The sequence below is a fragment of the Lepidochelys olivacea genome (assembly GCF_965140295.1).
Source record: "Lepidochelys olivacea isolate rLepOli2 genome assembly, chromosome: 14".
Taxonomy (NCBI): domain Eukaryota; kingdom Metazoa; phylum Chordata; order Testudines; family Cheloniidae; genus Lepidochelys; species Lepidochelys olivacea.
Genome location: NC_140424.1, coordinates 23910845 through 23980455, shown reverse-complemented (window position 1 = coordinate 23980455; position 69611 = coordinate 23910845). Strand labels below are relative to the sequence as shown.

The following is a 69611-nucleotide window of genomic DNA, read 5'->3' as shown; positions in this document are numbered from 1 at the left end:
ACAGGGAGGAAACTCTGGTCTTTGTTGTTCTCTTTTATGATCAAGCAAATAAGTCACAACCAGTTATCTGTTTGACCAATGTTGACGCTGCTCTCCATTCATTGTCTCGGAGCAGTTCATGATCCTCTCGAACATTCCAATTCTTCTGAAATAATTGCTGAATAATTACTAGGAACAATTGTTGGTCTGTAGCTCATTTGAGAGCAACTCTGCTGCTGACTGGCTGCATCAGCTAAGACAAGTCACTGTTCCTTTCTCCGCCTTCGTTTCTCCTTCTGTCAAGTACGAATAACAATCCTCTCCCACCTGCCTCGCCATGGGTGGATGCTGGGGATCCACTGAAGAGTGTCACTCGGAGCAGTGCAGACTAGGGGGTGTCCTATCACACTGAGCCATAGCACATTATGACCTAATATTCAATCTCATTTGTATTTTATTGTTTTGAAATTGTGAAGAGCAGCAACTACTTAGCTCAGACTGAAGCATCTCATCTAATTTTCTAGAGCATAGTGTCTCCCCTTTGTGTACGATGAGACAGTTGAATGCACTGTGATGGACAGGAGATGCTCTTGTTTTGCAAACAAATATTTTTGCAAAGAATTTTCATCCTACTTGTTACGATTTCAAGAAACAAAGTGGTTTCGTCTGAATGGATTTTCTGACAGAAAACGGTTTCCATGCAAATGTTCACACCTGATTTCCTGGGCTTTATCCCTGCCTCCGGGGGGCGGGGGGTTGTTGTCTGTTAGTTAGAACAGGAGTCAGGACTGTTGTCTTCTCTTTCTGGCTCCGTCACCGCTTTCCTGTGTGACACCTTGGATAGGTCCAATGGGAACAGGGTCAATTCTCTAACTCCAGGCAGCAGGGAGCCTGGGTGAGATAAGGGATGTTAAGGCCGTCTGCGAAGGAGAAAGGGATGTTTCCAGGTGCTGAATGTCAAGAACTCTAAACTTTGCTAAAATGGCTAGTCTCGAGAAACAAGAACTAGTTGGGGCCAAACTTTAACCATTGTCTTTTTTAAAGCCCATTCAGGAATGTGAGTCCCAGAGAGCCATGGAGAGGGGGAGCAACTTGCCCAAAGTCCCACAGATCAAGAGGCAGCAATGGAAGCAGGAGTGACCCTCCCTCTCAAAGTCAGGGGGACCAGCCATTAGGGCCTGGTTGCAATTGCCAGCTGTGGGAGGGAGTGTGCGGCAGTGGTTAGTGAAGGGGTCCATCCATGGCTCTGACACTCAGTGTGACCCTGAGCTGGTAGCTGAGGCCCGTTTGCCTAGAGTAGGGTTGGAGTCCCATCGCTCCAGCCCAGCGGGGTTGGGAGGCTCCAGGAAGGTGTGTAAAGTGCTGGGATGTCAGGATCCTGGAGGCGCTGTCACCTCCACCCTAGGGCAGTGTTCTGCACCCCCTGCTGCTGGCTGAGTTTCTCCATCCCTTGGCAATAAGACAGACTCTTGTTTTCACAGCTGGTCGATCGCCCTCGTGTCATCACCCTGCCTGCTGGCTGGGCAGGGTAACTCCTGAGGTCACCACCCTCTCCAGCCTGCCTTGGGCTTGGAGAGTGAGGAGGAGGGCGAGGGACGTCTGCTGACCCTGAACATCCGCCATCCATCATCCCATCACTGAGAGCAAGTGAGTGGCATTCGGATTCCTCGGTGTCTTCCCGTCTGTGTGTGGAGAGGCAGAAAGAAGGGAAGAGAATATCTCCAAAGGGGGATTTCATTTGCAAACAGCCCCCAAGAGCTCCTCTCTCTTAGACCAGGCAGGGGCTTCTCCAGAGCCGTCTCCAGTGTGTTTGGAAAGGTTCCAGCAATGGGGCTCCCAGCCCTTCCCTTGTGGGACACTGGTCCCCAGACTGAGAGTCTCTGAGCTGGGCCAGACTCTGTGAGCTGCTGAGCCTGGAAATCAATGGGGAACGAGGAGGGCCCTGGTCTTCCTGTGCTTAGGGTCTCTGTGACTTTGACATGGGGAATGGTTTCCCAGGAGAAGTCCGGACTCCTGGCTTCTGTTCCTTCTCTAGCCTGGGCGGGAGAGTGGCCTGGGACGTCAGGAGGGGGCTGCTTGTCCAGAGTAACCGATGGTCTTTGGGACTTACGCCATTGCTGAAAAAGGATGAGACTTCCTGGCTATTGCAGCAGCAGGGATTATGAGGGGAAAGGTTGGGAGCAGATCATGCAATGAACTCCTGCCCGTGTGTGTAGATGGCACTCCCTGCACTCCTGTGGGGGCAGAGGGTGCGGCTGTGGTTGGAGCAAGGAGGAGGAGGGACGGAAAAGGCCCAGGAGTGAAAGGCTGCCTTGAGCCCAGACTCACCCCTGCTCCCCGCTCGATTCCAGGATGGCCAGGCTCCTGCGGATGTTGCGGAGGAAGGCTCTGCAGGTGGCCCCAGAGCCTGAGGGAAGCAGCTGCCGTCTTCCCAAGGGGCAGAGCAAGCCCTGCGTCCCCGCTGGCGGGGAAGCAGGTCCCGTCCAGGCCAGACGGCGGAAGTGCCCGGCCTTCTGGAAAAGGACCCCGGCTCCCGGCGCAGGCGCCGAGCTGGGAGAGGCCCCGACCAGGCCCCAGTGGAGCTGGCCCAGGCTGCGGTTTGGCAGACAACACCCAGCCCAGGAGGGGCGCCGGGCAGGGTGGCTCTGGGGCTGGTTGTGTGGGCAGCAGCGGCCCCAGGAGCCCAGCCCTCCTTCCCATCAGGAGGCGTCGCCCTGCCCGGTCTCTGAGGCCCTTCCAGCCCCCGCCGGCCAGGAGGGGGAAGGTCCCTGTCCCAGCACCGGCAGCTCAGCCTGGGACAGCGGCAGCACCTGGGCCTCTGGCAGCAGCCAGGCCGACGGGCGCCACTGCTTTGTTCCAGGTGAGGAGCCAGGCTGGGCTCCGGGAGGGCTGAGGACGGGATGTGAACACCCTGGGCCCAGACGCTCTCCCAGGGGTACGGGGGGGGTCCCCAGCCCAGATGTCTGGCCTGAGCCCCGCGAACCCCACGGACAGCAGCAGCCATCACACAGCTGCCCCTTCCGCACGGGGACCTGGGGGTGGGGGCGTGAAGAGCTGCTGCCACTCTGGTCCTTGCTGCTGCGGGCGGGGGGAACAGGCACCTCCCCTGGAGTCCTGGGCAGGGGAGGGGGGCTCTGCTCTGGGCTTCTGCAGCTGTTGGGGGCTGAAGGCATCCCTGAGAGGGGGGTTTGGGGCCTGATCTGCCCTGGGGGCCTGAGGTGGGAAGGGGGGTCTTGAATCCTGCTCTGCCCACCACACCCCTGTCCTTCCCTCCCTGGTGCAGGGACCCCCCTGGATTCGGAGCAGGAGGAAGGGGTGGACATGTCCAAAGATGAAGCTGCTCTCAAGGTCATCCGAGAGCAGCTCCAGTGCAGAGATAAGGTACAAATGTTCCCCACCTGGGCTGCAACCAAGATTGCCCTGTTCCTTCCCAGCATCCCCACCCCCTGCCGAGGGTCTTGTCCCTCCTGATCCAACACCCCTAATGGAGCCCTTTTACATCCATTATGTGGGACCCCCAAGATGGGGGTGTTTATCCCACAACAGCCGAGGTCGTCTCCCCCGACAGGCACTGTCCCAGTTCCTGATCCTGCTTGCGTAGGAGTGGTGGGGGATTTGGACAATCGGCGGGTCCCCACAATCCCCCATTGAGGCCTGAGCCCTGGAGCTGGTGTGGGTGGGGCAGGAAGGTCCCTCGCTAACAGGTTCTCTCTCGCTATACCCCACTCCCGGTGGGTACAGGATGAGGGGCAGCAGCTCCTGTTCCTTCAGGCCATCTACCCCGCATGTCTGGCTGCACGGGAGAGAGGGGAGGACACGCTGGAGCCGCGCTGCTGCAAGGCGGCTGTGGTGAAGAGGATCGTGGTGAGTGAGACACGCCATACGGCAGCTGGAGGGGGGGGGGCATTGTGGGGCTGGGGGGCAGCTGAGAGTGGGGGACAAGGAATCACATGGTCCCAGCTTGGTCGTCGGGATGGGGCTGAATGGGGGCAGTTTTGACAGGGAGGAGGAGAGAAGGGGATTGGGAGTGAGCTGGGCAGGAATCCGGGAAGAGGGCAAGTTGGATGGGCAGGAAGGAATCGGGGGAGCGGGAGGTGGTGGGGGATTCTTCTGGCCATGTGGGGCACTGGCTGTGTCATCTCCTCACTGGGAGGTGTCAGTCGGGCCTGAATCTCACATGCACCTTTGTCTCCTTTGCGTCTCACAGGAGCTCATCGAGGAGCTTCCCGATGACTCGTCACCCAGCGCCGTCCTCGCCCACTCCCTGGCTGCAGTGGGCAACCTCTGGTACCGAAACAGCCCCACCCCCCCACCCCGCCAGCTCCCCTCACCCCAGTGCTGCTCAGGCCCAAGGCTGGGAGTCACCGTCACTGTCCCTCCCAGGTCACCTCCCAAGAGTGGCGCCTCTGGCAGAGATGGTGGGGTGGGAAGGGTCACTCTCTCCTGGTGGGGCTCTTCTTTTCACTCCCATAACATGACAGGGGCCTTGGGGAGGGGCTCATTCCCGGGCTCAGATACAGGAGGGGCAGCAGGCTCCAGGGAACAGGAGCTATTCCTGTCCTGCCACTGTCTGTCTCGGACGCCTTGGCCTTGTCATTCCCAAGCTCAGTGCCTCTATCCCTGTGGGTTGGTGTCTGTGTTGGCGACAGTCCCACCCCCGTACTGCACAGTCTAATACCAGCTCCTCTCTCTTGCCAGCACCATGAAACCTGCCCTGGAGCCAGCCCTAGAGACCCACCTCTTGCGAGCTGCCCTTCACTCCTTCTTCACCCTGGGCACGGAGAAGGACACCACCGACATCCAGGTACCTCCTCCTCCTCCATCCTCTTACTTTTCCAGAGTGGTCCTTGGTCCCTGCTCCCTTGATTCACTGGAGCTCCAGATTTAGGGGTGGGGTAGGAGAGCTGGAAGAAACTGCAGGGTTGGATCCTTGCCTCCAGCAGGTTAGAGATTGCCCCTCCCTGGGGGATTTCTTTCTTTCTTTCTTTCTTTCTTTCTTTCTTTCTTTCTTTCTTTCTTTCTTTCTTTCTTTCTTTCTTTCATAAGCCCTGTTTTATCCAGAAGCCCAGCTTCCATCCATAGCAACTTGGCTGTTTCATACTCTTCTGCCTACAAGGCCCTCTGCAAAGACCTGCTAAGCTCATGGATCAAAGGTCCAGGGGTCATCAATTCTTGCGAATTGCCTGCAGTGGGATGTGAAGGAGAGAGGCCAGGAGATGTGTTTGGGAGTCTCCCCAGTGCTTCCCAGAGACCCCTCTTCCCATCCTGTGTCAGGTGTAGGCCCAGGTTTCCTAACTCTGACCCATGCTTTGCAGGCTCTGCACAAAGTCATCCCAGAGGTCCTGGATGCCATGCTGGGGAACCTGCTGGCAGAGTCCCCAGACACAGACAGACTCCACTTCATCTTGGAGGTGAGCCCCATTTCACCTGAACTCTTTGGAGGACTGGTAAGGAGAGACTGGAAGATCCATTTTCTACTGTGTCCTCCTAGCTGGGTCCCCAGTGGGCCGTCCTTGGTTGGGGAGGTCAGTGCAAGCAGTATCAGGTCCTTCCTTCTTGAGGGACAAAGGAAGGAGCTGGGACTTCAAGCCAGAGCTCTGCCTGGTTCTGCTGAGCACTAACCACACGGCTCCTGGCTGTCTTGGGGAGTGAGAGTCTGAAAACCCACCTTTCCCCCACCCCTCCAACACACACACCCCATGAGATTTGGGAGATGGTTCTCAGAGAAGAGGCACACGCTCCTTCCTAGAGAAACAGGAGGATCCCAGGGAATCAGCCCTTCCCTCTGATCTGCTCTGAAATTCCTGGGGGGATTGTGTTCTCAGTCACTCCCTACATCCCCGCAAGGATTTTCGAAGCAGGGAAGGGCCGAGGGTTCAGTCTCCTTTCTGGTGAACTGTTCAGGAATCAGGAGTTCTGGGAGGAGGGGACCAGCCCCGACCCCGAACATTGTCCCAATCTAGAGAGACGCTGACAAGTTGTGACCTGCAGGGTACAAGCTGCATCCTGGGTGAAATAATCCCCTTCTAAAGCTCTGCCACCAAGGCCTCAGATATTCCCCCCTGCGCAGAATGTCTCAGGCCCCTGGGGCTGGGGGCGTGGGGAGCTCATTTTCAAAGCAGGTGCACCTGGCCACTGAGTCTGACCTGCCTCCTTTCCCCACAGAATATCAACTTGTGGGTCGTGTCCAGGGTGTCGCAGGAGCGAGCCAGGGCCATCAGGAGCAGCACAGCCCTGCTGAGATACACAGTCACCCTCCCTGAGTTTGACGTAAGTGAGCTCCGACCCCAGCTTGCTGGCTCCAGCTGGTGGCGGGCTGGCTCCAGCGGGCTGCAGGATCTGCTGCTGCTGGGGCTGTGGGTTAGGAGGGTTCTTCATGGGGAGGCAGAGTCAGAGCAGGGACTGAGCTAGGCTTGAGTCAAGTTCTTCTTGTCCTGGTTCAGTGTTGCCCCTGGGCCTATAAGGGGCCCATGCTCCAGTCCCTGCTTGGCATCCCAAAGCAGCTCCGGGCTCCCTTGGCAGCAGAGCAAATGAAGGGTCGATCTCAAGCTCCTCTCCCACAACATCTCCTGCGGAGGAGCTAAGGGGAAGGAGCCCTCTGGCCCAGGGGAGCTGACAGGAAAATGCTGATGGAGTCCCCTCTCCTCTCCCTTCCATTAGATCTCTGCCGAGTTCCCCAGGATGGGTCACCATGTGGCCCAGCTGGCTCTGTTTGTCAGCGATCCAGACAAGGACATCAGCCGGCAGGCCAGGGAGGGGACTTACCGGCTCTACCAGCTGCTGCTCCAACAGAGGGGTAAGGAACCCAGCTGGGACACAGAACCCAATAGGGGACTGAGAGTGACCACAGGTGGATAATGGGACCCCAGACCATTTCTCTCAGACTGACCCAGGCTGAAGGACAAGTCTCTCTCTGCCTCTGTTCTTCTCCACTCCACTGTGGAGCCACCAATGGGATTGGAAGGACACAGAAACTGCAACCAGAATGAGGAGAAAAGTCTCTCTCTCTGTCTCTCTCTTCCAGGCCTGACCATACATGATGCAGAAGATCTCTGGTGCTATGACTGGCACCAGGACAGAAGGCTCTTAGGCTACAAGAATACAGCCAGAGTGGGGGAGGTAAGGGCACTGTGCCAGGGCATGACACAGCTCAGGGAGTGTGGCTGGCTGGGTTCCCTGCAGTGGATGCCTCCTGGAGACAGGAAAAGAGCCCACTCCTTATTTCCAGCTCAGAGTTCCTCATCCAGCAACCAGTGGGACAGGCTGGTGCTAAAGGTCCCACATTGGAACCTCGCTAGTTGCCGTGATTTGAGTGTCTTACATGGCTGCATTGCTCCGTGGCATAAGGAGGATCCCCGGGTGGGTGAGTTAATATAGGATTATGGCTTTGGGTGTCTCTCTGCTCCTTGTCCCCCTGGCTGATCCCCAAGTGTCTGAGAGGAGAGCCCTGAGTCAGTCAGTCAGGATTGCTTGATCAGACCCTTGTTTAATTCCCTGCACCCTGTAGAAGCAGAGAAAGGAGGTGGGCTTTGCCCAATTCCATTGCCGGTCAGGAAGCCGAATGCCCCAACCTGGGAACTGGGTAGGGGACATAGTGAGCTCCAGAGCTAATATGGACCACATGCGCGCCCCTCATGTCTCCAGACCCGGCCAGGGAATGGCAGAGTATCTGGACCTCAGCCACTGTTCCAAAGAAGCACATTATCACTGACCCAAGTTGCGGCTACTTGCTGCAGAAGTAGAAAATCAAAGACACCCCCCCGCCCCCGTCTCACAACTGTGGTGAGAATATCCAAACCTTCCAACACACCGTAACACAGTGCCCCCAGCCTGGAGTCAAAGGTTAAATGGGTGATTGCCACAACATCACAGAGGAGGCCCTGGAGCGGCTCCTGGATCGACAAGGGCATCGACAGAACGCTGCTCCACAGACGCCCCGTGAGAGAGACTGTGTGAGCTTGTCCCGCCTCCCACAAGCTGAATTGCTGTCGCAGAAGAAAAGTCTCCGAGGAGTGTCTGGGATGGGGACTGGGCCATGAGTCTACTTGTCCTTGTCAGGCTGCAGGTTGGATTCCCTGTGAAGAAACCAAGGAGATGCAGAGGCCATTCCCAGCAACGAGAGAAATCACTAAGCTGCGGGGAAGAGACCTTTGGTCTCTCAGCTCCAACTGCCTCCCTATCTCCCCCCATATACACTCCTCTAGCCGCTGAGATGCAGGAGATCTCTCTGCTGGAAGCAACACAGGGTCCCCTGTCGTCTCTGTGCCCTGCACAGCAGAGTGGGCCTGCTCACACACATTAGAGATCCATTTCCAGCCTATCCTGGCCCCTGCCATAAATTGCCCTTCCGAAAGAGCCACTGGAGGCTTTGGTCCCTCAGCATCTGCGACCTTTTAATAAAGGGGCTTCCCTGAGCCCTGGGACCCTGAAAGCCTCCTGGGGAATGAACTGCCTTGGCCACAGCAGCTCTCTTCCCCGCCCTTTGGGGCACTAGATGCCATTGTACCGCCAGGACTTGGAGGCTGGCTCTGGGCAATCTGCTCGAGTCCCGTGTCCTCTTGTTTTTAGGTCTTTGGAAAATTCTTCTCCATTGGTCAGAAGAGATCCTTCCTGCAGACAGCAGTGCTGGCCATCCACGACCCCCTGTTGCGTGTCAGCCAGGCTGGGCTGATGCTCGTCTACTCCCTCCTCGGGGAAGCACAGCAACTGATGGGGGTCACGGTAAGCAACTGCAATCGACTCAGGAGCTTGGGGTGGGGGCCAGCGCCTCATTCCCATCCTATTGCCATTCGCTGGCCCGTTCAGCAGGGCTGCCATCCTGTGGCTTTAGCTTTTGTCCCTGGGGTTACTTGGGGAAAGGTCTCAACCTCTCCCCATCCCACTTCACTGCTGCCAGAATCCCTTCTGCCCCCCGCCACCCTGCTAGAGCCCCCTCCCTGCCATACCTGGGTGGGGATGGAGGTAGGGGTGGAGAAGAGGGTTCTAGGAACTTGAGAGGTCTCCCCAGGTGGGTTGGAGGTGGCACAGCTGTCAGGGGCACCGATGGGGCGGTGGCAGGAGCCCATCCGACAAGGAGGGGGGTTGGTATTGGAGGTCACTAGAGAGGACAGCAAGCCTCCATCCTGGGCGTCCGGAGGGTGAATCCACCACTCAGACATGAGCAGTTGCTGGGTGGAAATGATGGTGCTGGTTCGAGGTGCCCTTAATTTTCCCTGATTCCTGGGGAGTGTCTCTGTCTCTGACATGTTCTCGTTCCCCTGCAGCATGAGGATGTCACAGCCAAGGTCATGGGCCAGCTTCACATCATCAGGCACTTGCACCAGATGCCCGAGGCGCTGCAAGGGCTGTGGCTCGTCTGATGCTCTTAAAGGTTCCCCTCCCTGTTCAGCAAGTCCCGCTCCCTGCTGCAGGTACTGTTCTGTCTCATTGTAAATGCGGGGCTAGTCGAAGCGGATATGGAGACCCCTGGCACTCACAGAAATTCTCTGCCCTCTCTGTGGAGCTGGTCCTTCCCTCGGCCCCCCAAATTCCTTCATCTGGGGCAGGAGCTCTTTCCCTCCCACCCATACCCCTCCCCTCTTTCCTTGATCTCAACCCCATCCCATTCCCCGTGCTCCCAGGCAGAGATCTTCCTGCCCCATATGGCGCAGAAGGACCTTTGGGTCAGGGCGACAGACTGTCTGCCCAACTGAAGCTCAGGAAGCTCCACATTTGCGGAGGTGAGGATGGGACAGAGGCTCAGGGCTAGCTTCATCTCCTGCCCTTTATTCTTCCTTTGGCCCCTCTATGGGCTCTCAGAGTCTGACATGAAGAGGAGCCTCCTCCCCCCGTGTCTCCTAGGCCCTGGGGTGTGTGACAGCCTCCCAGATGGGTGCAGTCAGAAGCTGAACCACCTCAGGGAGCAGTGGGGGCAGGTCCCTTGTCCGAGGAAACCAAGCAGTGGTAGTTCTCAAAGAGGCTGAGAGGGAAGACCCCGTTCCCTCATGGAGGTAAGAGCCATTGACTTCTTTGGGCATCTGGGTTTCTTGGGGGAGAAATGGGATCCCTGCTGCATAGCCTGGCTGGGAGCTTCCCCCATCCCTGGGACAGAGACATCTCCATCAATGTGCCACCCTTGTTTTTTTCCTAGCAGGAGACTCCCCAGAGAACTCCTCAAAGCTGTTCTCTGGGACCGTTTCTGGGAGGAGACTCCCTTCCCTCAGTCTCCAACTCAATCATGCAGTCTCTTTCACCTAACATCTCCGCTCTCCAGCTCCACTTCCCGCAGCAGGACAAACGGACCTTCAGCTCCTAAAGAACAGACTCTGACCTCCTTCTGATCAGCAATAGGGTTTCACCATCCCCTCAGCAAACCTGTCAGCCGGGCTGGACCGGATTTGGAGTCCAGGGTAGGACTGGGTTCTCTCACCGTCCCTAAGGAAGGGGACACAGAAGACCATGGAAACCCAAGAAGGGCAGGCCGAGACGAAATCAGGCTGAGGCAGAACTCCCCACGAGGGTGGAAGACCTTGTTTCTGTTCAAGACATTTTTGGACTTTGTTTGGAAGGAGCACGACCCAGGAAGGAGTGGAGTAAAGGCCAGTCATCTGGTTGGAGGGCTGAGTTCTCAGCCAACAAACTGCAAGAGTGAGTATCAGCGGGGTTGCTAGCCCAGCTAGAAAGCGGTGACACGAGGCCTGGCCAGCATCTAGCGGTGAGTGAACTCTGGTACGCACCTGCTTCCATTCTGGAAACAGCCTGGTATTGGAGAGTGGGTGGGGAGAGCAGGGAGGTGGGAGGGGTTCCTGAGGCTGGGGTGGGGAGGCAGCTGTGGGGCTGGCAGGGGAAGGACACGGCCCAGCTTGTGGGAGGGATCCTGCTGGCTGTGTCTGGAGCCCTGTGTAGCCTCTTCTGTGGGAAGTTCCCATGGATCAGTGGGGCCTGAATCTCTCCTGCTCCTTTGGTCTCTTTGGGCTTCACAGGAGATGTCTGGTGAACTGCCCTTGGACTCTGGGCCCAGCACCACTCAGAAATTATTCGCTACCTTCAGAGAGACAGGGCACAGCTCAGCCTGTTGGGTAGGCTGGAGACTCACACTTCACTCGAACACCCAACGCTGAGGTGCTTTGGGAAGCACAGTAACAAAGAAGAGATTTAAGTGAAACTAAGCAGGAGAAAGAGACAAATTTCAAACAGACAAAGAAAACAAAACATACTTTGTAGTGACTTAAACTGAACCTTAACAAGTCACAATCTTTGCCTTAGCAGTTTCCAGACTAACATCTCAGCTTTCCTATCAGACCTTCTTTGATGTCCCTGTAGGGTACAAAACCACTCTCTCGAATCCGCTGTTTTGATTGCTTCGTCTTCTGGTTTCAGACCCTCTGTTCTCCTTCTGGGCTGCCTGGACCCTGACTGTAACATCTCTCTGGCCCAGCCTCTTACACAGATGTGTGCTGCAGCCAGAACAGCGCAGGGAGCAGTGGGGACAGATGATCTCATCATGTCAGACCAAGAAACAGGGGTCCCACTGAGGCTTAGATGGAAGATCCCAGGCATGTCCTGGAGGTAAGAACCGTCCACTCTTTTGGGCACTTGGGGTTGTTGCAACAAAGAGGGGGCTCCTGTTCCATAGCCTATTTGTCCTCATGACTGTGTTTTTTTATTCTCAGAGGATGCGTCCGGGACCCTGGAGACTGTTTCATGCAGGAGGTTTGAGCGGGGAGAGATCAGTCAATGTCATGACCCATGGCTCATTAACCCGGGTGTGCAGGGTTCCTGGGAGCAGCCACCCTCCAGCACGCCACCTGGAAGCCTACGAAAAACTGCTTACCTAGGACTGACGAAGTCCAGACCCAGTTTGAGGCTCCTATTGGCAGAGTCCCAGAGCAGCTAATCGGCCCCCAGGACCTCCTTAAACCAGCAGCAGGAACAAGAAGCTGTCTGAACACCCGAGCTCCTCCCCGCCCCCTCTGGACCGTGTGTTGGCTGTTCCTGCTCCCACTCCCCAGGCTTGAATTCCTGGCATCCGGACTCGGGGTGACTCATCTGACTTGAGGTGCTGAACACAATTTGGTCTTTTGCTTCTGCTCTTCCAGTGTCCTGACCCAGCTGACTCTCGACTCCTGTCTCGTGAGTGTGGACTGCCTCTGCCCACTAGATCTGGCTGCCCATGACTCGGCCATGACACTGACTTTTCTACAATTCCTCCAGTACCCTTTTCTGCTCTCCAGCTCTGCTCTCCCAGCAACACACACTGATTCCTTGGCTCCCAGAGTCCTGCTTACCTGCTAATCAAGGGCTCAGGGGGAGAGCTTGTCTTGCCCCCTCCCCCACCACAGCTGCTTTTCCTCTGGGACTCTCTCTAGCGCAGAGGAGAATCCGTCCTGGCCGCAATTCAGGAAGTCACGGAAGGGACGGTCTGCTCAGCTCCCTCTGCAATGCCACTGCCCGAGACCATTACGAGTGGGTGCCCAGTGACTGCGCCGGCAGCTCCTTGAGAGACTCCTGGGGCAGGGTAGTCTTGTTTCCCGGTGACCGTGGGAAGCCATGCAAAGAGTGCGGCATTGAGGAGACTCTCCTGCTGTCCCAAAGGGTTTCTGTTCTCCTGCACGGTCAGACCGTGGGGCCGGCTGGCAGAATGGGGAAGAGCTGGTTGGTGATGAGTTGGAGGATTCACCATAGAGTTGGCAGCAGCTGCAAATCCTGGAGTCCCTGTGGTCGGGTTACCATGCGTCCGGATTTTCCCAGACATGTCCGGCTTTTTGGGTTTTAAATCGCCCTCCGGGAGGAATTTGTAAAACTCTCCAGAGGGCCGGGATTTCCCTCCCAATGCAGCACTCTGGGGGCAGGGGTTGGGGAGCTGTGCGCTCTGCGGGGGAGCACGGCACTGTGTCTGGCTCCGCACCCCAAACACACTGCTCTGAGCAGCAGGGTAAGGGGGCCGGGGGGCTGGAGAAGGGCATGGGGTCCCAAGGGGCAGTCAGGGAACAGGGAGCAGGAGGGGTTGGATGGGTCAGGGGTTCTGGGGGGAGCCTGTCAGGGGGTGGGCATATGGAGAGGGGTCGGGGAGACAAGGGACAGGGAGCAGAGGGGTTAGATGGGTCGGGGGTTCTGTGGGGGCAGTCAGGGGACAGGGAGTGGTTGGATAGGTGTGGGAGACCCAGGGGTCTGTCAGGGGGCGGGGGTGCGGATAGGGGTTGGAGCAGTCAGGGGCCAGTTGGGGGGGAAGTTCTAGGGGGGCATTTAGGGTGGGGGGGGTCTAAGGAGGGGGCAGTTGGAGACAGGGAGAAGGAAGGCTTAGATGGAGAGCGGGGTCCTGGGGGGGGCGATCAGGGGACAAGGAGCTGCGGGGGTTGGATGGGTTGGCAGTTCTGTGGGGGGCAGTCAGGGGGCAGGAAGTGGGAGGGAGTAGATAGGGGGCAGGGCTACAACTCCCCCCCCCCCCCGCCCCCAGAGTGTCCTCTTTTTTGAAAGTTCAAACATGGTAACCCTGCCCTATGGGCCAAGCCTCCACTCCTGAGAGTTCAGGCGAACCTCCCCCTGTTCTCAGGGAGTCTTTGGACAGAGGACTCAGTGTTTCCATCAGGCTGCTCAGTTGCAAATGCAGTCATCCAAAGGCGTGAAGAATGGAAGCGAAAGAGCAAAGCTGGACCCTCCGCTGCGCTCCTGCAATCAAGTGAGCCCAGCCTGGGAGAGAGGAGGGAAAGCTCCAAGGTGTCTGCAGGAATCCAGGGGAGGAGAAATAAATAGCTCATGATGAATCCTACAGGCTTTGTCTTGTGTGGTGAAGGGTTTAAAATGGGTCTAGTTACTATCACATTAAACTTTACAATGGCTGTGTCTGATTGAAGGGCAGATCTGGAAAGGTCAGAGGTCACTCGAGGAGCTTCAAGTCTCCGATTCTGTCCCTATTGCCTGCTTTGACCAGCTGAGCTCAGCCCAACACATCCCTCAGGTGGTTGCAGTGATGAGCTCTTTCCCCCTTTTTCTGGATTAGCCACCAGCATGGGGACAGGATACATGTGGCCAAGGAAATGGAGGGGCGTGGGGGTCTCTTGCAGAGGCATGCAGAGAACATGCAGAGTTGCCTGTTTATGCAGCTCCTCTTGGGGGAGCATGGTAGGGTACCGTGCACGCAGGGGCACCATTTCAAATTTTGGTGGTGGCTGGGAGGATAATTTCACCATGATTCAAAGGGCTACTTCGGCACCTGAAAACTCTAGTGTTTTGGCAGATAACTTAGCAAAGAGCTGACAGGAACTCTTGCCAGACTGCTTTCCGGGGAAGACAGCTGTAAGAATGGATCCAGGAAATGGTTCTGCATCTCTGAGCTGTTTGGACACTTCCAGAAAACATTCCAGATGCCAGACAGAGATCCCCAAAGTTATCCTGGGTAACCCTGAGAGACTTATGGAAAACTAGCAGATACCGCATCTCTGCTGTCACTTTGCACTGATAAACTTGGACTGTCCCAACCTGTTCATGTATTTTTCCTGCTTTCACCTCTCAATAACTTTCACAAATAAAAGAAAGAAAATTAAATAAATGACGTAGTGACACTGATATAGAGCCGTAGCGCAAACCCGACCTCCGAGTTGTCCCATTGAAATGGAATTATTCACAGCAGTCATTAAAGTTAAACATGCAGGTTAAAGTGTTTCCAGGGCTGAGATTAAGGCCACAGCTTATGAGAGGGGCAGACGCAAGAAGAGAAGAGCGGTGCAAAAACTGAAATACCACGTGGAACGTGGCCCAAACAATGCATCATGAAAAATAAACTCATCTTGTTATACAGTAATAGAGCTGGTTCAAAACGGTTTAACACTCACAATGCAACCTTTGAATTAAAAATGCCACTTTGGATTACATTGATCATTTGAAAAGAGTTCCCTTTTTAAAAAAAACATTTTGGATTTCCCTGCCCACTTGAGAGAGAACGTGGAGGTTTTCCCACCAAAACTAAACAAAAATGTGATCATTAAAAACATTTGCAAATAAGTTTGAAGAATATGGGGCGGGGGGGAACTGGTTTCTTCTTCAATTTTCATGACCCTCCCCACCCCTGCTATTTTTGACCAGTTCTAATTATGAATAAATGTCCGTCTGTCCATGAATGATAAATATGTCTGCTCCTGAAACATTTACAAACAATGGCTCTCCTGAGGAGCACTGAGGTCACATTACGCAGAAAAACACCCAGGCCTGCAGGGTTCACATTCTCAAAGAGATAAACCGCCCCAGGACGGGAATGTAACACACAACACAGCGTGACTGGCCCGTTTTGTTGTTGCTGGCAAATTGTGCTTTTTTGAGGTGGGGGGGAGTTCTATTTGAAATGAGTTCTTCATCCTCTCCCACTCTCATCCATGGGTGCTGGAACAGGGGAGACCAGGGCCCACCAGTTTTTACTGGCCATAAGTGTGAGCGACTGGATGAGGGGGGAGAGAAGGAGCGGGAGGGGGGCGGTGTTTTGGGGGCAAGGGGCAGTGTGAAGTGGGAGCTCAGGGAGAAAGGCGGCATGAGGGGGGCCTCGGAAAGGGACGTTTTGAGGGGGCCGGACTTCGAGGAGAAGGGGTGGCACAGGGGCTAGGTCACAGTTTGGGTGCCAGCAGCCCTCCCACACTTTTAGGAAGCTTTTGTCCATCTTGCCCTCATCTCAAATCAATTTGTTACAGTAAGAAAACTTTGAGCAACAAGGAGACTCAGAGACCCACAATATAACCACTAAAATCCTCACCCGCCCCAAGAGCTGGGCAAACAGAACGTTTTGGTCGCTGACAATTCAAAAAAAAGAGATGGAAAAAATCTGGTTTCAGGTTGAACAAAACTAATTTTTTTCCAAATTTTTGATGAACCAAAAAGCTTTAAAAAAAAAAAAAAAAACAAAAAACAAAAAACACAGGAACATTTCAAGGGTTGTAACTTTTTGAATTTTTAAAATAAAACTGAAGGACATTTTTTAACAAAAGATTGTTTCAAACTGAAAAATCAAAATGGATTGTTTGGAAAGTGTCTAAACTAAATGCTTCGACTTTTTAAGAACTCGGGGGAGGGTCTGGACATGAACAATTCAGCAGACCGGATATGAATTCGCAAACTGCTGAATCTAAAATAGGTTTAGAAGAAAAGTTTCGCCTAGTCTAGTCCCCACTGTTGAGGGGCATCGTAAGAGGGATCAGCTCTTCTAGCTGGTTCCCCAGCCCAAGTCTGTCTCCATTTAATGGGTCCCTCCCCCCACTCCGGTTTAGGGTTGCCAATTTTAATTGGACATATTCCTGAAGATTTTATCACATGACAATTAATCTTTAATTCCTGCAGTCTCCCGGTCATCCTGGAGGATTGGCAATGCTACTCCAGTTTCCTGGGCCACACCCGTGTCCCCACCTAATGGATCCCTTTCTCTGGGTTCCTGGGTCAAGCGTCTGTCCTCCATTAGCAGGTCTCCCTCCCCATTCTCCAGGGCTGGGTCTCGATTCCTGTTTCTGGTTCCCTGGGCCTGGTCCCCGTCCCTGTCACGCACTGCGGGGAGCTCAGATTCCTGTGAATCCTGCGGACTTCTAGGCTGCTGGGACTGATGAGTCAGCAGCTTCCTGAAGACGAGTCGCGAGTAGGCAAACACTTTCCCTCTACCTTTCCAAAGCCCACATTCGTATAGTGAGACCAGCACCCCCACCACTGCCACCACTCCACGCACCGTGAGACGATTCCAGGATGCTGGCTCTGAAACTAAAGAGAGAGAGAAAGGCCCCATGACTAAGGGACTCCGTTGAATCATCCCACTGCTGCCATGATTCTCCCAGAAGATGAAGACGTTCCTGGGACACAGTAAGAGCTGAGTTGGGTCGTGTGCACATGGTCACCACTCAGAGCAGCGGGAATGAGATCTCCAGGCTCATTATCCTCAACGGCCAACGTGACGGAGGGAGAAAGGTGAGCCCGGCAAAGCAGCCCCTGTTCCAGAGTCTGGGAACTGTGATTTTTAAGATGCTCCAGGACGGGGTCCCTCAGGTCTTAAGGTTAGAGGGGACGGTTAGGATCATTTACTCCAGCGTCTCCTGAAGCGTGGAGAAGGGCTTGCCATGGTGGGAAGGGTGGGGTTTGAAGATGTAGACAAGAAAATGGGGGGTGGGGTCGCTAACACATTGCTGACGGGTGAGGGGCACGATTGGTTTCTTTGCCTTGAGGAGGGGGCTCAGCTTTTAAAAGTTTTGGGAAGAATAATTTAGTCTGAGCCCTGGCATAACCCAGGCAAGAGAACATCGCCTACTGATTTCTGCACCCAGTCCAGTGATTTATGGCACTGACTTGGCATTGAGAGGGATTATATCATATGCTGAAATCCAGCTGCAGAAGGGAAAGGGCATTAGAAGCTGAAAGACCCCAGAAGTGGCTCTGGTTTTCTACTCAAAATAACCACCCAGGGCTGATTTTCCCCAGCCCAGCACCTTGAAGTCATGCACCCTGCGCCTAGTGACTTTGGTCTGCAGGCAGACTCCCAAATCCAGACAGTGGCACTTCATATCCCCTTTCCCCTGGCATCAGGGACTGCCCTGAGCGCCCATCCTGCAAACACATACACACCTGAGCCCTCCCACTGCCATCCAAGGCTACTCCTGCGGATGGAATTAAACACGTGGCTAAAGCGTTTGCAGAGGTTCCAAAGAGCTGAGGCTCTGTGCAAAAGGAACATTACTTCAGTTATTCCAATCTTGGGTTGAGGAGATGCTCCTGCCCTCCCCCTCCCTTCACAGCTGAGTCTCCCACCCAGTGGAATTCTCCAAGGAACTTCGCACTCCAAGAGACAGAGGTGCCTGAAGTGGCCATTAGCCTCTTAAGTCCCTTTGGGAATCCAGCCCTAATCAGGACAAGTCCTCAGCTCCCTGCAGCTCTTCCGTTACCCAGGCCGCACGGTGCAGGTTTCCTCTCACCCATCAGACTTCGTTTTTAAAGAAAAGCTGAGATGCAGGAGATCAAGGTGGTGCTTCCAATGAACAAGTACCAGGTCACCCACCCCATGGGATTCAGCCTCGTATGGTCCTTGCTCCAGACCCCCAACTCTGTGGGTCTCAAGCAGGGGTACATGTATGCCTGGGGCACACAGAGCTCTTCCGAGGAGTAGGTCAACTCATCTAGATATTGGCCTAGTTTTACAACGGGCTACATAAAAAGCACTAGCGAAGTCAGTGCAAACTAAAATTTCAGACAGACACTGACTTGTTCATACTGTTCTGTACGCCACACACGGACATGTAAGTACAATACTTATTTCCAATGGGTTTATTTTATAATTATTTGGTACAAATGAGTCAGCAATTTTTCAGCAATAGTGGCTGTGGCAACATTTGTATTTTCATGTCGGATTTTCTAAGCAAGTCCTTTTTAAGTCAGGAGAACCTTGGGGTACGCAAGACAAATCAGACTCCTGAAAGGGGTGCAGTGGTCTGGAAAGGTTGAGAGCCACTGCCCTAACTCACCTCACAGCCTGGGATGTCTTCTCGACTCACGCTCCGCAGGGAAGTTAGAGATGAAGGACAACACCAGAGCCCAGCTTCCCATTACGGGGAGGGGGAAGAAAGACTCACCCCTGGGCCTTTCCTTGTTACAGGGACCCACAGTGACACGGACTCTCTCTCACTCTGCAGCTTCTCAGGCTCTGCTGATGGGAACAGCTGCGGGTGGATAAAAGGCAGCCAGGTTCTGTCTGAGACGTGTGCCGCGGAGCTCAAATGGATCTGCCAGAAAGAAGCGGCCGTGATAGAAACAGTGCAACTGAGGATCCACATTTGTGTAGCTGAAATGTGAAGTACCCCCTGTTTAGTCTTCTGGGTAGGACCCTACCAAATTCACCCATCCAGTTTGGTAAATGTCATGGTCATGAGATTTTTAAAAGTCCTTTAAATTTCACAGTTTTAGCTATTTCAATCTGAAATATCACCCTGTTCTAACTGTGTGGATCCCATCCCAGAAGAGGGTCAAGGGGCGGCGTCTCAAGGCTATGGGGGGAGGGGTGTCACGGTATTGTGACCCTGATTCGGCACTGCTCCTGGCAGTGGTGCTACCTTCAGAGCTGGGCTCCCGGCCGGCAGCCACGGTGCTTTCTGCTGCTGGGGGAGGTTCCTGGAGGTGGCTCTGATCTGGCCCTGGGAGCAGTCCATGCAGGGGACGAGGTCCGGTTCCTCCCCAGCCCAGCCCGAACTTGCAGCTAGAGCCTGGCACAGGGTAGGAGCCCCTGCCCAGGACGCTCCCAGCCCTGCCCCTCCCCCGATCCAGGGTCCAGCACTCAGAGGTTAAAAGGGCCTGGAGCTGGAGGGTGGCGGGGTTCTCTCCTGACCACCGCGCTCGGGGCAGTTGCCCACATCACCCACCGTAAGATCGGCCCTTCCCCTCCCCCTCCCCTACCATGCCACCCTCAATTCTGCACTGTTGCTGGCAGCAGCGCTGCCTTCAGAGCTGGGCACCAGACCAGCAGCTGCTGCTCTCTGGCCGCCCAGCTCTGAAGGCAGCGTAGACGTAAGGGGGGCAGTACTGGGACATATCTCTCCCTCCCCCCCCCAGCCAGATTTCACAGGGGAGACCAGATTTCACAGTCTGTGATGCATTTTTCATGGTCATGAATTTGGTAAAGCCCTACTCACGGGGCGGGACTGGGCTTTAGGCAGAGCAGAACTCTGGGCGGGGCTGGGACTCAGGTGCCCCGCGCAGTCACAGTTCCTCTCCTCGGTCCTCCTCACTGGGCTGGGGCCTTGGGGTGTAATTTTTAACTGCCCCAAACCTGCAGTAAGTTAATACCCTGCAATGCTTCCCAGGGTACCCAGGGCTGGGAGGCACCTCGCCACCACCTGCCCTTTGCCTGAGGGAGCCTTGTCTGTGCCTGCCAGGGGTCAGCTCCCCAACTCCACTGGCCACACGCACTCGCTGCTGGGCCTGCCGTCACTGCAGGGTAGCAATAGGCCCACTCTGCCCTCAAGCCCTCTGAGCATCTCTCTGGAGCGTCCAGTCCCTGGTCCCCTGGGCACTGGCAGGATTCACAGATTCACTATTTCCAAAGGAACAGTAACATCCTCGGCCCCAGCTTACCAGGTCCAGCTCAGATCACTGCTCCACTTAACACACAGCGCTGCCATAGGCTCACAGCGAAATCACCCCTCAGTTCAACAAAGCCAAGAGTCAAGTGGAAGTGTTGGAAACAAATGGTTACATATAACAAAGTCATAACATGTGTTCTAGAGCCTAGAGCAAACTAACAAGGTGTCTGTGTGACACCTACCCCCTCCCTGCCCTTTTCAAACCCACTGGGCTTCAGGAAGGGAGACAACAGACATTTTTCCTCTTACTCCTACGTTCCAGGCCCTAGGTGTCCCACGAGGAGTGTAACAGGGATCCTACTCCCTTGGCAGGTGCAGCGCTCTTAAAACTAAAAATGGAAAATTAAATTAAAGTTTAAAATGTTCATTCTTTCATCCAAAGCAATATCTGGCAACAAAAACCAGGAACTGGTGGTGTAAACCTGCAAACTTCAAAATCAGTTGGGTTTTCAAAACACCCCAAAAACTGACCATAAAAAAATCTTGTTAAAAAGTTGCTGGGGGGGGGGGGCGGGAATGGAGAACATCCCCCCTCAGCTCTATTCCAGACCATAAAATGGGAATGATGAATATTTTTAAAAGATTCCATAGATAATTTTCTGTAGTAAAAGGCTTCTGTGGGGGAATGTCAGGGCAGTGAAAGCTGAGGCTGGTGCCTTGCCTCAGTTAGGCAGAGCTCCTGGTCCAGCTGAGGAGGGGTAGGAAAGGCTGGATTTGAGCCGTTCCACTGGCAGAAAAAGAGACGGCACGGGTTGGGGGACAAGATGTGCAAATAGCATCTCTGGTTTTCACCTGAGTCCACAGTGCTCTGCCCAGTGATGCGCAGAGCATTCCCCGATATTCTGGAAGTGCCCAGATGTGATCTTGTAAAGAGATCAGTCCAGCTTTTCTGGGACTAATTCCACAGTACTCTCCTTACCAGCCCCCTACCACGGCAGCCTCCTGTGCCTGTGTAAATGCATCGGGTTTGGTGCAGATACAGGGTCTCTCACTGGTGCATCGCAAGCTGCTGTCCCCATGCACATCATTCAGATACACACAGTCTCCTCCTCCTCCTATCGGAAACCTGCAAGACAGAAGCCAGGGAGCTGGTGTCAGGTCGGAGTTGGACATTTCCCTTCAGTCACAGGCAGGGAGAGACGCTCTCGCACAGTGCAGGGAGCTGCTGCACTCACAGCCCCTCACGATTCCCCTTCCTGCACCTGCCACAGGCCCCAACTAGAAAGCGGGCAGTGGGGCAGCAAGGCCAGGAAAGGTTCGAAGATCAACAGATCTCCATAGAGCATTTATGCCGGATGGGTATTAACCCAGTTCCTACTCCGTCCCCTCCCACCCCCGCACACCCAGCTGGGTCTGGATGGGCCCCTGCAGGCCCAACCCACCCAAACTGCCCCGGGCGCAGGTTCCAGGTGACTCTCAGCGTGGCGAGGAGCAGCAGTAACGCCGCACAGAAGAGCTGGGTCCAGAGCTCCCTGGACAGTTTACATCAGCTCTCGGGCCAGAAGACTGTCAGGACAGGCTGTATTGCAGGGGGTGGCTGGGGTGAAATGCCAGCAGCACAAACCCAGCGGCCATGGGGTGACCCCAGCCACTCACACAGAGCTTCCCGTGAGAGCTGGAGGCCAGCGCTAACCACCTGGGAACAGGGTGGGATCAAGGCCCACAGGCAAATCCTCCCCCATGGTCCCATCCTGGCTACTCACAGTAGTCATGTGCTGGGCTGGGAGGAGGCCCAGCACTACCCTTTGGGCAGGCCGGGATCTCCCTGCCCTCAGGCCACCAGCCTCTGGCTCGGGGTGAGATCTGTCCCAGAGAAGGGAGAACCCAGCTCACAGCCACCTGAGTTTGGGGGACCGATGTATGTGACCCAGGGACCCCTTGGTGCCAAGTGGCAGGCAGCACAGAAGGTTTTCCAGGAATCCCCTGGGCGTGATCTTTACATCAGTCATTTTAAACCTTTCCAGATGACTGTACCTCTTTCAGGAGCAGTGTAAATAAGTCACAATCTGAAATTTTAGTTTCTACTGACTTCGCTCGTGCTTTTTGTGTTCCCCTGGTTCCCCTGGTTTTGTGTTCCCCATGTTCCCCTGGTTGAGAACCAGTGGTCTACAGAATAGTTCACCAAAGGGGGCATGTGAGGTCTGTATCAAGGGCCAGTAGCCCAATGGTCACCATAATCGGAGCAAGACCTCTTTACGGATACTATGTAAGGAGCTGTGTCTCCAGACGGACAATGGTGCCCTTAAGGTCTTGGAGTCAAGGCAGGTCACGGGAGGTGATGTACCCCAGATGCTCCTTTCAGACAGGAGACAACTGAAGTTACCTCCCTGTCTGACCATCTGTGTATTGTGTGCCTGATGTTGGATGTCTCTTTGCGCACTGAGCCAGGTGCAAAATTAGATTGCAAAATCCACAAAAAAGGGAAATCTACAGGAAGAAACTAACAGCAGGGGGCTGTGTGTGTGTCTGTCTGTGGTGTTTAAGCATAAAGACAAAGGATCGGCCTGATCTCTCTCGGTGTGCAGAGACCTACTGGATCCGTCCCCTCGGAGACAAACTGACAGTACGCATGTCTCAAGAAAGAAGGGTCCGAGGCTGCCTGGCTATGAAGTGCTGCAAGGATTTCGGGTGAGCTGTACTTGGTTAGACAGGGAGGGGGTAGGTGTCACACAGACAGACCAGGTGCCAGGTCATGCCAAAGTCCCCATGTCTGCTATAGATGCTTCTGTTACACAACTAAGCTACAAAGTTTCAAAAGGTATGTATGTTCACCTGCTTTAGCCTTGTAAATAAATCTTATTTCCTTTTTAATAAATTGTCCTATAATAAGACTGGCTACGTGCTCAGTCTTTGGTGTGACGTCTAAGGTGCAGTTCACCTGGGATGCCTGGGCCTGTGGGACTGGGAGTAACCTGAATGCTGTTGTGATTCTGAGTGTGAGAGATCATCTGTCTCTCAAAGGCAGGCTCACCTGGGTTGCGAGACAGATCGGAGAACCCAAGGGGACTGCATGGCTAGGCTGTTAGAATGCCGGGGGAGGTTACCCTGCATGTTTGGTTGGTGAAATCTAGGTCTAGAATTCTCAGTCAGTTTGGATTTGTGCCCTGGTTCCCAGCAGTCTGCCCTGAGGTTGGCGCGCACTCTCTCAAGACACTGCAGACAGCGCTATTGCACGGCCTTGGCTCCAGTTCCCTCCTTGCAGGAGAGAGGAGCTGAGCCTGCCCAGAGATGGAGTTTGGGGGAAAGATGCATGTGACCCAGGGACCCCTTGGTGCCAAGTGGCAGGCAGCACAGAAGGTTTTCCAGGAATCCCCTGGGTCTGATCTTTACATCAGTCGTTTTAAACCTTTCCAGATGACTGTACCTCTTTCAGGAGCAGTGTAAACAAGTCACGATCTGAAATTTTAGTTTGTACTGACTTCGCTAGTGCTTTTTATGTAGCCTGTTTTAAAACTAGGTAAATATCTGGATGAGTTGATGTATCACCTGGAAGGTCTCTGCTTATCGCCAGGAGTACATGTTCCCCTGGTTGAGATGCCTGATAGTCACAGTGGTCTACAGAATAGTTCACAAAGCGGGTTTGCCATTTCTGTGTCAAGAGCCAGTAGCCAATGGTCACCATAATCGGAGCAAGACCTCTGTACGGATACTATATAAGAAGCTGTGTCTCAAGACGGACAATGATGCCCTTAAGGTCTCGGAGTTAAGGCAGGTCACAGGAGGTGATGTACCCCAGATGCTCCTTTCAGACAGGAGACAACTGAAATTACCTCCCTCTCTGACCATCTGTGTATTGTGTGCCTGATGTTGGATGTCTCTTTGCGCACTGAGCCAGGTGCAAAATTAGATTGCAAAATCCACAAAAAAGGGAAATCTACAGGAAGAAACTTACAGCAGGGGGCTGTGTGTGTGTCCATCTGTGGTGTTTAAGCATAAAGACAAAGGATCGGTCTGATCTCTCTCGGTGTGCAGAGACCTACTGGATCCATCCCCTCGGAGACAAACTGACCGTACGCATGTCTCATGAAAGAAGGGTCCAAACCTGCCTGGCTGTGAAGTGCTGCAAGGATTTCGGGTGAGCTGTACTTGGTTAGACAGGAGAATACCTTGTTAGTTTGCTCTAGGCTCTAGAACGCATGTTATGACTTTGTTATATGTAACCATTTGTTTCCAACACTTCTACTTGACGCTTGGCTTTGTTGAACTGAGGGGTGATTTCGCTGTGAGCCTATGGCAGCGCTGTGTGTTAAGTGGAGCAGTGATCTGAGCTGGACCTGGTAAGCTGGGGCCGAGGATGTTACTGTTCCTTTGGAAATAGTGAATCTGTGAATCCTGCCAGTGCCCAGGGGACCAGGGACTGGACGCTCCAGAGAGATGCTCAGAGGGCTTGAGGGCAGAGTGGGCCTATTGCTACCCTGCAGTGACGGCAGGCCCAGCAGCGAGTGCGTGTGGCCAGTGGAGTTGGGGAGCTGACCCCTGGCAGGCACAGACAAGGCTCCCTCAGGCAAAGGGCAGGTGGTGGCGAGGTGCCTCCCAGCCCTGGGTACCCTGGGAAGCATTGCAGGGTATTAACTTACTGCAGGTTTGGGGCAGTTAAAAATTACACCCCAAGGCCCCAGCCCAGTGAGGAGGACCGAGGAGAGGAACTGTGACTGCGCGGGGCACCTGAGTCCCAGCCCCGCCCAGAGTTCTGCTCTGCCTAAAGCCCAGTCCCGCCCCGTGAGTAGGGCTTTACCAAATTCATGACCATGAAAAATGCATCACAGCCTGTGAAATCTGGCTCGGCGGGGGAGGGGGGGAATATGTCCCAGTACTGCCCCCCTTACGTCTACGCTGCCTTCAGAGCTGGGCGGCCAGAGAGCAGCAGCAGCTGCTGGTCTGGTGCCCAGCTCTGAAGGCAGCGCTGCTGCCAGCAACAGTGCAGAAGTGAGGGTGGCATGGTGGGAGAGGTGGAGGGGAAGGGCGAATCTTACGGGTGGGTGATGTGGGCAACTGCCCCGAGCGCAGTGGTCAGGAGGGAACCCCACCACCTGCCAGTTCCAGGCCCTTTTAACCTCTGAGTGCTGGACTCTGGAATGGGGGAGGGGCAGGGCTGGAAGCGTCCCGGGCAGGGGCTCCTACCCTGTGCCAGGCTCTAGCTGCAAGTTTGGGCTGGGCTGGGGAGGAACAGGACCTCGTCCCCTGCATGGGCTGCTCCCAGGGCCAGGTCAGAGACACCGCCGGGAACCTCCCCCAGCAGCAGAAAGCTCCGTGGCTGCCGGCCGGGAGCCCAGCTCTGAAGGTAGCACCACTGCCAGGAGCAGTGCCGAAGTCAGGGTCGCAATACCGTGACACCCCTCCCCCAATAGCCTTGAGACCCCGCCCCTTGACCCTCTTCTGGGATGGGATCCACACAGTTAGAACAGGGTGATATTTCAGATTGAAATAGCTAAAACTGTGAAATTTAAAGGACTTTTAAAAATCTCATGACCATGACATTTACCAAACTGGATGGGTGAATTTGGTAGGGTCCTACCCAGAAGACTAAACAGGGGGTACTTCACATTACAGATACACAAATATGGATCCTCAGTTGCACTGTTTCTATCACGGCCGCTTCTTTCTGGCAGATCCATTTGAGCTCCGCGGCACGCGTCTCAGACAGAACCGTGCTGCCTTTTATCCACCCGCAGCTGCTCCCGGCAGCAGAGCCTGAGAAGCTGCAGAGTGAGAGAGAGTCCGTGTCATTGTGGGTCCATGTAACAAGGAAAGGCCCAGGGGTGAGTTTTTCCTCCTCCTCCCCGTAATGGGAAGCTGGGCTCTGTGTTGTCTTTCATCTCTAACTTCCCTGCGGAGTGTCAGTCGAGAAGACGTCCCAGGCTGTGAGGTGAGTTAGGGCAGTGGCTCTCAACCTTTCCAGACCACTGCACCCCTTTCAGGAGTCTGATTTGTCTTGCGTACCCCAAGGTTCTCCTGACTTAAAAAGGACTTGCTTAGAAAATCCGACATGAAAATACAAATGTTGCCACAGCCACTATTGCTGAAAAATTGCTGACTCATTTGTACCAAATAATTATAAAATAAACCCATTGGAAATAAGTATTGTACTTACATGTCCGTGTGTGGCGTACAGAACAGTATGAACAAGTCAGTGTCTGTCTGAAATTTTAGTTTGCACTGACTTCACTAGTGCTTTTTATGTAGCCCGTTGTAAAACTAGGCCAATATCTAGATGAGTTGACATACTCCTCGGAAGAGCTCTGTGTACCCCAGGGATACATGTACCCCTGCTTGAGACCCACAGAGTTGGGGGTCTGGAGCAAGGACCATACGAGGCTGAATCCCATGGGGTGGGTGACCTGGTAGTTGTTCACTGGAAGCACCACCTTGATCTCCTGCATCTCAGCTTTCCTTTAAAAACGAAGTCTAATGGGTGAGAGGAAACCTGCACTGTGTGACCTGGGTAACGGAAGAGCTGCAGGGAGCTGAGGACTTGTCCTGATTAGGGCTGGATTCCCAAAGGGACTTAAGAGGTTAATGGCCACTTCAGGCACCTCTGTCTCTCGGAGTGCGAAGTTCCTTGGAGAATTCCACTGGGTGGGAGACTCAGCTGTGAAGGGAGGGGGCGGGCAGGAGCATCTCCTCAACCCAAGATTGGAATAACTGGAGTAATGTTCCTTTTGCACAGAGCCTCAGCTCTTTGGAACCTCTGCAAACGCTTTAGCCACATGTTTAACTCCATCCGCAGGAGTAGCCTTGGATGGCAGTGGGAGTGCTCAGGTGTGTATGTGTTTGCAGGATGGGCGCTCAGGACAGTCCCTGACGCCAGGGCAATGGGGATGTGAAGTGCCGCTGTCTGGATTTGGGAGCCTGCCTGCACACCACACTCACTAGGCGCTGGGTGCATGACTGCAAGGTGCTGGGCCGGGGAAAATCAGCCCTGGGTGGTTATTTTGAGTAGAAAACCAGAGCCACTTCTGGGGTCTTTCAGCTTCTAATGCCCTTTCCCTTCTGCAGCTGGATTTCAGCGTATGATAAAATCCCTCTCAATGCCAAGTCAGTGCCATAAATCACTGGACTGGGTGCAGGAATCAGTAGGCGACGTTCTCTGGCCTGGGTTATGCCAGGGCTCAGACTAAATTATTCTTCCCAAAACTTTTAAAAGCTGAGCCCCCTCCTCAAGGCAAAGAAACCAATCGTGCCCCTCACCCGTCAGCAATGTGTTAGCGACCCCACCCCCCATTTTCTTGTATACATCTTCAAACCCCACCCTTCCCACCATGGCTAGCCCTTCCCCACGCTTCAGGAGACGCTGGATCCTAACCGTCCCCTCTAACCTTAAGACCTGAGGGACCCCATCCCGGAGCATCTTAAAAATCACAGTTCCCAGACTCTGGAACAGGGGCTGCTTTGCCGGGCTCACCTTTCTCCCTCCGTCACGTTGGCCGTTGAGGATAATGAGCCTGGAGATCTCATTCCCGCTGCTCTGAGTGGTGACCATGTGCACACGACCCAATTCAGCTCTTACTGTGTCCCAGGAACGTCTTCATCTTCTGGGAGCCTCATGGCAGCAGTGGGATGATTTAACGGACTCCCTTAGTCATGGCGCCTTTCTCTCTCTTTTGTTTCAGAGCCAGCGTCCTGGAATCGTCTCCTGGTGCGTGGAGTGGTGGCAGTGGTGGGGGTGCTAGTCTCACTATACGAATGTGGGTTTTGGAAAGGTAGAGGGAAAGTGTTTGCCTACTCGTGACTCATCTTCAAGAAGCTGCTGACTCATCCCTCCCAGCAGCCTGGAAGTCCGCAGGATTTACAGGAATTTGAGCTCCCCGCAGTGCGTGACAGGCCCAGGGAACCAGAAACAGGAATCGAGACCCAGCCCTGGAGAATGGGGAAGGAGACCTGCTAATGGAGGACACATGCTTGATCCAGGAACCCAGAGGAAGGGATCCATTAGGTGGGGACACGGGTGTGGCCCAGGAAACTGGAGTAGCATTGCCAATCCTCCAGGATGACCGGGAGTCTGCAGGAATTAAAGATTAATTATCATGTGATAAAATCTTCAGGAATATGTTCAATTAAAATTGGCAACCCTAAACCGGAGTGGGGGGAGGGACCCATTAAATGGAGACAGACTTGGGCTGGGGAACCAGCTAGAAGAGCTGATCCCTCTTACGATGCCCCTCAACGGTGGGGACTAGACTAGGCAAAACTTTTCATCTAAACCTATTTTAGATTCAGCAGTTTGCGAATTCATATCCGGTCTGCTGAATTGTTCACGTCCAGACCCACCCCCGAGTTCTTAAAAAGTCGAAGCATTTAGTTTAGACACTTTCCAAACAATCCATTTTGATTTTTCAGTTTGAAACAATCTTTTGTTTAAAAATGTCCTTCAGTTTTATTTTAAAAATTCAAAAAGTTACAACCCTTGAAATGTTCCTGTGGTTTTTTTTGTTTTTTTTTAAGCTTTTTGGTTCATCAAAAATTTGGAAAAATTTTAGTTTTGTTCAACCTGAAACCAGTTTTTTTCCATCTCTTTTTTTGGAATTGTCAGCGACCAAAAAATTCTGTTTGCCCAGCTCTTGGGGCGGGTGAGGATTTTAGTGGTTATATTGTGGGTCTCTGAGTCTCCTTGTTGCTCAAAGTTTTCTTACTGTAACAAATTGATTTGAGATGAGGGCAAGATGGACAAAAGCTTCCTAAAAGTGTGGGAGGGCTGCTGGCACCCAAACTGTGGCCCAGCCCCTGTGCCACCCCTTCTCCTCGAAGTCCGGCCCCCTCAAAACGTCCCTTTCTGAGGCCCCCCTCATGCCGCCTTTCTCCCTGAGCTCCCACTTCACACTACCCCTTTCCCCCAAAACACCGCCCCCCTCCCGCTCCTTCTCTCCCCCCTCATCCAGTCGCTCACACTTATGGCCAGTAAAAACTGGTGGGCCCTGGTCTCCCCTGTTCCAGCACCCATGGATGAGAGTGGGAGAGGATGAAGAACTCATTTCAAATAGAACTCCCCCCCACCTCAAAAAAGCACAATTTGCCAGCAACAACAAAACGGGCCAGTCACGCTGTGTTGTGTGTTACATTCCCGTCCTGGGGCGGTTTATCTCTTTGAGAATGTGAACCCTGCAGGCCTGGGTGTTTTTCTGCGTAATGTGACCTCAGTGCTCCTCAGGAGAGCCATTGTTTTAAATGTTTCAGGAGCAGACATATTTATCATTCATGGACAGACAGACATTTATTCATAATTAGAACTGGTCAAAAATAGCAGGGGTGGGGAGGGTCATGAAAATTGAAGAAGAAACCAATTCCCCCCCCCCGCCCTTCTTCAAACTTATTTGCAAATGTTTTTAATGATCAAATTTCTGTTTAGTTTTGGTGGGAAAAACTCCACGTTCTCTCTCAAGTGGGCAGGGAAATCCAAAATGTTTTTTTAAAAAAGGGAACTCTTTTCAAATGATCAAAGTAATCCAAAGTGGCATTTCTAGTTCAAAGGTTGCATTGTCAGTGTAAAACCATTTTGAACCAGCTCTATTACTGTATAACAAGATGAGTTTATTTTTCATGATGCATTGTTTGGGCCACGTTCCACGTGGTATTTCAGTTTTTGCACCGCTCTTCTCTTCTTGCGTCTGCCCCTCTCATAAGCTGTGGCCTTAATCTCGGCCCTGGAAACCATTACGTGCATGTTTAACTTTAATGACTGCTGTGAATAATTCCATTTCAATGGGACAACTCGGAGGTCGGGTTTCCGCTACGGCTCTATATCAGTGTCACTACGTCATTTATTTAATTTTCATTCTTTTATTTGTGAAAGTTATTGAGAGGTGAAAGCAGGTAAAATACCTGAACAGGTTGGGACAGTCCAAGTTTATCAGTTCAAAGTGACAGCAGAGATGAGGTATCTGCTAGTTTTCCATAGTTTTCTCTCAGGGTTACCCAGGACAACTTTGGGGAATCTCTCTCTTCAATCTGGAATGTTCCCTGAAATTGTCCAAACAGCTCAGAGATGCAGAACCATTCCCTGGATCCATTCTTACAGCTGTCTTCCCCGGAAAGCAGTCTGGCAAGTGTTCCTGTCAGCTCTTTGCTAAGTTATCTGCCAAAACACTAGAGTTTTCAGGTGCCGAAGTAGCCCTTTGCATCATGGTGAAATTATCCTCCCCCCCACCACCAAAATTTGAAATGGTGCCCCTGCGTGCACGGTACCCTACCGTGCTCCCCCAAGAGGAGCTGCATAAACAGGCAACTCTGCAAGTTCTCTGCATGCCTCTGCAAGAGACCCCCACGCCCCTCCATTTCCTTGGCCACATGTATCCTGTCCCCATGCTGGCGGCTAATCCAGTAAAAGGAGGAAAGAGCTCATCACTGCGACCACCTGAGGGATGTGTTGGGCTGAGCTCAGCTGGTCAAAGCAGGCAATAGGGACAGAATCGGAGACTTGAAGCTCCTCGAGTGACCTCTGACCTTTCCAGACCTGCCCTTCAATCAGACACAGCCATTGTAAAGTTGAATGTGATAGTAATTAGACCCATTTTAAACCCTTCACCACAGAAGAAAAAGCCCTTAGGATTCATCATGAACTATTTATTTCTCCTCCCCTGGCTCCCTGCAGACACCTCGCCTCTCCCAGGCTGGGCTCACTTGATTGCAGGAACGCAGCGGAGGGTCCAGCTTTGCTCTTTCGCTTCCATTCTTCACGTCTTTGGGTGGCTGCATTTGCAACTGAGAAGCCTGATGGAAACACTGAGTCCTCTGTCCAAAGACTCCCTGAGAACAGGGGGAGGTTCGTCTGAACTCTCAGGAGTGGAGGCTTGGCCCTTAGGGTAGGGTTACCATATTTGAACTTTCAAAAAAGAGGACACTCTGGGGGCGGGGGGGGGGCAGTTGTAGCCCTGCCCCCTATCTACTCCCTCCCACTTCCTGCCCCCTGACTGCCCCCCACAGAACTGCCAACCCATCCAACCCCCGCAGCTCCTTGTCCCCTGATCGCCCCCCCCCAGGACCCCACCCTCTATCCAAGCCTTCCTTCTCCCTGTCTCCAACTGCACCCTCCTTACACCCCCCACCCTAACTGCCGCCCTAGAACTTCCCCCCCACCTGTCCCCTGACTGCCCTGCCCCCTATCCGCACCCCTGCCCCCTGACAGACCCCCGGGTCTCCCACACCTATCCAACCACTCCCTGTCCCCTGACTGCCCCCGCAGAACCCCCGAACCATCTAACCCCCCTGCTCCCTGTCCCTTGTCTCCCCGACCCCTCTCCATATGCCCACCCCCTGACAGGCTCCCCCCAGAACCCCTGACCCATCCCACCCCTCCTGCTCCCTGTCCCCTGACTGCCCCTTGGGACCCCATGCCCTTCTCCAGCCACCCGGCCCCCTTACCCTGCTGCTCAGAGCAGTGTGTTTGGGGTGCGGAGCCAGACACAGTGCCGCGCTCCCCCGCAGAGCGCGCAGCTCCCCACCCCCTGCCCCCAGAGTGCTGCATTGGGAGGGAAATCCCGGCCCTTTGGAGACTTTTACAAATTCCTCCCGGAGGGCGATTTAAAACCCAAAAAGCCGGACATGTCCGGGAAAATCCGGACGCATGGTAACCCGACCACAGGGACTCCAGGATCTGCAGCTGCTGCCACCTCTATGGTGATTCCTCCAACTCATCACCAACCAGCTCTTCCCCATTCTGCCAGCCGGCCCCACGGTCTGACCGTGCAGGAGAACAGAAACCCTTTGGGACAGCAGGAGAGTCTCCTCAATGCCGCACTCTTTGCATGGCTTCCCGCGGTCACCGGGAAACACGACTACCCTGCCCCCAGGAGTCTCTCAAGGAGCTGCCGGCGCAGTCACTGGGCACCCACTCGTAATGGTCTCGGGCAGTGGCATTGCAGAGAGAGCTGAGCAGACCGTCCCTTCTGTGACTTCCTGAATTGCTGCCAGGACGGATTCTCCTCTGCGCTAGAGAGAGTCCCTGAGGAAAAGCAGCTGTGGTGGGGGAGGGGGCAAGACAAGCTCTCCCCCTGAGCCCTTGATTAGCAGGTAAGCAGGACTCTGGGAGCCAAGGAATCAGTGTGTGTTGCTGGGAGAGCAGAGCTGGAGAGCAGAAAAGGGTACTGGAGGAATTGTAGAAAAGTCAGGGTCATGGCCGAGTCATGGGCAGCCAGATCTAGTGGGCAGAGGCAGAGTCCACACTCACGAGACAGGAGTCGAGAGTCAGCTGGGTCAGGACACTGGAAGAGCAGAAGCAAAAGACCAAATTGTGTTCAGCACCTCAAGTCAGATGAGTCACCCCGAGTCCGGATGCCAGGAAATCAAGCCTGGGGAGTGGGAGCAGGAACAGCCAACTCGCGGTCCAGAGGGGGCGGGTGGGAGCTCGGGTGTTCAGACAGCTTCTTGTTCCTGCTGCTGGTTTAAGGAGGTCCTGGGGGCCGATTAGCTGCTCTGGGACTCTGCCAATAGGAGCCTCAAACTGGGTCTGGACTTCGTCAGTCCTAGGTAAGCAGTTTTTCGTAGGCTTCCAGGTGGCGTGCTGGAGGGTGGCTGCTCCCAGGAACCCTGCACACCCGGGTTAATGAGCCATTGTACATGACAGTGAGTGATCTCTCCCCGCTCAAACCTCCTGCACGAAAGAGTCTCCAGGGTCCCGGACGCATCCTCTGAGAATAAAAAAACACAGTCATAAGGACAAATAGGCTATGGAACAGGAGCCCCTTCTTTGTTGCAACAGCCCCAAGTGCCCAGAAGAGTGGACAGTTCTTACCTCCAGGACATGCCTGGGATCTTCCATCTAAGCCTCACTGGGACCCCTGTTTCTTGGTCTGACCGGATGAGATCTTCTGTCCCCACTGCTCCCTGCGCTGGGCTGGCTGCAGCACACATCTGTGTAAGAGGCTGGGCCAGAGAGATGTTACAGTCAGGGTCCAGGCAGCCCAGAAGGAGAACAGAGGGTCTGAAACCAGAAGATGAAGCAATCAAAACAGCGGATTCGAGAGAGTGGTTTTGTACCCTACAGGGACATCAAAGAAGGTCTGATAGGAAAGCTGAGATGTTAGTCTGGAAACTGCTAAGGCAAAGATTGTGACTTGTTAAGGTTCAGTTTAAGTCACTACAAAGTATGTTTTGTTTTCTTTGTCTGTTTGAAATTTGTCTCTTTCTCCTGCTTAGTTTCACTTAAATCTCTTCTTTGTTACTGTGCTTCCCAAAGCACCTCAGCGTTGGGTGTTCGAGTGAAGTGTGAGTCTCCAGCCTACCCAACAGGCTGAGCTGTGCCCTGTCTCTCTGAAGGTAGCGAATAATTTCTGAGTGGTGCTGGGCCCAGAGTCCAAGGGCAGTTCACCAGACATCTCCTGTGAAGCCCAAAGAGACCAAAGGAGCAGGAGAGATTCAGGCCCCACTGATCCATGGGAACTTCCCACAGAAGAGGCTACACAGGGCTCCAGACACAGCCAGCAGGATCCCTCCCACAAGCTGGGCCGTGTCCTTCCCCTGCCAGCCCCACAGCTGCCTCCCCACCCCAGCCTCAGGAAGCCCTCCCACCTCCCTGCTCTCCCCACCCACTCTCCAATACCAGGCTGTTTCCAGAATGGAAGCAGGTGCGTACCAGAGTTCACTCACCGCTAGATGCTGGCCAGGCCTCGTGTCACCGCTTTCTAGCTGGGCTAGCAACCCCGCTGATACTCACTCTTGCAGTTTGTTGGCTGAGAACTCAGCCCTCCAACCAGGTGACTGGCCTTTACTCCACTCCTTCCTGGGTCGTGCTCCTTCCAAACAAAGTCCAAAAATGTCTTGAACAGAAACAAGGTCTTCCACCCTCGTGGAGAGTTCTGCCTCAGCCTGATTTCGGCTCGGCCTGCCCTTCTTGGGTTTCCATGGTCTTCTGTGTCCCCTTCCTTAGGGACGGTGAGAGAACCCAGTCCTACCCTGGACTCCAAATCCGGTCCAGCCCAGCTGACAGGTTTGCTGAGGGGATGGTGAAACCCTATTGCTGATCAGAAGGAGGTCAGAGTCTGTTCTTTAGGAGCTGAAGGTCCGTTTGTCCTGCTGCGGGAAGTGGAGCTGGAGAGCGGAGATGTTAGGTGAAAGAGACTGCATGATTGAGTTGGAGACTGAGGGATGGGAGCCTCCTCCCAGAAACGCTCCCAGAGAACAGGTTTGAGGAGTTCTCTGGGGAGCCTCCTGCTAGGAAAAAAACAAGGGTGGCACATTGATGGAGATGTCTCTGTCCCAAGGATGGGGGAAGCTCCCAGCCAGGCTATGCAGCAGGGATCCCATTTCTCCCCCAAGAAACCCAGATGCCCAAAGAAGTCAATGGCTCTTACCTCCATGAGGGAATGGGGTCTTCCCTCTCAGCCTCTTTGAGAACTACCACTGCTTGGTTTCCTCGGACAAGGGACCTGCCCCCACTGCTCCCTGAGGTGGTTCAGCTTCTGACTGCACCCATCTGGGAGGCTGTCACACACCCCAGGGCCTAGGAGACACGGGGGAAGGAGGCTCCTCTTCATGTCAGACTCTGAGAGGTCCTTCTGCGCCATATGGGGCAGGAAGATCTCTGCCTGGGAGCACGGGGAATGGGATGGGGGTGAGATCAAGGAAAGAGGGGAGGGGTATGGGTGGGAGGGAAAGAGCTCCTGCCCCAGATGAAGGAATCTGGGGGGCCGAGGGAAGGACCAGCTCCACAGAGAGGGCAGAGAATTTCTGTGAGTGCTAGGGGCCTCCATATCCGCTTCCACTAGCCCCGCATTTACAGTGAAACAGAGCAGTACCTGCAGCAGGGAGCGGGACTTGCTCAACAGGGAGGGGAACCTTTAAGAGCATCAGACGAGCCACAGCCCTTGCAGCGCCTCGGGCATCTGGTGCAAGTGCCGGATGATGTGAAGCTGGCACATGATCTTGGCTGTGACATCCTCGTGCTGCAGGGGAACGAGAACATGTCAGAGACGGAGACACTCCCCAGGAATCAGGGAGAATTAAGGGCACCTGGAACCAGCACCATCATTTCCACCCAGCAACTGCTCATGTCTGAGTGGTGGATTCACCCTCCTGACGCCCAGGATGGAGGCTTGCTGTCCTCTCCAGTGACCTTCAGTACCAACCCCCCTTCTTGTCGGGTGGGCTCCTGCCACCTCCCCATCCGTGCCCCTGACAGCTGTTCCATCTCCAACCCACCTGGGGAGACCACTCAAGTTCCTAGAACCCTCTCCTCTACCCCTACCTCCATCCCCACCCAGGTAGGGCAGGGAGGGGGCTCTAGCAGGGTGGCGGGGGGCAGAAGGGATTCTGGAAGCAGTGAAGTGGGATGGGGAGAGGTTGAGACCTTTCCCCAAGTAACCCCAGGGACAAAAGCTAAAGCCACAGGATGGCAGCCCTGCTGAACGGGCCAGCGAATGGCGGTAGGATGGGAATGAGGCCCTGGCCCCCACCCCAAGCTCCTGAGTCGATTGCAGCTGCTTACCGTGACCCCCATCAGTTGGTGGGCTTCCCCCAGGAGGGAGTAGACGAGCACCAGCCCAGCCTGGCTGACAAGCAACACGGGGTCGTGGATGGCCAGCACTGCTGTCTGCAGGAAGGATCTCTTCTGACCAATGGAGAAGAATTTTCCAAAGACCTAAAACCAAGAGGACACGAGGCTCGAGCAGATTGGCCAGAGCCAGCCTCCAAGTCCTGGCGGTACAATGGCGTCTAGTGCCCCAAAGGGCGGGGAAGAGAGCTGCTGTGGCCAAGGCAGTTCATTCCCCAGGAGGCTTTCAGGGTCCCAGGGCTCAGGGAAGCCCCTTTATTAAAAGATCGCAGATGCTTAGGGACCAAAGCCTCCAGTGGCTCTTTCGGAAGGCAATTTATGGCAGGGGCCAGGATGGGCTAGAAATGGATCTCTAATGTGTGTGAGCAGGCCCACTCTGCTGTGCAGGGCACAGAGACGACAGGGGACCCTGTGTTGCTTCCAGCAGAGAGATCTCCTGCACCTCAGCGGCTAGCGGAGTGTATGTGGGGGAAGGTAGGGAGGGGGTTGGAGCTGACAGACCAAAGGTCTCTTCCCCGCAGCTTAGTGATTTCTCTCGTTGCTGGGAATGGCCTCTGCATCTCCTTGGTTTCTTCACAGGGAATCCAACCTGCAGCCTGACAAGGACAAGGAAACTCATGGCCCAGTCCCCATCCCAGACACTCCTCGGAGACTTTTCTTCTGCGGAAGCAATTCAGCTTGTGGGAGGCGGGACAAGCTCACACAGTCTCTCTCACGGGGCGTCTGTGGAGCAGCGTTCTGTCGATGCCCTTGTCGATCCAGGAGCCGCTCCAGGGCCTCCTCTGTGATGTTGTGGCAATCACCCATTTCACCTTTGACTCCAGGCTGGGGACACTGTGTTACGGTGTGTTCGAAGGATTGGATATTCTCACCACAGTTGTGAGACGGGGGCGGGAGGAGCGTGTCTTTGATTTTCTACTTGTGCAGCAAGTAGCCGCAACTTGGGACAGTGACAATGTGCATCTTTGGAACAGTGGCTGAGGTCCAGATACTCTGCCATTCCCTGGCCGGGTCTGGAGACATGAGGGGGGCGCATGTGGTCCATATTGGCTCTGGAGCTCACTATGTCCCCTACCCAGTTCCCAGGTTGGGGCATTCTGCTTCCTGACCGGCAATGGAATTGGGCAAAGCCCACCTCCTTTCTCTGCTTCTACAGGGTGCAGGGAATTAAACAAGGGTCTGATCAAGCAATCCTGACTGACTGACTCAGGGCTCTCCTCTCAGACACTTGGGGATTAGCCAGGGGGACAAGGAACAGAGAGACACCCAGAGCCATAATCCTATATTAACTCACCCACCCGGGGATCCTCCTTATGCCATGGAGCAATGCAGCCATGTAAGACACTCAAATCACGGCAACTAGCGAGATTCCAATGTGGGACCTTTAGCACCAGCCTGTCCCACTGGTTGCTGGATGAGGAACTCTGAGCTGGAAATAAGGAGTGGGCTCTTTTCCTGTCTCCAGGAGGCATCCACTGCAGGGAACCCAGCCAGCCACACTCCCTGAGCTGTGTCAGACCCTGGCACAGTACCCTTACCTCCCCCACTCTGGCTGTATTCTTGTAGCCCAAGAGCCTTCTGTCCTGGTGCCAGTCATAGCACCAGAGATCTTCTGCATCATGTATGGTCAGGCCTGGAAGAGAGAGAGAGAGACTTTTCTCCTCATTCTGGTTGCAGTTTCTGTGTCCTTCCAATCCCATTGGCGGCTCCACAGTGGAGTGGAGAAGAACAGAGGCAGAGAGAGACTTGTCCTCCAGCTGGGGTCAGTCTGAGAGAAATGGTCTGGGGTCCCATTATCCACCTGTGGTCACTCTCAGTCACCTATTGGGTTCTGTGTCCCAGCTGGGTTCCTTACCCCTCTGTTGGAGCAGCAGCTGGTAGAGCCGATAGGTCCCCTCCCTGGCCTGCCGGCTGATGTCCTTGTCTGGATCGCTGACAAACAGAGCCAGCTGGGCCACATGGTGACCCATCCTGGGGAACTCGGCAGAGATCTAATGGAAGAGAGAGGAGAGGGGACTCCATCAGCATTTTCCTGTCAGCTCCCCTGGGCCAGAGGGCTCCTTCCCCTTTGCTCCTCTGCAGGAGATGCTGGGGGAGAGGAGCTTGAGATCGATCCTTCATTTGCTCTGCTGCCAAGGGAGCACGGAGCTGCTTTGGGATGCCAAGCAGGGGCTGGAGCATGGGCCCCTTAAAGGCCCAGGGGCAACACTGAGCCAGGACAAGAAGAACTTGACTCAAGCCTAGCTCAGTCCCTGCTCTGACTCTGCCTCCCCATGAAGAACCCTCCTAACCCACAGCCCCGGGAGCAGCAGATCCTGCAGCCCGCTGGAGCCAGCCCGCCTCCGCCTGGAGCCAGCAAGCTGGGGTTGGAGGTCACTTACGTCAAACTCAGGGAGGGTGACTGTGTATCTCAGCAGGGCTGTGCTGCTCCTGATGGCCCTGGCTCGCTCCTGCGACACCCTGGACACAACCCACAAGTTGATATCCTGTGGGGAAAGGAGGCAGGTCAGACTCAGTGGCCAGGTGCACCTGCTTTGCAAATGAGCCCCCCATACCCCCAGCCCCAGGGGCCTGAGACATTCTGCACAGGGGGGAATATCTGAGGCCTTGATGGCATAGCTTTAGAAAGGGATTCTTTCCCCCAGGACGCAGCTTGTACCCTGCAGGTCACAACTTGTCAGCGTCTCTCTAGATTCAGACAATGTTCGGGGTCGGGGCTGGTCCCCTCCTCCCAGAACTCCTGATTCCTGAACAGTTCACCAAAAAGGAGACTGAACCCTCGGCCCTTCTCTGCTACGAAAATCTTTGGGCGGATGGAGGGAGTGACTGAGAACACAATCCCCCCAGGAATTTCAGAGCAGATCAGAGGGAAGGGCTGATTCCCTGGGATCCTCCTGTTTCTCTAGGAAGGAGCGTGTGCCTCTTCTCTGAGAACCATCTCCCAAATCTCATGGGGTGTGTGTGTTGGAGGGGTGGGGGAAAGGTGGGTTTTCAGACTCTCACTCCCCAAGACAGCCAGGAGCCGTGTGGTTAGTGCTCAGCAGAACCAGGCAGAGCTCTGGCTTGAAGTCCCAGCTCCTTCCTTTGTCCCTCAAGAAGGAAGGACCTGATACTGCTTGCACTGACCTCCCCAACCAAGGACGGCCCACTGGGGACCCAGCTAGGAGGACACAGTAGAAAATGGATCTTCCAGTCTCTCCTTACCAGTCCTCCAAAGAGTTCAGGTGAAATGGGGCTCACCTCCAAGATGAAGTGGAGCCTGTCTGTGTCTGGGGACTCTGCCAGCAGGTTCCCCAGCATGGCATCCAGGACCTCTGGGATGACTTTGTGCAGAGCCTGCAAAGCATGGGTCAGAGTTAGGAAACCTGGGCCTACACCTGACACAGGATGGGAAGAGGGGTCTCTGGGAAGCACTGGGGAGACTCCCAAACACATCTCCTGGACTCTCTCCTTCACATCCCACTGCAGGCAATTCGCAAGAATTGATGACCCCTGGACCTTTGATCCATGAGCTTAGCAGGTCTTTGCAGAGGGCCTTGTAGGCAGAAGAGTATGAAACAGCCAAGTTGCTATGGATGGAAGCTGGGCTTCTGGGCAAAACAGGGCTTATGAAAGAAAGAAAGAAAGAAAGAAAGAAAGAAAGAAAGAAAGAAAGAAAGAAAGAAAGAAAGAAAGAAAGAAAGAAAGAAAGAAAGAAAGAAAGAAATCCCCCAGGGAGGGGCAATCTCTTCCCTGCTGGAGGCAAGGATTCAACCCTGCAGCTTGTTCCATCTCCGCTACCCCACCCCTAAATCTGGAGCTCCAGCTAATCAAGGGAGCAGGGACCAAGGACCACTCTGGAAAAGTAAGAGGATGGAGGAGGAGGAGGTACCTGGATGTCGGTGGTGTCCTTCTCTGTGCCCAGGGTGAAGACAGAGTGAAGGGCAGCTCGCAAGAGGTGGGTCTCTAGGGCTGGCTCCAGGGCAGGTTTCATGGTGCTGGCAAGAGAGAGGAGCTGGTATTAGACTGTGCAGTATGGGGGTGGGACTGTCTCCAACAAGGACACCAACCCACAGGGATAGAGGCACAGGCTGGCGAGAATGGGAACTGAGGCACTGAGCTTGAGAATGACAAGGCCAAGGCGTCCCAGACAAACAGTGGCAGGACAGGAATAGCTCCTGTTCTCTGGAGCCTGCTGCCCCTCCTGTATCTGAGCCCGGGAGTGAGCCCCTCCCCAAGGCCACTGTCATGTTATGGGAGTGAAAAGAAGAGCCCCACCAGGAGAGAGTGACCCTTCCCACCCCACCATCTCTGCCAGAGGCACCAGGCACCAGAGTTTGTGTGTGTGGTTTTTGGGAGGGGGGTGAGGGGGTGAGAGAACCTGGATTTGTGCAGGAAATGGCCCAACTTTATTATCATGCACATTGTGTAAAGAGTTGTCACTTTGGATGGGCTATCACCAGCAGGAGAGTGAATTTGTGTGAGGGGGTGGAGGGTGAGAAAACCTGGATTTGTGCAGGAAATGGCCCAACTTTATTATCATGCACATTGTGTAAAGAGTTGTCACTTTGGATGGGCTATCACCAGCAGGAGAGTGAATTTGTGTGAGGGGGTGGAGGGTGAGAAAACCTGGATTTGTGCTGGAAATGGCCCACCTGATGATCACTTTAGATAAGCTATTACCAGCAGAACAGTGGGGTGGGAGGAGGTATTTTTTCATATTCTCTGTGTATAAATAAAGTCTGCTGCAGTTTCCACGGCATGCATCTGATGAAGTGAGCTGTAGCTCACGAAAGCTTATGCTCAAATAAATTGGTTAGTCTCTAAGGTGCCACAAGTACTCCCTTTCTTTCTGGGAGGGACAGTGACGGTGACTCCCAGCCTTGGGCCTGAGCAGCACTGGGGTGAGGGGAGCCGGCGGGGTGAGGGGGGTGGGGCTGTCTTGGTACCAGAGGTTGCCCACTGCAGCCAGGGAGTGGGCGAGGACGGTGCTGGGTGACGAGTCATCGGGTAGCTCCTCGATGAGCTCCTGTGAGACGCGAAGGACACAAAGGAGCATGTGAGATTCAGGCCCGACTGACACCTCCCAGGGAGGAGATGACACAGCCAGTGCCTCACATGGCCAGAAGGATCCCCCACCACCTCCCGCTCCTACGATTCCTTCCTGCCCATCCGACTTGCCCCCTTCCCGGATTCCTGCCCAGCTCACTCCCAATCCCCTTCTCTCCTCCTCCCTGTCAAAACTGCCCCCATTCAGCCCCATCCCGACGACCAAGCTGGGACCATGTGATTCCTTGTCCCCCACTCTCAGCTGCCCCACAGCCTCACAATTCCCGCCCTCCCTCCAGTTGCCGTATGGAGTGTCTCACTCACCACGATCCTCTTCACCACAGCCACCTTGCAGCAGCGCGGCTCCAGCGTGTCCTCCCCTCTCTCCCGTGCAGCCAGACATGCGGGGTAGATGGCCTGAAGGAACAGGAGCTGCTGCCCCTCATCCTGGACCCACCAGGAGTGGGGTATAGCGAGAGAGAACCTGTTAGCGAGGGACCTTCCTGCCCTACCCACACCAGCTCCAGGGCTCAGGCCTCAATGGGAGATTGTGGGGACCCACCTATTCTCCAAATCCCCCACCACTCCTACGCAAGCAGGATCAGGAACTGGGACAGTGCCTGTCGGGGGAGACGACCTCGGCTCTTGTGGGACAAACACCCCCATCTGGGGGTCCCACACTATGGATGTAAAAGGGCCCCATTAGGGGTGGTGGATCAGGAGGGACAAGACCCTCGGCAGGGGGTGGGGATGCTGGGAAGGGACAGGGTAATCTTGGTTCCAGCCCAGGTGGGGAACATTCGTACCTTATCTCTGCACTGGAGCTGCTCTCGGATGACCTTGAGAGCAGCTTCATCTTTGGCTACGTCCACCCCTTCCTCCTGCTCCGAATCCAGGGGGGTCCCTGCACCAGGGAGGGAAGGACAGGGGAGTGGTGGGCAGAGCAGGATTCAAGACCCCCATTCCCACCTCAGGCCCCCAGGGCAGATCAGGCCCCAAACCCCCCTCTCAGGGATGCCTTCAGCCCCCAACAGCTGCCGAAGCCCAGAGCAGAGCCCCCCTCCCCTGCCCAGGACTCCAGGGGAGGTGCCTGTTCCCCCCGCCCGGAGCAGCAAGGACCAGAGTGGCAGCAGCTCTTCACGCCCCCACCCCCAGGTCCCCCTGCGGAAGGGGCAGCTGTGTGATGGCTGCTGCTGTCCGTGGGGTTCGCGGGGCTCAGGCCAGACACCTGGGCTGGGAACCCCCCCCCGTACCCCTGGGAGAGTGTCTGGGCCCAGGGTGTTCACATCCCGTCCTCAGCCCTCCCGGAGCCCAGCCTGGCTCCTCACCTGGAACAAAGCAGTGGCGCCCGTCGGCCTGGCTGCTGCCAGAGGCCCAGGTGCTGCCGCTGTCCCAGGCTGAGCTGCCGGTGCTGGGACAGGGACCTTCCCCCTCCTGGCCGGCGGGGGCTGGAAGGGCCTCAGAGACCGGGCAGGGCGAGGCCTCCTGATGGGAAGGAGGGCTGGGCTCCTGGGGCCGCTGCTGCCCACACAACCAGCCCCAGAGCCACCCTGCCCGGCGCCCCTCCTGGGCTGGGTCCTGTCTGCCAAACCGCAGCCTGGCCAAGCTCCACTGGGGCCTGGTCGGGGCCTCTCCCAGCTCGGCGCCTGCGCCGGGAGCCGGGGTCCTTTTCCAGAAGGCCGGGCACTTCCGCCGTCTGGCCTGGACGGGACCTGCTTCCCCGCCAGCGGGGACGCAGGGCTTGCTCTGCCCCTTGGGAAGACGGCAGCTGCTTCCCTCAGGCTCTGGGGCCACCTGCAGAGCCTTCCTCCGCAACATCCGCAGGAGCCTGGCCATCCTGGAACCGAGCAGGGAGCAGGGGTGAGTCTGGGCTCAAGGCAGCCTTTCACTCCTGGGCCTTTTCCGTCCCTCCTCCTCCCTGCTCCAACCACAGCCGCACCCTCTGCCCCCACAGGAGTGCAGAGAGTGCCATCTACACACACGGGCAGGAGTTCATTGCATGATCTGCTCCCAACGTTCCCCCTCGTAATCCCTGCTCCTGCAATAGCCAGGAAGTCTCATCCTTTTCCAGCAATGGGGTCAGTCCCAAAGACCATCGGTTACTCTGGACAAGCAGCCCCCTCCTGTCGTCCCAGGCCACTCTCCCGCCCAGGCTAGAGAAGGAACAGAAGCCAGGAGCCCGGACTTCTCCTGGGAAACCATTCTCCACATCAAAGTCACAAAGACCGTAAGCACAGGAAGACCAGGGCCCTCCTCGTTCCCCATTGATTTCCAGGCTCAGCAGCTCACAGGGTCTGGCCCAGCTCAGAGACTCTCAGCCTGGGGAACAGTGTCCCACAAGGGAAGGGCTGGGAGCCCCTTTGCTGGAACCTTTCCAAACACACTGGAGACGGCTCTGAAGAAGCCCCTGCCTGGCCTAAGAGTGAGGGGCTCTTGGGGGCTGTTTGCAAAGGAAATCCCCCTTTGGAGATAGTCTCTCCCCCTGTTTCTGCCTCTCCCCAGACAGACAGGGGAAGACACCGAGGAATCCGAATGCCACTCACTTGCTCTCAGTGATGGGATGATGGATGGCGGATGTTCAGGGTCAGCAGACGTCCGTCGCCCTCCTCCTCACTCTCCAAGCCCAAGGCAGGCTGGAGAGGGTGGTGACCTCAGGAGTTTCCCTGCCCAGCCAGCAGGCAGGGTGATGACACGAGGGCGATCGACTGGCTGTAAAAACAAGAGTCTGTCTGATTGCCAAGGGACGGAGAAACTCAGCCAGCAGCAGGGGGATGCCGAACACTGCCCTAGGGCGGAGGTGACAGCGCCTCCAGGATCCTGACATTCCAGCACTTTACCCACCTTCCTGGAGCCTCCCAACCCTGCTGGGCTGTAGCGATGGGACCTCAACCCAACTGTTAGCAAACGGGCGTCACCTACCAGCTCAGGGTCACACTGAGTGTCAGAGCCATGGATGGACCCCTTCACTAACCACTGCCGCACACTCCCTCCCACAGCTGGCAATTGCAACCAGGCCCTAATGGCTGGTCCCCCTGACTTTGAGAGGGAGGGTCACTCCTGCTTCCATTGCTGCCTCTTGATCTGTGGGACTTTGGGCAAGTTGCTCCCCCTCTCTATGGCTCTCTGGGACTCACATCCCTGAATGGGCTTTAAAAAAGACAATGGTTAAAGTTTGGCCCCAATTAATTCTTGTTTCTCGAGACTAGCCATTTTAGCAAAGTTTAGAGTTCTTGACATTCAGCACCTGGAAACATTCCTTTCTCCTTCGCAGACGGCCTTAACATCCCTTATCTCACCCAGGCTCCCTGCTGCCTGGAGTTAGAGAATTGACCCTGTTCCCATTGGACCTACCCAAGGTGTCACACAGCAAAGCGGTCACGGAGCCAGAAAGAGAACACAACAGTCTTGACTCCTGTTCTAACAGACAACAACCCCCCCGGAGGCAGTGATAAAGTCCAGGAAATAAGGTGTGAACATTTGCATGGAAACCGTTTTCTGTCAGAAAATCCATTCAGACGAAACCACTTTGTTTCTTGAAAGCATAACAAGTAGGATGAAAATTCTCTGCAAAAATATTTGTTTGCAAAACAAGAGCATCTCCTCTCCGTCACAGTGCATTAAACTGTCTCGTCGTACACAAAGGGGAGACACTATGCTCTAGAAAATTAGATGAGATGCTTCAGTCTAAGCTAAGTAGTTGCTGCTCTTCACAATTTCAAAACAATAAAATAGAAATGAGATTGAATATTAGGTCATAATCTGCTATGGCTCAGTGTGATAGGACACCCCCTAGTCTGCACTGCTCCAAGTGACACTCTTCAGTGCATCCCCAGCATCCACCCATGGTGAGGTAGGTGGGAGAGGATTGTTATTTGTACTTGACAGAAGGAGAAACGAAGGCTGAGAAAGGAGCGGGGACTTCTCTTAGCTGATGCAACCAGTCAGTAGCAGAGTTGCTCTCAAATGAGCTACAGACCAACAATTGTTCCTAGTAATTATTCAGCAATTATTTCAGAAGAATTGGAATGTTCGAGAGGATCATGAACTGCTCCGAGACAATGAATGGAGAGCAGCGTCAACATTGGTCAGACATCTAACTGGTTGTGACTTATTTGCTTGGTCATAAAAGAGAACAACAAAGACCAGAGTTTCCTCCCTGTCAATAGCCCCCTCCTCAGCCAATCAAGGTTGATACTTTGAGGAGTGGGAGGGTAAGGGTTCTCATCAAATAGCCCAAAGAATGGCCCTGGTCACCACCAAGGGGATCACTCTCGGAGCACTAGTCCAGTCTCACCTCTCTGTGAGGGCCTCCCACAACCCCCCCCCCCAGCCTCCTCTCCACACACAGAGCTCCTGGTGGTGGGAGGAGAACAGAGGAAAAGGACAAAGGAAGCAAGAAGAGAAAGGTAGGAGGGACAGAGGAAAAGGGAAAACAAAAAGGAGAAACCCCAATGTCCCCAGTAATTCTAAGGGACAAAGTCCTAGGTCGGAAATAAAATACTGCCCCCACAAGCTAATGTTTTCCTTTCCTAAAAATCAGCCGGCACCTGATGGATCAGACTGAACAGGTTCCAAACCTCTCCGAGGCTCTTACCTTCTCTACAGGGACGTCTCTTTTCAAGCAAAACCACTAAAAGAAAAGGAGAAAACTCCGAAGAGAATCCTCCTTGCGCTCACGAATGTGAAAGTGAATGCTCTCTCAGTCCTCCAGGAGAGACCTCGAGAAGGAGACGTGCTGAAGCAAAGCCACAGGGATCTCCGAGGTTGCCCCTGTCCTGCTCCCCTGTCCTGCCTGGCTGATGTCAAGATCTCTCTGTGAGGTCATCGCCTCCCCACCACCTTTGTCCAATAGGCTGAGGTCCTGCCAAAGGCCCTTGTGATGTCACTGCCACACCCACCCCTCTGCTGCAGTGCTGATGTCCTGCCCCTGACAAGCCACATTGGATGTTTGAGCTGCTTCCCCTGGATCACCCCTCTCAATGAGCGTTCATTGTGGGCTCAAGCCGAACACAGTAAAACATCAGAGGCTTCTCCCTGTGCTACGCTCAGTTTTTCATAAATTAGCAGACTTTATGGACAGAAGAGACAATTAGAGCATGTCTTCTGACCCCCTGCATATCACATGCCTTCTGTAGAGCATAGGAGCTAGTTTTTGACTACACACCTTCCAGAAAGGCATCTAGTCTTCATTAGAAGACATCAAGAGCTGGGGAATTCCCACCACTTCCCTTTCTAGTTTGTTCCTTTGGTGATTCATCCTCACGGTTGAATATGTGTGCCCTCTTTCTCATATGAATTGGTCTCTTTTGAGTTTCCAGCCACTGGGTCTTGTTATGCTTTTCTCTGCTAGATTAATGAGCCCTTTAATACCCGATATTTTCTCTCCATGAAGTCACTTCAACACTTCAATGATGTCACCTCCCGATCTTTTTTATAATCTAAACAGGCTGAGCTCTTTCAATAGCTCACTAGCGTCTGCCAGGAAGGGAATCCCCACAGAGGGACACCGTAATCTCCCAGGGCGGGAAAAGGCTCTCACTGCCATTTCTTAACCTCATGGGGTATTCTCCTGTTCTGCCAACCCCACTTCTATTTAAGCATCTCCAGGTGCCTGAGGGAGCAGGAACCAAAGGCCATCCTGCATCTGGGACAGAGATGGAGGTTGATGACCTACCTGCCCATGGTGACCATGGTGCAGGACAGCCCTCAGGACATGCGAATGCAGCTCCAGATCTGGGAGCAGCTTCCCTTTGCTGGCACGAGACCTTGCAAGTTGAGGGGGTGAGACAGGCACTAACTTTTGGAAACCCTCAGTGGGATCAGAGGGTAATGGTTTGTAGAAAGTGGTGTTGGACAGCTTTACAAAAACTAGACAAGAACGGTGCATGTTCCAGGGCAGCTCCAGCCCTGGTGCTGTCAGTGAGACGTGTCCTCCCAGCCCTGCCTGACGGGTCTTTCTGTTTCAGAACCTCATTGTAACTGCAAGAAAAGCCCAACCTGTGGAGTTGTGGTTGCACTGAGAGTTGTATCGTCTGCTTTGATCGCTGTCATCATTGCTCTGGCAGGTGAGTTCCCAGCTTCCGCCCTGCTCCCTTCCCCTCCATCTACAATCTCCGTGCATCCCATTCCCCGTGACCTGCCACGGTCCCTCTCTCCTCCCGGCCTGTCTGGCTTCTGCCCCTGGGACAGAGGATTCCTGGGGGATGTTCCTCCCCGACCCTCCTCCTGCTCCCTCCCAGACCCCTGCACCTGGGCACTCTCTGTGTCGGGACGATCTGACTGACATTAGCCCCCCCCCCCCCCTCCAGCCCATCTCTGAGCACTTTGGACCCAAGTCACCTTTGCCACGTGCCGTGAAGCAGTCCCTGACCAGGGTGTCCAGTGGGACAGTGTGCAGTGCAACCCTGAGCCCTTTGCCTTCCCTGTGTTGCTCTGAGGTTACCAGCCTGGCCTTCCTGGATCTTCAGGTCACGCCTGTGGCCGGGCGGCAGGTGCTGCCGTGTTATTGAAAGGAGCCGTAGAGCTCAGTCTAGACCCCTCCACCAGCGCAGTGTGGAAACCCACCAATCGCTGAGCGTGGCCATGAAGGGTCCCTTAGCACCATTCACTCCCCCGGGCTGCCCAGACAGCGTGTGCTCGTGCAGAGGGCTTCTGTTTGCCGTGAATATGAACCCTGCTGTATCCCCCCGTCGTCTGGGGCAGGGCGTGCTGGAGGCTGTTGGGGGTGAGATTTCTCTACTGCCCTGGGATCCGATCACTGGGCCCCAGGAGGGTTTAGCAGCTGGCAGAGGGGATTGAATCCAGGTCTGTCTGCATTAGGAATCCTCTGTGCCGATGTCATGACATCCGTGCAGTTGAATTGGGGCAAACCGCTAAAGGAGACGCACCGCACTGGTGCACAAAGCAGCTTGCCTTGGTGCAGTTCGCTGCAGGAAGTTACCAGAGCGAGCCGCACTGCTCCAGCGCATCTTCAGGAGGTGTTTGCCCTGATGTCACTGCGTCACTGTGATTATACTGGTGCAGATTGCTCGGATACAGATGGGCCCTGAATCCCAGCTCCCTGCTGTAATGGCAGGCTGTTGCAATGGGCAGCATTGGCTCTCACTGTGTAAGGTGGGAATCTGTGAGCTTAGGGTTGGTTACACACCTGCAGGTGCAGGGAGCTCTGCAGAACATGTGGCATCTGACCTGGAGATGGATGGTGGAGACAGCCTGTGCCATCAACTGTTAGTCACTGACTTCTCTGCTCAGTTCAGTAGGGGAGGGGTGTGGGCTACCGTGCACTGGACAATTAAATCTACAGGGTCAGACATGCCTTGTGAGTGAGTTGAACACATGCTCGTTTTCTGATCACCGCTGCCACGTTTCCTAACTCTTCCCGACTCAGAGTGTCTGTTCCACGCTGAGCACCAACCACATGGGAAGGCTTGAAAACCAGCTACCGAGTTACTGTGGTGCAAAGAAAAGTGATGTGGTCAAAAATATCTGGAGGGGTTTGAGTCCGACTCCTCTCAACTAGACAGGCCTTTCAAATCCTCTTTGGTGTCACTTATGGGTGACCCCCCTGCTGCTCTTTCATGGCTCTGAAAGGGTTACACTGCCGTGAGGGCTTCCAGAAAGTGCCTTTCTTGCTGCTGTGTTTGGGGAAAGAAAAGTCTGCAGGTAGGAGGTGAATAAAGTTACATCATTCCTGGCCCACAGTGCAACAGGTCACTTCCCATGGCTGTGGTTTCTGGCACCCCCTTGTGGCTTTCATGTCCCTGAGTGAAAGTTCCCACGTTCTTCTCAGTTGTTCACCTGCTGTTTGTTGCGAGGTTGAAGGTCCAGCTGTTGATCTTGTGCCTGGAGTGAAATGCTCTGAGCTGTGTCAGTCCCTCCCAGGCTGGGAGTGTCCCTGGAATCCTTCTTGCCAGGCAAATTTATTGTGACAAACACCTCTGTCCCCCTGTGTCTGATTGCCCTGGACCAGCCCCAGCTGGGGATCCCAGTAGGCTTGGCAAGCCGGTCAATTGACTGCCTGTTTGGCTGCAATCAAATGCTCCAGCGAGAGCCCTGGGGGTAGGAGTAAGCCTGCCTTTCGGATTGCGCCTTGGAGCCTCACTGGTGTTTTTCAGAACTTGGTTTCAGTGTTTTGCCTTTTTTTTCTGAGTTAAAATAACTCAATGAAGTACAGGAGTACTTGTGGCACCTTAGAGACTAACCAATTTATTTGAGCATGAGCTTTCGTGAGCTACAGCTCACTTCATCGGATGCATACCGTGGAATATGCATCCGATGAAGTGAGCTGTAGCTCACGAAAGCTCATGCTCAAATAAATTGGTTAGTCTCTAAGATGCCACAAGTACTCCTTTTCTTTTTGCGAATACAGACTAACACGGCTGTTACTCTGAAACCTGTCAGTGAAGTACATTTTTTAAAAAAAATTAGGTAGATCCGTATCTATCTAAAGCTAAACCTACTGGAGACAATGACGTCTTGCTCTTTTTAGTTACTGTTCTGCTAAATTTAGTATTTTAAAATATCTGATCACTATCTGACACATTTGACTGGTCAATTGACCAATTTTTGTACCAGTCAAATGCCCAATTCTAGGTGCAACTCTTACCCTCCGTGTGACTGTCTCATTCTCAGTGCTGGCATCTAAGCTTTCATCAGCTGATCTGTGCCCCCCTGCTGGACCCTCGTGCCCAGACAGCTGGGTCGGATACCGAGGGAAACGCTACTATTTCTCCGAGAGGGAAGGGAGCTGGACCGACAGCCAGAGCCGCTGCTCTGCACCAGGTGCCTCCCTGGCTGGGATCGACAGTGAGCAGAAAATGGTGAGAGACTCTCGAATTGCCAGACACTGGCCTTGGCTCAGCTGCGGGTGCTGCAGTAGGACCTGGGCTCTGCCCCTGCGGGGTGAGGAGCAGCTCTGACCCCTCCCGTGCTGGGAGGCCGGAGTGAATGAACTTCCAGGATCTGAATCCCAGCCCTGGCTGGGCCCAGGGCCCTACTGTCAGTGTGTGATCACAGGGATTGCCCATTCTCCGCTCCCCGCTCCCCAAATAGGGAGACAGCTTCTGCCTAGGGCAGGGCTGGCTCAGGCATCTCCTGGCCTGCTGGCTGCTGGAGAGGGACCGAGAACCCAGCCAGTGCTCCTGTTGTGGGGATGGGAAAGGAGCAGCCAGCTGAGGAGGCGGGGGAGGAGGGGATCCTCTCACATTGACCCCTCCCACTTCAGCTTGACTCGCTCCCTCCTCCTGCCTTGGTGTGGTGAGCGGGGGCTGATCTGTGAGAAGAGACGTCTCTGCAGAGAGTTCAGACCCAGCAGCTGCCCCCAGCCCAGGGGGACCTGGGGTGTGGGTGACTGGGAGCACTGGGGCCGGGCTGCTGTGTGCGGTGGGAGGGTTAAGACTGCCCGGGTGGTCTTGTGCTTTGCAAGAGGGAGGGGAAAATCCCCCCCCCCCTGAAAATAAACTGAGCGCCCTTCAATATGCGACTGGGATTCTCTGCAGCACAGAGCCCTGGAGGGGCGGTGGGGGAAGCATGGGAGTGGGGCTGATACCTGCTGTCCCTCAGCTTTCTTTAAGGCGTTCCTGCTGCGCCATAAGGGTGTCTATGACCACTGGATCGGCCTCCGGAGGGAGCAGGGTCAGCCCTGGACATGGGCCAACGGCAGCGAATTCAGGGACCTGTGAGTCTCTCTCACCCCTCTGGACTAATTCCCTGGGCTTGGGGATTCTGGTGTCTGAGCAGTTTGAGCTCAGGTAGATCCACCATTCAGTGCTAGTGAAACCACCAGACACGACCCTGGTCCGTTCGCGTCCTGCGTGTATCGGAGACCGATGGGAGCCGGCGTGTCCCTGAACTCTCGGCTCCTCCCCGCAGCACGGTGCTGGGCCAGAGACAGAGCCCGCCATAGCCGGAGATGCCCTCGCAGCGCGCTGGGATTTCAGCTGGGACACTCGCTGTTCTCCCCCAGCCCTCTTCAGCAAGGTCCCTGGGGTGTCTGACCCCCCCCTGGGGAAAGGAGACAGCAGGAGCTCAGGTTAACAGTGGCCGCTAGAGAGGGCAGCATGCCGAGCAGTGCATGGCAGGTGCAGGTCCCGCTGGGGATTGCAGCCGGCAGGTTTGAGTGACTTGGCTGGTGAGGCCTCTGAATCCGCAGCAAGGCACCGATGTTAAAGGAGCCTGCGGTTCACAGGTGCTGGACGCCTGGGGCTCCCACGGGAACGGGGTACAGTAGTGATGGCTGCCCAGCCAACACCCCGCAATGGGTTTCAGTGGGCTCCAAGTGTGATCACAAAACCTTGAGCCTGGAGCAGGGTTTGAACCCCGGAATTCAGCACTAGAAGCATGAGCCTCTGCCATAGGAGCGAAAGAATCCACTTCTTTAACTGAAACCCCCCCTGATTGATAAAGCTCTTATGCAGGCCAGCCATTAGAGGGGGATGGAGACCCCCCACTTCCCTGGTCTGGTTTACTTCAGTACTTTGAAAACTCAGGCTGTTATGGCGCTGGGTCAGGGCTCCCCAATGGACAGTCCCCATTCTGCTGTATTGGACCCAACCTTTGGATCCCACCTGCTTCCAGCCTCACTGGATCTGAATAGCCACCAGACACTGTCCTGAGTTCGGGCCTCTGTGGCCCTCTCCTGGGGTACAGACTCCCTGTCTGGTTCCCTCCTTAGGAGGTGGGACCCTGCAGATCAGCTGCTATAGGACCCAAAACCAGGTCTGAACCCTCCCAAACCTCCCGAGAGGCATGTTGTCCCTAGAGCTCCACCCTCCACTCCAGAGGAACTCTGGGAGGGTCACGGGAGGGTTACAAACAGGGCACTCATGCTTTCACAAAGGAACTTCTTCAACACTCTCTTTTTCCCCCATCCCCAATGGAAAGCTCAGGAGTTATAGATCAATGGAAAAGGAAACCCCTGAATGCAATTTCCTCTTTCAGTGTCATCTTGGTTCTGCTCCATGTGTTTCAAGGAGGGGAGATTCCTCCTGCCCCCCGCTTTTCCTGCTCGGTCGTCTGATTCTGGTGATGGTCTACCCCTCTTGTTAGAGGACCGGTCCCTTTTGACAATCAGTCTAAGAAATTCTCTCCATCCTGCTGGGGACTTTCCATTCTCCAGTACCCCTGTGGGCTGCTCAGCATAGAGGGTCACAAACAGTCAGTGGTTCTGCAAAGCCCCCGCTGTCCTGAGCTCTGCTCCTGAGGGGCTGGGAGAGTAGCTGCTCCGCTCTCAGGCCTGCACTGTGGAGAACGGCTCCCCTGGCTGGGAATGGTGTGAAATGCCTGGCCACTGCCTGACTGCAGCTCCCTGGCTTCTGTGTTGCAGGTTTCAGATAAGAGGAGGAGGTGACTGCGCGTATCTGAACGAGGAGAAAGGGGTCAGCAGCTCACGGTGCTACATGGAAAGACGGTGGATCTGTAGCAAACCTGAGGTGTATGTGATGGGAAAAGAGACTGCACTGGAAGGGGGCTCGAAATGAGACTCCTAGAAGTGACACTGATCCAACTCACACCTACTTGAACGAGCCAAGTCCCCATTCGTCAGCCTGGCCAGGATCTCAAAATCAGGCAGCGGGGCCCTCAAGCATTAAGTGTGTCTCGTTTAAACTGTGGATTCTTCGTATGTGCCTTCTGCTTTTGAACCTTTAAACTCAGGGTCACATTGTCAAGCTTTTCTCTGCAGCTGAGAGGGAGTGATCTCATGAGAAGGAGTCTCAGCCACACGCTGGGGAAATGAGAGAAGGGAAGGCCTTGTTCGTTTAGACTCCAGAACAGCATTTCTCAAATGCAGCCACCAGCTGATTGTTTTGCAGCCACAAGAGCCTCCAAAGTGCCCCAACAATCGCTGAGATATTAGGTATTAAAGGTGCCTTCTAAATGCCATAAATCCTAATGCGCGCTCCCTTTTACATAGTACCATGCCGGCAGAGCTGAGCTACATCGGTGTGGTTTTCTTCGAAGTCGCAAAGTGTATTCTTTGGCTGAGAACATAAGAAGGGCCAGACTGGGTCAGAGCAAAGGTCCATCCAGCCCAGTATCCTGTCTGCCGACAGCGGCCAATGCCAAGTGCCCCAGAGGGAGTGAACCTAACAGGCAATGATCAAGTGATCTCTCTCCTGCCATCCATCTCCACCCTCTGACAAACAGAGGCTAGGGGCACCATTCCTTACCCATCCTGGCTAATGGCCATTCATGGACTTAACTTCCATGAGTTTATCCAGTTCTCTTTTAAACCCTGTTATAGTCCTAGCCTTCACAACCTCCTCAGGCAAGGAGTTCCACAGGTTGGCTGTGCGCTGTGTAAAGAAGAACTTCCTTTTATTTGTTTTAAACCTGGTGCCCATTAATTTCATTTGGTGGCCCCTAGTTCTTGTGTTATGGAAACAAGTAAATAGCTTTTCCTTAGTCACTTTCTCCTCACCACTCATGATTTTATAGACCTCTAACCACTGTGTTTACATCTCATGTTACTGTAGCTCTGTAAGTGGCTATGGGCCATCTCAGTGTGGTGTTTGGGTAGGTTGCGATTGTTCATGGGGGCGGGGAGGTGAAAGAGTTAAAAATGTGACTGGGTATCAGAAAGTATTTCAAATAATCTAGTGCCAGAACATGACCTTGAATGTGACAGCAGGTGGCTCCTCTGGGACCTTCTGCGAAGAAAAACAAAACAGAGAAAGAAAAAGGAACACTTCAGCACCAGGGGGAAAGGCAGTTTCCTGTGTTTCTGAAGCCACCCGATTCCGTTTCTGAGCAAGTTGCAGTGTGCGAGAGAAATTCATCAAATTGAAACGTATGTCGTGCAACGTCCCTACAGCACTCGTGCAAGGGAAGTTGAACCCAATTACCACGGTGAGTTTCAGAGGCGCAAGCTGTTAAATGATGCAAAAACCAAGCTGAAAAGACAACAGCAACGGCTCAGATTTTGTTGTTCCTATTATCATTATTATTATTACTGGGCTAGGTGGATTGGGTTTTTTTGTCTGTGAAAGAAATTTTGGACATATTGGCAGATACATTCTCTCATTATTATTTGGACTTCTCTTATGTAAAGGATTTTTAAATTTAGTTCAGAATTGTTGTACAGCCCTCCACCTTTGACCAAAAAAGCAAAAGAACAACAAAAAAGACAAGACTGCGCAAAGCACTGGTTTGTTCTGTGTTTAGGTCCAGTAAAGATAGGACACAACTGTACCTTATATTTATTATTGAGTCTGCAAAAAATTCCTATGTAAATATGCACATGTAATTTATTTGTTTGTTTTCCCTACAGTTAGTTAAGTATTGTCAGAGCCGCATGCTGAGGCTGCCAAAAATTTGTGAGAACCCCGGCTCTAGAAAGTGTGAGGATTTGGTTTTCTATGTAACCATTACTTTCCAGTATTTATTCACTCTCGCTTGCATCTCTGTTCTTTGATGATAAACTCGTTCCTGTTTTCTGTATATCTAAGTGCTGGGTTCTCAATAGAGTGGTTGGCCTGAATTGAATCTTACAAGCTGCTGTGGACCACGCCTGAGGGAATAGAGTCACAGTTCTGCGTGTGCTCAGTGGAACGGGCTGAGCACTCCCGAGGGATGCTCAGAGGCTTTGGGGGTGTCGATCGCAAACCTGTACACAGAGAGCGAGGCCTGCAGGGGGCTGGAAGGTCAGGCCTGCCCTGCCAGGGGTGGTGGTTTGAGAGAGCTGACCCATGGCAGGCCTGGACAAGGCTCCCCCAAAGGTGCCTCGTTTGCCTGCTATGAATCGCTCAAACGGGCACACGTCCCCAGCTCATTCCACCCCTGCACCCCCCAGGTACAACCCGCACAAGGCATTCTGCCAGGGGCGAGGAGAACTCGTGAGCTTCTGCCCTTCCGTCCCATTCCTGCTGCTTGCCCGGAGCTAGGCTGCCTGCGATGGGTTTTCAGTGTTTGCTACTTTCAGGGGGTTTAGCGTGTGAGTGGCTGCGAGAGGGGAAAAGAGAGTCGGAAAGTTGTATCCCGAGAGTTTAGGGAAGCATCAACCTCCACCGTCCCATGAAAGCCGTGGCAAATCAAGTATGTGAGGCGGTGCAGGGCGGTAGTTCACACTCCACCGCGTATGTCAGCCTGCAATGCAAGGAGGGGGGTGCACCAGACGTCTCTCTTTTCCTTGCTCGCCTGGACCCAACCCCAGTGATGATAGGGGGCATTTCTGGTTGGCTGTACCGGGCCTGCTACCCAGCAGTGTCTTGAGCCCACTCCCGGTGAAAATTCTCACCCTTAGTCTCACAAATAGGGTGCAGGCCGTATCAGGCCATACTGGGGTTGGCATTAGCTCCGCTCACCCCAGGGCCCTGGGCAGCAGACGGTTCAGATACTCAGTTGGTTTTAAGAGCCATGGCAGGAGAGGGGAGGTAGGAGCCCCTTAAAACTATATTGGACACAGACAGGCTCTTGGGAAGTTTGATTTGTCCCATGGCCCCATCCCCACTCTGCCCCTTCCCCCAAGGCCTCACCCTCGCGCCCCCTCTTCCTGCGCCCAGGGAGTCAGCGCCCACAGCAGGTGTGCAAGACTAAGTGATGCACGTGTGTGTGACAGAGAGAGAGAGAGAGAGAGAGAGAGGGGTTAGATAATTTCTGTATTGATAAACGCAAGAGTTCAAAATGAGTTGGGCCTCAAAACTGTGAGACCCACTTAAAAATCATGAGACTTAAAATACTAAATGCAGAGTTTTTTATTTCCTGGTTTGCGAGCCTTTGGCGGTCATGGTTTCTAGCATGCTCTGCAAGGGTTAAAGACTTTGTTTTGTCTGCCCTCCCTAAGAAAACCATGAGAACTGAGATTCTGGCCTGCTGACAGGACTCTAGGAGCTGGGGTTTTAAGAAAAACACCAGATATCATGAGCCATATAAGGGGAGAATGGGCAGTAAGTTACAGCTGGTTTAGAGAAAGTGCAACTCCCTAGAAGTCAGAAGGAAGCAGACGAGGAACTGTGTGTTGGAGGTGTATCTGAGTCCCGCGCCCTCCTGGTGTAACGTGGATTATACTCTGCTTCTGCCTCCCAGCTCTGGGTCACCTAACCTGGAGGGGAGGGAAGCCCAACCCCAATGGAACAGGGTCGAGCAAGAGAACTTTTGTGATGGTTGGGTGGGTGCAAGACAGGAAATCCCTTTGCAAAGGATTCCTTTGCTCCTCTCCGTGCTCTGCTTTGCCGTGCACGTCTCCTGTGCTCCTTTCCTTTGTGGTTAACTCTCCCCTTCAGGCAGAGGTGAGAACTTTTAATAGAAGTCAGGGTATTTTTGTTCTACTACACAGACTCTGTGCTGGTGAGGGGGAAAGTGTTGCCTCATAGATGTGCCCCCGGGAGTGTTTAGTTTTCTCAGATTACTGGCTGGGGGCTTGAGCCGGTTCTGTTTTGAGTTGTTAAGGGAAACCCCTGGAAACTAAACTGCGCCCTTGTTGCTGCCGACACCACCTGGAAGAGGGGTTACGTAGCTACAGCCCAAATCCTTCGCCCAGAGCAAAATTTTCCCTCAAAAAAAGTTGGACACATGTTAACCTCTTGTTAAATGTACCAGGGAACCCCCCTCCCCACATTTCTCCCCAAGTCCAGCCGCAGCCTCAGCCCACCCCCGTTGCACACACTGCTGTGCCCCCTGCCTGGCTCCTTTGTGCCCCCGGAGACCCATCGGGGGATCTGCACAGTGCCGGGCAAGCTGCACCGGCCAGGGCTCAGCTCAGCGGGGTCAGCGCCCAGAGATCCTCACTGGTCACAGTCTTTCCTGATCTTGGGGTGGGGGTACTCTTGTGGGGGCAGCTCCATGGCCCAGCCAGTGTGGAACCAGGAAGAGTAGTGTCGTCCCCAGGGGGAGCCAGCAGGGCCGGGGCAGAGAAGGGTGTACAGTTCCGGGGCAGGGCGGCAGGGGGGCCCAGGCCCAGGTGAGTTCAGTTTTGACAGCTGGAGGTGGTGGTGCAGGGTACGGGGAGACTGAGGCACATGTGCCGGGCTGGGCTACCTACACTCAGAGCCCTGGGTATACACAGAGAGGCTCAGCCTAAGCAATTGCTTGGGGCCCCCAGCAGCTCAAGGGGGGGGGGCCCTAGTCCCTTTTTTATTATAAGAACTTGTCTGTTTTAATATTGGGGGAGGGGGCAAAAGGCAACTTGGGGGGAGGGAGAGGAAGGGATGGGGTGGGTCAGAGCCTCTCCGCAAGCTGGGGAGAGAAGGAGACAGACAGACAGACAGACACACACCCCTCCCAGCGCCTGTATTCCCACTTCCACATTGTAAGGTGTGGGGGGGGGAGGAGAGAGGGGGCAGGGCCTCAGGGGAAAGGGTGGTGCAGGGGGCGGGGCCCCGGTTCGGGCATCAGTGCTCCCCCCCCACCCCCCAACACACACACTTTTAAGTACTTCCACTGCCCCGGAAAGCCGAGTGTGGGGGGGACTGGGCTGCCGCCCCTCCCCAGCCAGGCTCTCCCCAGCAGCTGGCTATGGCCGCTTGCTCCCTGCCTGGGGCCTGGCTGCCCAGTCTCTGTGGCACAATCGGTTAGCGCATTCGGCTGTTAACCGAAAGGTTGGTGGTTCGAGCCCACCCAGGGACGCGGACCTGCTTTGGGGGGGTAGGGATAGCCATAAGCCCGAGAGGCAGCGACACAAGAGCAGGGAGTGCTGCGGGATCCTGAGCGGCTGGAGCCTCTGCTCTTCGCCCGCTCCCCGGGGGCAGACAGCTGGGTGCGTTTCCCTTCGGTGTTGCTGATCTGCCCAGCTGAGCGGGGCTGCAGCCGTGGGACCCTCTCCCCGAGCCTGGCGGCTCCCGGCGGGGCAGCCTGTCCCCTCGCTGCTCCCTCTGCCTGCCTGCCGGGGTCGCTCTGAGCCCACTCCCCGGGGGGGCTCTGGCTCCAGGGGACAGGAGCCTGGGTGATCTGCGAGCCGGGCTCCGGCTGCCCGCGGAGCAATCAGGGGCTGGGGGTCTCCGCCAGCAGGTGAGGAGGGGCTGGTGTTGTGCATGGAACTGGGAGGGGGCGAGCAGGGAGGTGCCGGGTTGGGTGGGAGGAGAAGAGCTGGGTGGGTGCATCGATCACACTGGAGAACCTGGAGTCTATTGGGGAGGGAGCTGTGCGCTGACCAGATGGGGGAGAGGGCGGGCGGGGTCTATTGGGGAGGGGGCTGTGCTCTGATTAGGTGGGGGTATTGCGGAGGGGGTCGGGCGGGGTCTATTGGGGAGGGGGCTGTGCGCTGACCAGATGGAAGGAGGGTTAAGGTGTTGTACCAATCAAATAAAAACCAGCAGGATCTTATTAAAGGGAAAAAGGCAAAATACCACATTTACTGTGAATACAGAAAGAATCATAGTAAGCAGTTAGTTATAGTTATAACATTCCATTCAATCTCATATTTATTCACACATTCAGTCATACAAACACACACACACAGGTTCTGCAAGGTTGTTATCATAGTTACCAGCCTTAGAGTTGCTCATACCAAGCCACTGGCCAGGTGGACTGGACATGAGGAGGGAGCAGGGCCTTGTCAGATGCTCATCTGATGCTCCTGGAAGTTGGTTTGCAGAATCAGACCCCCAAAGTTCTCACTTTTTAGAGTCTATTTTTACAGGAATTTCTTCCTATGCCAGTCTATGGGAATTGCTTCATCATGCTGTTGCTGAATCAATCAGCAGATAGCACATTCCTGACGGCTCCAGGATGTTATCTTGTTCTTTGGTTCTCCCATTCCTGAGGCTGTTGGGTGGATTCCAGTCTGCCCTCCGGGGGATCCTCTGGTTATTTCCACTTGATGCCTTCTTCAGCCGATGGACACTGGATTCTTAGGCTGGCACCTCCCTGATCATTCAGTTATTATCCACACCAAGCATCCATCCACATACCTCCTCTATCTCTATTTTAATCACAATTGTTAATACAACAAAAGGGCGGGGAGTCTCTGGGTGCTGTTTCTGTTGTTAGAGTATTGCTTTGAGTCTCTCTCTCTGTGAATTGCTTTGAGAACAGACTCTGTCTTAGAATGTACTAACACAATTAGCAGCTTGCAAGTTTCACACATAGAGGGAGAGAAACAGCACCAAAAACCAAGAGACCTCTTAATTAGTAATACCCTGGAATTTAAACTCTGGGGAATCAAACTCATTTGTGATTTTAATACAGAACTTCTTTAATATGATCCAACATAATCCCCCTTTTGACACTAAGATTTATAATCGTCAGTGTCACTTTCTATGTAGCCTATTCAAGAGAAGGTACTGTGAGGCAATTTGAGTTTGTGATTCCAATTCATGCCACATACATGATCCTAGTGATGTATCTTTACTACAAGGTTCTGGGGCAACAGGCAAGGTGAGGCACACCCACTTTTGAGGAGTCCATTCGGTACAACCTCTAGTGTCCAATAGCTTCCCTCCCTCCCCAGCCCACTGGCTCAAGGTCCAGGGTAGCCAGAAGGATCCCATGTGTAATATGGGGAGTGGGTTAACCTTCAATACCTTTGCCTCCAGGGACTGTTGGTGTGCAATTTTGACAACAATTTCTCCCATTAACAAGTCTGGTTTACAATACTGGAAACATATTGCATCCATTCATATTGATAAGTGTCAAACAATGATCTCTTTCTTTTTTAACAAATGCATCAAACCCTTAATATTTCCCAATATGACCCAGAACATTTTGTGTTCCAAAGTAGCTAGTGCAAGTATCTGCATTTCAGTGCATCCCATAGCTATGGCTGTGTAGTTTCCTATTTCTAATATTTTTTTTTCTTATGGATAAGCCATGTGGTAGTATTAAGCCATTACTAAAGATTCCATTGGCCTTTTAGGTTACCCAGACCAATTTGGACCAAGTCTACATTGGCATGTACTTGTTTTTGTATCAGGCTGTCCTGTAGCTGGGACAGAAAGCTTAATTTATTTTTAAGTTCCTGCAGGTCTTCAGCATTCTTTTTTTAAACACACAACAGTGCTAGCAACAAGACAAAACACAAGACAAAACATAGAACACAGAACACAATTTCTATTGTGACAGTAGATTCATGGTATTGGGTTGCTTTTCAGCTGGCATCAGCTTTTCCTGATTTTCTGAAAGACAAAAAGAACATGTTTCTACCCCTTTTGGGGTGGCAGATTATTGCTTAAAATATTTCTTTTACAAATACCCTTGCTGATTGCAGACAAAACAGAGAAATTGCCCCCATATTTTCCTGTTTTTGTTCTATAGGCAGGCCAGGTTTCAATGGCTTTTATCTTTTAAGGGTTATGGGGAAATTATCCCACTGTTTAGTCATTAAATCCCTGAGTTTTCCTTCTTATACAGCAGACCAAGTTTATAATGTTTTTCTTGCTGTGTTAAGCTTTAAGTTTTATTTACAGGTAATAACTGAGAAGCATCATTACCATATGACCTTAAAGGATTTTTCCAAAAATCATACACACTATACGTTGTTACAGGGATACTTATTATCATTAAATTTATTAAAATTATCTTGTTATCCCATGCCTTTTATTTAGACAATTTGTTTGCTGACCAGGTATGTCCTTTATCTGCAGCTCCTTTGTGCTGCTAGTTGTTTCCTTCCTTTATCATTTAGGTAATTTGCATTTTCACAGAAACTTCCTGCTTTTGGATTTAAAGCCATCAGCAGCTCAGAGACTCTATCGTAAAAGGGACACAATCAACTTTCACCAGAGTTTTGATTACTTTTAACTTCTGCTTCCAAAACACACAGCAATCTGAAAAAGAAAACCCAACCTATTGTGGCTCCCTTTGGAGCCCTAATAGCATTTTAATTAAGTAGCATGGTATGTTTGCATTTCTTTTGCCCCTTCTACAATATACCCTGCACATGTTCTGGGGCAAATGCACATTCCTTCCATAGTTTAACTTCTATAACATTATCCAGATCCATTTTTACATAAGGTGTCACTATTTCTTTTTTTGCTTACAGAGTTTTCATGTACCTTTATCAAAGTGACAGTCTGATTACTCAGAGCCATTTTAAGACTCAGTGTTTCTAACATTGCTTCTTTTTGTTTTGTGCACCTCACCCCTGCTGTTGCTTCAGAGAGGCACTGTCTTTTTTTAATTTTTTTTTTTTACTACAACTCTCATCTGCTATTTTGTTACAAAAACAAACAAACAAAAAACAAACAAACAAAAAAAATCCAAATTTTTTTTTTATATTCTCCTGATTTTGACTGCCCTGCTGCAGCCACAACTTAAAAACATTTTAAATTTTGTAAAGCATTGAGTTACCTTTTAAGGGTTAAATGCCAAATCCCAAAGCCAAACAACACTAATTACCTGTGTCTAGCAAAAAGGTCTGTCAGTTTTGCAACTTTGAATTAAAGAGTCAAATGGATTTTTAGTGGCATTATTTAAAACAAAAACAAAACTAACTGGTCCTTAGAACTTTACATATTTACACACACACAGACAGATACATACACGTTTTCTTTTCCTTAACATCCCTTCCACACTGCTCTGTTTTTTACATCTTACATTCCCTTTATACATTTGAGGCAGTTAAGTTCCAATAGAACCCTCTTATGTTCTTTTAGCAAATTTGACTAAATTGTCCAGTCAAATGATTTTAATCAGATAGTTTATTTTTGCCTGGCTAATTTACAGACATTCCTTTGGAAAAGGGCCCATTTTTCTTTCAGAATGGCTGCAACCAAGAATGCTCTTTCTCTAACACTTTTCCTTTTTAACATTTTCACAAAGTTTAGCTGCTTAATTCCCTCCAGCCTCAGCAGAGTTAACTTTTTTTTTTAAACTCTCTTTTCTCTTTGTAATTATGCCTGGGGGTACCATACATAGGGCCTTCTCCCCCTTTACCTGTGTCCCTCCAGCCTCTGCAGAGTTAACTTTTTCACTCTTTTTGTATTCCTGGAGTGCCTCTTTCACTATTTTCAGCTGGCTTTGGGTATTTGTAGCCAGCACCTTCCAATTGTCTGCTCCCTTTTCCATTTGTGCCTTTTCCTCTTTACATGAAGACAAGCGGAGGGAAGAATCCTTACATGCCTCCCACAACAACCAAATTGCTGCTGCATCTCTTTTGGCAGCACTAGAAGGTTTGTATATGAGGATATACTGAGCCAATCTATCCTCTAGGTCCGAAATAGTGCAGACATCAGCTAGGGCTTGTTTAGTCCAAGGACTGTGCCCAAATTTTTGAAGGATTTGTTTAAAAGGTGTAATTTCTTTAACAAAAGGTGAGGTTGCAGTTCCTTCTGACTCCATTCCTCCCTCTGGTACTGGCTTACCCTGTTTTCTTTTAAACATCTTAACATGGATATTTCAATCTCTTTGTCACTGCTGGTATTACTTAGCAAGTGACACAGCCTAGATTCTGAAATCATAGCTTAATCTATGCGTTTTTCCCCTGCTACCTTCCCGGAGGCCAGCAGGTCCCCTGCTACCTTCCCAGAGGCCAGCAGGTCCAGTTAACCTATTTCTCCCTGCTACCTTCTCGGAGGCCAACAGGTCCGGTTAACCTGTTCTTCCCTGCTATCCTCTCGGAGGCCAGCAGGTCCCCTGCTACCTTCCTGGAGGCCAGCAGGTCTGGTTTAATCTGTTTTCCCTACTACCTTCTCGGAGGCCATCAGGTCCCCTGCTACCTTCCCGGAGGCCAGCAGGTCTGGTTTAATCTGTTTTCCCTACTACCTTCTCGGAGGCCATCAGGTCCCCTGCTACCTTCTCGGAGGCCAGCAGGTCTGGTTAACCTAATAGAAATGCCTAGCTCACTAGAGCTGGCGGTGTGCACACCAATATTTACAATAACTGAGGTTTTTTACCAATATTCCCCCTTTCGCAATTCTTCACCAAAATGTTGTACCAATAAAATAAAAACCAGCAGGATCTTATTAAAGGGAAAAAGGCAAAATACCACATTTACTGTGAATACAGAAAGAATCATAGTAAGCAGTTAGTTATAGTTATAACATTCCATTCAATCTCATATTTATTCACACATTCATTCATACAAACACACACACAGGTTCTGCAAGGTTGTTATCATAGTTACCAGCCTTAGAGTTGCTCATGCCAAGCCACTGGCCAGGTGGCCTGGACATGAGGAGGGAGCAGGGCCTTGTCAGATGCTCATCTGATGCTCCTGGAAGTTGGTTTGCAGAATCAGACCCCCAAAGTTCTCACTTTTTAGAGTCTATTTTTATAGGAATTTCTTCCTATGCCAGTCTATGGGAATTGCTTCATCATGCTGTTGCTGAATCAATCAGCAGATAGCACATTCCTGACGGCTCCAGGATGTTATCTTGTTCTTTGGTTCTCCCATTCTTGAGGCTGTTGGGTGGATTCCAGTCTGCCCTCCGGGGGGGTCCTCTGGTTATTTCCACTTGACGCCTTCTTCAGCTGATGGACACTGGATTCTTAGGCTGGCACCTCCCTGATCATTCAGTTATTATCCACACCAAGCATCCATCCACATACATCCTCTATCTCTATTTTAATCACAATTGTTAATACAACAAAAGGGCGGGGAGTCTCTGGGTGCTGTTTCTGTTGTTAGAGTATTGCTTTGAGTCTCTCTCTCTGGGAATTGCTTTGAGAACAGACTCTGTCTTAGAATGTACTAACACAGTTAGCAGCTTGCAAGTTTCACACATAGAGGGAGAGAAACAGTACCAAAAACCAAGAGACCTCTTAATTAGTAATACCCTGGAATTTAAACTCTGGGGAATCAAACTCATTTGTGATTTTAATACAGAACTTCTTTAATATGATCCAACAAAGGGGGGCAAAATAGGCGGGTAACCTGCAGGAGCTGAAGTTGCCTCCCGAGACAAGAACTCCGCTGCTGGGCAGCAAATCATGAGCGCGGATTGTTTTGGGGTGGAAGGGGAAGTGGTTTTTCCCTGTCATGAGGGAAGACGTCTCCGTTGGTCCCCAGGGCAGACTTTGTTTCTTTGTCTTTTAACTGATGGGCCAAAGAGTCCTAACACCCCCTCTGAACTTGCATCCTGGCAGCGTCGCGTGTCTCAGCCCGCCATGTGGGGGGGTCTGGGGCTGACCCTCACTTGGGGTCCCAAGTGAGCCCTGGGGATGAGGCGCTGAAGGACGGGATCTTAGTGGAGGGCAGCTAAAGAGATTTTATTCTAGCAAAGCGCCAGCTCTCTGCCTGAAGCACCGATCTCCTGCCTGCTCTGAAATCCACCCACTGACTTGGAGCCTTGACAGTTTGTGTGCCTCAGGGGGGGGGGGGGCCCACAGGGCCATTTGGACAAGGGATTTCTGAGATCCCCTCCTCCCCCAAACAAAGCCCCCAACCAGCTAAAGTTGACCTGCTTTCCTTACAGCCAGGGCTGAGATCAGTGCACCAGGGTTTTAAATGCATCCGACACAGTGAGCTGTAGCTCCTGAAAGCTTATGCTCAGATAAATGTGTTCGTCTCTAAGGTGCCACAAGTCCTCCTGTTCTTTTTTTAGACAGCTGAGAGTTCTCCCAGCAGAGTGCAGGGCATCCCCCAGCCCTTTCGGGGAGATCAAATGACCACGTTATGAACCACTTTGATTCTAGGTTGGCCGGCTGCTGAGCCGGTGTGAGACTCACACGCCAAGCAAATCACACTGTGCCCGTGCAGGGAGAGAGGGGAAGGAGCTTGAAAACTAATTATGACCCCAGGGGGAATGGTCCAGCCATTGAACCGCAGTGGGCACCATGAATTCATGCAGAACAGGTCCATCCATGGGTATGAGCCAAGATGGGCAGGGATGGTGTCCCTAGCCTCTGCCAGACGCTGGGAATGGGCAAGAGGGGATGGATCACTTGATGATTCCCTGTTCTATTCATTCCCTCTGGGGCACCTGGCCCTGGCCACTGTTGGAAGACAGGACACTGGGCTGGATGGGCCTTTGGGCTGACCCAGTGTGGGAAGTCTTATGCTCTTAGGAGTTTAAATCCAAGCCTTGGTAGGAAATCTGTATCTTAAAAAAAGGAGGCATCTTGCTCTAATCTGCCTCTCTCCAAGGGTTTTTTTGGGGGGAAACTTAATCCAAATACAGCAGAATACTCAGAAGGTGCTAACTCTGTCTTTGAAATGACAATGAATTCCACATGCAAATGCTTGCTGGGAGCGGAGGGTGAGAAGGACGGAAGAGTGGCTGGGAATAGGGGCAGAGAGGGGTTGAGGTTGGGGGCTAGGTGGGGTGGGGCACTGAGAAGGGAGGAGTGGGGGTGTGGGATGGGGACTGGGGGAGAATAGGAGCAGGGGTGTGTGGGCCATGATCTGGCACCTCCCAGCCCATATATGGCTGACACCCCCATGGGATCTGGGAGCTGGAAGGCCTTGGCCTGTCCTTGAGGGTTCTGAGCCTGTTTCCCTAAAACTTCCCATGTGTGCCTGTCCCTTGTGCGAGTGGCAGGATCTGGGGGAGGGGGGAGGGCCCTGGCCAACTCTGTAGTTCTGACCCCACCCTCTGTGCCCTCCATCCTCATGTGAGCATGGTTCTGGGGGACCATTGCTTTTGAGGGAGGGTCCTGAGTCCCCTCCCTCCCAATGATCCTCAACCCCCTCATGTGAGCTGGGCTCTGTGGGTCCCTGCCCCTCTGGGGGTGTCTGAGCACCTCTTCCTGCACCCCCTGTGAGCCAGTATGTGGGGAAGCCCTACCACTGTGGGCGTGGAGCGGAGAACAGGCATACTGGGAGCATGCACCAAGAACACACCGCTGACACCAGGGTGAGGAGCTGAGTCCGGGCACGCTTGGTGCATATCCCAGGCTCTCCAGCAGTGGGGATGAGAATATCCACGGCCATGAATGGAGCAGTTCCAGAATATCGAGTTCAGCAAATTTCAACCACCTAAAAGCCAGGAAATACAGGTACGTGCCCAGGTAGCCGTAACTCTGCCCTCTGAGTGATGTCCCAACAGGTCCATCATACGCTCACACTCGGCCTTTTCACTGTCATGGGCAGGAGCTGCCTCCGCTTGCCGAGTGCTCAAACACTAAGCATAATCCCTGCACAATACTGCACATGTGAAATGTACCAACCACTTCCCACTCACTCACTGGATACCATCTAACCTTAGACTTTCCCTTACCCACCATTCAACCCACAGCCTGCTCTGGCATCCCACCTCACTGCTGCCAATCCCCATGGCAAGACCCCCCAGTGCCTTGCTACTGAGACAACATACACAAGTTTGCAACAAAATGAGGCAGACTGGAGCCTCAAGGTACAAGGCTTCCTGCGCTTTGATGGGGTGGGGGCAACCCCTGGTTTCCTCGTAGCCCAGTCACAGCTCGGACACTCCTCAAACTAACGCCTATCACCTCTCTCGACCTGCCCCACCCTTCAGTACAGCTACAGGTCCCACAGTGAGTGCAGCCGCTGTACATGCCAATAATCCCAGTGCCTATTGCCTGCTCCAGGGAGCAGAGTTGAGGTTGCCTGGGCATGGACCGTAACTCTGTAATTCCCAGGTTTCTGATGCTTGAGTTTTGCTGATGCCCACGTCCTGGAAGGGAAGGAGCTGTCCCTGCCTGGCAAGCCGGACCTCTGCCTGCATGAAGTCTTTGCTGTTTAACTGATTTCAGATTCCTGCCCCTGGTTGGAGCTGAATTCACACTGCTGCGGGGTGGCGGGGGGGGACAGTCTCTTGGAGCCCCACAAGACTTGTCCATCCCAGCAGCCTTTCAACCCTCTGGCTCTCTTTCTGTGCATGCTCAGTGTAGTGCAGGGGTCCTCAAACTGGGGGTCGTGAGGTTATTATGTGGGGGTCACGAGCTGTCAGCCTCCATCCCCAAACCCTGCTTCATCCCCAGCCATTATAACAGTGTTAAATATATTAAAGTGGTTTTCAATTTATAATGGGGGGGTGCACTCAGAGGCTTGCTGTGTGGAAGGGGTCACCAGGACAAAAGTTGGAGAACCACTGGATAATCCATTTGGTTCTTGGGCTGGAGGCACAACCCTAAAAGGAGACGCACGCGCTTTTTCCTCTCGTGTTCTCCGTTTTGCTCCGGCTGGTGGGGCTGCAGGGGTAGCTGCTGCCCCTGTCCCAGGCTGGCTAGGGGGAAGGGAGGGACAAGGACCCTGAGCTGGAAGCACTGGGAATGAATTCTCAGCCAATCAGATTGTGGGGCGTGACACCAGGAGCATGGGCGAGGGTATGAAGCCAGAGAACTGGGTGGGGAATGGAGGGGCAACCGCTCCGGAGCCCATTGGGGTGGCATTGGGACAGCGGTGCTTGGGAGAGACACCACTGGTCACAGTCCTGTAAGTGGGGAGTGGATGAACACGAGTAAATGTCACCACGTGCCTGAGGGATCCCAGCAGGCCAAGGCCTAGGACTGAAGTGAGATCCTTCCATCTGGTCCCTCCAGGGCATGGTGAGGGGATGTAAGGGGGGAATCCTGATATGGGGACCCCACAACCGGTTCTAAACAATAGAGGCAATGTCTTGACTGACAGGTCTGGGAGGAACTGTCCGAGCTCCCCTTAGAGAGAAGCTTGCCACGTTCAGACAATCTGCATGGGGCCAGGAGGTGACCAGCCCTGCAAACCAGCTGCCCAGCCACTCCAGAGGGGCCTGATCCCAACCCAGCGCTCGCCCGGAGCCCAGATGGATCCAGCAGCTTCTCCCTCTGCCGGGGCACCGCAGCCCACAGGGCATCTTCATGGCAGGGATGGGCCTGGCACAGCCCCAGGTACCGCGCTTCTCTGCCCGGGACAGGGAGAGGCTAAACACGACCCTGCAGGGCTGAGCAGCAACAGGTGCAGCTGGCTGGTCCCTGTGCGGATCCCCCCATTGGGATCTGCTGCAGCTGCTCTTTGGGGGCAGGAAGGGGCCCTATGGCCAGGCAGGGGGCGCAGCTGTGTGTGCAATGGGTGAAGGGGATGGCGTTGCGGGGGAGGTTGTGGGAACTGGGGTGGGAGGGATGGGGGATTTCAGAGCAGCTGTAACGAGTGGACTGAAATGGTTCCATTGACTTTTTTTTTTTTTTTTTTTTTTTAGGAAAAATTGGGTGTTTGATTAAAGGCAAGTTTTTGTGGAAAGTGTCGGCTTTAATAGAAAACATTCACTGTCTTCTTGGAAAATTCAAAAACCAAAAATTGTTCTGTTTTCAATCATTCTGAACTAATTTTTTCTGATTCTGGTTGAAGATTTTGGTGGGGTTGGCCATTTTTGTCGAAGTTTTTCTTGTTCTAGCCCTCCTGGCTGTGGAGAAAAGCTTGAAAAGGTAACCCCTAAAGGCTGCACCACCAGGAGATCAAGAACAGAACCCAAAATTGTTTTCAAAATCTCCTCTTGTTTAAGCCAATCTGATGGTTTTGGGGGCTCTGATTTGTGATTTTTGGTCACTGGGGGTTGGCCACATGGACTAGAACCAGCTTGGCCAGGTTCCAGACGTTAACCCCAGTGTAGAGCGCCCTGGCAGTTGCCCATACCCATCAGCTGTGGGGGACAGGAGAGAGATTTGATGTGTTCCCTGAAGTTCAAATTAGCAAGAGAAGCGGCCGGGGAGATGCATTATAAACTGGGGGATCAGTGACATTCAGGGTGAGGCAACATTGAAAATACTCAGCGGTTTTACAGTCGCTTTGCTCTGATGCTCTCAGCCCTGGTGGAGCAGAGCCCCCGGCCCTTCCCTGAACACACCCACAGATACCCCTGCAAGGGGGGTCCAGAGCTAGGAGCGGGGCAGGGGGACCCCTGGGCACCAACTCCTCACCGCACTCTCCTCTCCCTGTTCTCTCTCTCTCTTTCCAGATCCAGCCAGCCGGAGCGGGGTGGAAGCTCCTCCCGCCCCACAGGGACCCCTTGCTGTTCTGCGCTTTCACAGCCCCGCTTTCCTCTCTCTGTTAAATCTCCTGGGGTGGGATCCACCTTCCACCCCTCCGCTGACCTGCCTGTGCACCTTTCCTCTCTCTGCCAGGCCCCTGCCTTCGCTTGGAGCTCTCGCCGGGGAGGGGCTGCTGCTGCTGACTCTGCTCTGAGCTCTGCCTGAGGATGGGGGAGATGCACTCGGCTCCTGGAGAGGTCAGGAACCGAAGGTAGAGAGCATCTTGCAGGGGTTCCTGTTTCAAACGGATCGCTGCACCCAGGGCCTGCTGCACTGGGAGAGCCATCGAGGGCCTGATTCTGGGAGCTGCCTCCTCTGAGAATCGGCCCAGAGACGCCTGGGAACTAGTTCATGGTTTGAGATTGTCTAGCTTGGCATTTGTCCAACTGGGAGTCCTGACCCAAAAGGGGGTTGCAAGGCTATGGTGGGGGGAGGGAGGGGTCAAGTGATCACAAAAATATTCTCAGGGGAGGGGGGCAGGAGGGGAAGAGGGCTGCAACAGCTGCCCCTCTCCAGCTGCCCAGCTCTGAGGGCAGTGCCCCGCCCGTAGCAGCCCAGAAGTAAGGGTGGCAATACCGTGCGTATGTTTCTATGAGTCTGTACAGTAACTTGCTATGACTGTTTGGGGGTCGGGGGTTGTCATAGCCTGAAATACTTTCAAAGTGGGGCCAGCAAAACCAAAAGTTTGAGAAGCCCGGGTCTAGCTTATTCTGATACCTGTTGCTCCCAGCCTTCCCCCAGCTGGTTTTATAGAGCTGGTGAGGCTCTTCTTCCCCATCTAGTGTCCGATGCTAGTAAAGCAAGAGGGAAAAAAGTGATCCAAGCAACTCCAGACCCATTCATCGAAGCCTAGCTGAGTAGTAGGCAAGGGGCTGTAGAACACGCTGTGAGGGAAGGATGATGAAATTCATGGAGGTAAATGGCAAGGGGGATGTAACCAAAGGTAGATGGGGCCAGACTAACCTGAGTTCCGTCTTTGAGACGAGAACTGATTGTTTAGACAAGGGAAATGCAGCAGATCTAATATACTTGGACTTCAGTAAAGCATTTGATATGGTACCACATGGGAAATAATTAGCTAAATTAAGGAAGGTGGGGATCAGCACAAGAATTGTAAGGTGGGTGAGGAACCGACTGAAGGGGAGAAGGCTGAAAGATGAACTATGGGACCAGAGGGAGGTTCCTAATGGTGTTCTTCAAGGATCTGTTTTGGGATCCATCTTCATTAATCTCTTTACTAATGGTGTTAACACGAAAAGTAGGAGAGTGATAACAAAACTTAC

General features: G+C 53.4%; 2 protein-coding genes and 2 long non-coding RNA genes across 4 annotated transcripts; 3 read left to right on the top strand and 1 right to left on the bottom strand.

Annotated features, from left to right (window-relative positions):
• Positions 1–2707: 2707 nt before the first annotated feature.
• On the top strand, positions 2708–9139 carry LOC311530245 (maestro heat-like repeat-containing protein family member 7; the record flags this gene model as incomplete). Its single annotated transcript, XM_084646709.1, has 11 exons — positions 2708–2839; positions 3263–3360; positions 3721–3843; positions 4187–4266; positions 4678–4783; positions 5295–5390; positions 6145–6249; positions 6640–6775; positions 7004–7098; positions 8548–8700; positions 9134–9139. Exons 2-11 carry the CDS (start codon positions 3301–3303, stop codon positions 9137–9139), a joined length of 960 nt encoding a protein of 319 aa, XP_084502835.1. The 5' UTR covers positions 2708–2839; positions 3263–3300.
• A 123-nt stretch (positions 9140–9262) lies between these two features.
• LOC311530715 lies at positions 9263–10710 on the top strand. Its single transcript, XR_014714073.1, has 3 exons — positions 9263–9389; positions 9778–9968; positions 10112–10710. It is a non-coding gene; the product is annotated as an uncharacterized lncRNA (long non-coding RNA).
• Positions 10711–32559: 21849 nt separating this feature from the next.
• LOC311530718 lies at positions 32560–33942 on the bottom strand. Its single transcript, XR_014714076.1, has 3 exons — positions 33691–33942; positions 32770–32958; positions 32560–32665 (listed from the first exon to the last, which is right to left on the bottom strand). It is a non-coding gene; the product is annotated as an uncharacterized lncRNA (long non-coding RNA).
• Positions 33943–44616: 10674 nt separating this feature from the next.
• LOC311530193 (C-type lectin domain family 2 member D-like) lies at positions 44617–52925 on the top strand (the record flags this gene model as incomplete). The annotated part of the gene is made up of 5 exons (XM_084646671.1): positions 44617–44638; positions 46521–46619; positions 49186–49373; positions 50127–50230; positions 51878–52925. The coding sequence occupies 5 exons, from the start codon at positions 44617–44619 to the stop codon at positions 52029–52031; spliced, it is 567 nt and encodes a 188-aa protein (XP_084502797.1). The 3' UTR covers positions 52032–52925.
• Positions 52926–69611: the final 16686 nt, after the last annotated feature.